The 72,089-nt window shown below is 47.7% G+C and overlaps 2 protein-coding genes and 2 pseudogenes across 2 annotated transcripts in view; 3 read left to right on the top strand and 1 right to left on the bottom strand.

Moving 5' to 3' along the window:
* Positions 1-1,827, top strand: part of LOC136455025 (potassium channel KAT4-like) — a 2,717-nt gene extending 890 nt beyond the window's left edge. The window contains exons 4-9 of the mRNA XM_066455222.1: positions 1-305; positions 404-643; positions 723-821; positions 921-956; positions 1,124-1,398; positions 1,536-1,827. The exon at positions 1-305 is cut by the window's left edge and continues 83 nt beyond it. Coding sequence (XP_066311319.1) covers positions 1-305; positions 404-643; positions 723-821; positions 921-956; positions 1,124-1,398; positions 1,536-1,827 — 1,247 coding nt within the window. The remainder of the gene's footprint in view (positions 306-403; positions 644-722; positions 822-920; positions 957-1,123; positions 1,399-1,535) is intronic.
* A 1,287-nt stretch (positions 1,828-3,114) lies between these two features.
* On the bottom strand, positions 3,115-7,184 carry LOC136452800 (trihelix transcription factor ENAP2-like; annotated as a pseudogene).
* A 38,732-nt stretch (positions 7,185-45,916) lies between these two features.
* LOC136455024 (uncharacterized) lies at positions 45,917-47,626 on the top strand (annotated as a pseudogene).
* Positions 47,627-53,038: 5,412 nt separating this feature from the next.
* LOC136452799 (FCS-Like Zinc finger 8-like) lies at positions 53,039-55,282 on the top strand. Its single transcript, XM_066453396.1, has 3 exons — positions 53,039-53,263; positions 54,029-54,769; positions 54,873-55,282. The coding sequence occupies exons 2-3, from the start codon at positions 54,108-54,110 to the stop codon at positions 54,970-54,972; spliced, it is 762 nt and encodes a 253-aa protein (XP_066309493.1). The 5' UTR covers positions 53,039-53,263; positions 54,029-54,107; the 3' UTR covers positions 54,973-55,282.
* The last annotated feature ends 16,807 nt before the right edge of the window (positions 55,283-72,089 follow it).

Genomic DNA, 72,089 nt, shown 5'->3' with positions numbered 1-72,089 from the left:
CGGCGTGCATCTTCCTGTGGATGGCGTTCCACCACGGGCACGGGGACGAGGAGCACACGCACACCTGGCTCGGCAGCCAGGTGCGCGACTTCGAGGGCCGCAGCGTCTGGGTCAGCTACACCTACGCGGTGTACTGGTCCATCACCACGCTCGCCACCGTCGGGTACGGCGACCTGCACGCTGTCAACCCCGGCGAGATGGTGTTCGCCACCTGCTACATGCTCTTCAACATCGGCCTCACCTCCTACATCATCGGCAACATGACCAACCTCGTCGTCCACGCCGCCACCAACACCTTCAAGATGGTATAGTATGTGTAGATGCCTCTCGCACGTGTCTGCCATCATCGGCAACATCATAAGGCGGTGAAGTCTTGATGCATGTTTGCTTTGGCGGCACGCAGAGGGACATGGTGCGGCGAGTCTCGACGTTCGGGAGCGTGAACCGGCTGCCGCCGGAGCTGAGAGAGCAGATGATGGCGAGCGCGCAGCTGAGGTTCAGCACGGGGGAGGTGATCCAGCAGCAGCTGCTGTCCGACCTGCCCACGGTGCTCAGGTCCCGGGTCGCGCACCACCTCTTCAGGGACACGGTCCAGCGCTGCTACCTGTTCCAGGGAGTCTCCAACGACCTCGTCCTACAGCTGGTACATGAACATTCGCACGCACTCGATTCGATCCATAGCCCCCAGTGACCTGACCACCATGACCTCGGGATGCGTGCAGGTTTCAGAGATGAGGGCAGAGTATTTCCCTCCCAAGGCGGACACTGTCCTCCAGAAGGTGACCTCGACAGACTGCTACATCATCGTGTCCGGCGCAGCGGTAAGCACACAGTAATTCACACCTACGTCTCTGTCTGTCAATAACCTTATCTGCTCCAACATTGTTTTTTATCCCGTTCCTTCTGCTTGCTTACAACAGGACGTGTTGACAACTGCTGCTGATGGAACAGAGAAGGCAAGCCATTCGAACGCTGAACATCATGAGTGACTGAGCGTCAATCTCTTTCTTTTCTTTGCTCAGTAACGTGAAACTCAGTCATGAAAGAAACTTCAGTCGCTTTCTTGGCTCTTTTTTATGCCAGCGAGAGTTTTGATCAGCTGTGGTGTGGTGCCCTCTTTCAGCTGGTGATGAAGATCGGGCCACACGGCATGGCAGGGGAAATGGGCGTCATTTTGGGCGTCCCGCAGCCGTTCACCGTCCGTAGCAGCAGGCTCACGCAGGCCGTGTGCATCAGCCTCAGCCATCTTCTGCAGTGTTCCAACACTGCAGATGCCAACACCGTTTACGCCAATTTTGTTCAGCACCTCAAGTCTCTCAAGGAACAAGTTTCAGCGGATGCGCCGCTTTTCGAGGAAATCCTTTCCAAAACAAGCATGGTAAAAAAAAATCGAAACTTGCACTGTGAACTCTAAAACTTGGTGTGCAACATGTCTTGTTTGCCCAGGATGAGCTTCAGATCGGCTACATTTTTCAGATGCAGCATAAGAACGGTGACGGCGCCAGGATGGTTCCAAGCCAGGATCAGAATGCCAGCTTTGGCACCGAGCAACACGAAGAGACCGCTCCCTCTCCCTGCATGTTGCCGCGTCGACAGCACGGACTACGAGTGGTGATTCATGATCGCTTCCCCAGCCATGGCACCGAGAAGCAACGGAGCCGTGCTGCGGGGAAGCTCGTCCTCCTTCCGGATTCGCTGCAAGAGCTGATGAAAGTCGCTGAGGCAAAGTTCGGGAAGGCGGCGAGGCGGGTGCTCACCGTCGACGGCGCCGAGGTCGACGACGTTGCCGTTCTAAGGGACGGAGACCACCTGGTGCTGTGTTGGTAGGACTGACCACTAGAATGTTGCAAGTAGTGCAAGCACGTGCAAAGCGTTTCACCTCTCCCTATTCTCGAAATTTTACGAAAAGAGAAAGGGTGACAATAAAGTTGAAAAAGGGTCCATCAGCGCCATCCGCGTCGGAGCTATAGGTCTTTGACAAGATCTTCGACGGCAACCTGACTGCGTCCAACGTCGAAGCGCTGGACGCGCTCTTCCCAAACGGTGAAAAGGGCTCGTTTAGGCAGCCGCGAAGACCCAAAGCCACCTCCTAGGTCACACCGCTGCGTCGGTTTTGGTTATTTCCTTTTATGTAATATCAAAACTAGAGACCTTCTGCTAGGATGGTCCAGCTACGGCTGTTTTAGGTCGACCTCCTTTGACGCTCGGTAGATGCGTGTTGTCTATATGCTTAAACTCTTCTTCTTAATACAATGATACACAAATATTTTGCGTATTCGAGAAAAAAGACAATAAAGTTGAGAAAGGGTGAAACGAAAGTTGGATGATGCAATTTCGCCAAGACCTCATGATGTAGATTAAGATGAAACATCCATCGTGAATGTATAGTTTTTAAGACTGCCAACTCATGTGAATTGAGATGGAACATCCATTCTCAATGCATAGTTTTATTCTATTGTTTCATAGACATTAAATTTTATGGCTCATGTGAAGTTTGTAATCGTGGCAAAAAAAAGTTTCATCTAGATAAAACACACTTGTCTCCTCTTAGAAACGTTGTCATATCATCAAAACACATATGTGACAGCTTATTAAATACAAATGAAATTCATGTGAAACTAACACTAAAACTGGCCTGAAAAACTATCCCCAAAAATCACATGGTAGCAGATAAATTTCATAAAAAAGCATCCTAGATTTATAACCCTACATCTCAAAATAAATGCACAATACTTATGATACCAAATAAAATTTAAGAGATTATTAATCACGCCATATTTTAAGACACAAATGTTAATATTATTTTTTTATAAATTTAGTCAAATTTAAGATATAATTGACTCCTTGAAATACAAAAGTGTTCACTTGTTTTAGGACTGAGGGAGCAGTTCCTAATCACGGTGAGAGTAAAAGGGTTTCAGGAAAAGAATATGCAACCGTTGGGGAAGTGCACTGCATGTCTTCATGCCACATCAAAGTGTGGAGTTTTTTTTTTAGATTAAGTGTGGAGTTTTTGTGAGCACCGCTGGAACACCGAAAGGCCCCGGGAGTCTCAGTTCCAAAAAAAGAAGTAAAATGCAGCAGTTATAACCAAGTACAGTAAGCACTACGAGCTATCAAATGATATTACTATCTTGAAATCACACGTCAGTAAGCAGATAGCCATATACAGTAATCAAAAGAGCAGTAATATTTTGCTTAGCATTGCTGAGAAAAAAAGAAACACATATGAGAATTATACAACAATCTGCGCTGGTTGTTGCAGATATATTCCCTGCTAATTCCTTTCTCTAGGGATTTGGGTACTCACAATCCTAATATCAGCACCTACAGAGTTAATCATAACCACCTGTCTAACATGTGGATTCATCTATCGACATGAAAAGCCCAATTTCGTTCCTGAAACAAAAAAAGTAAACAAGTCATCACCCATGTTCCAACTTGCAACATGAAATTTACAAGACAACAAAATAGGCGCACATTCCAGGGAACTAACTACTTGGACAACCACAAGCTGAAAATATTCGAGGTCCTAACAAAAAGAATGTGGATGTGGATTTTGATGACAATATTTTCTAGCATCTATACCACATAAAAGACCAAAGAGAAGTTATTGGACTGTGATTTCAAACCACAAGCAATCCATGAACCATTTGGTGAAAATCCAGAGGTTACATCACCCATCATCTCGTAAATGCAAACATAATCGAACCCAGGAAAAGCCAAAGGGCAGCAGCCAACTCAACTAGTTGTGTGTCAACCACGTAGAACAGATATTTCGTCTTTCAAATAAGGAAAAAGTAAGATGCAACTACCATATAAAGTCATGACTCACAGGTGTTTGTCAACCTGAACTCTAAAGCTTGATACAGAACAGATAATGTTTGGGAGACGCCCATGAAGATGCATTCAAGAGGATGTCTCAGCCATGCCCTCACAAAGTAACCAAATTTTAAACAATATACAGGAAACTTGTGTCACAGTTTTGAACCAAACAGGCCAAGAGTACAAAGGACTCATGAACACAACCCATTTCTTAAATTTTAACAAGTTTAAGGTAGCAAAACATATCAACCGAAAGCTCAATTACTAAGCAAAACTTTGTTTCAGCATAATTGACAGCCCAGTCACTGCACAAAATAGAGAATGAGGCTCCTCTGCACTCAGCAACATTTCTGATTGAGAGAAATCCTTATTTGACACTAGGAAAATGAGTCGTTCCTTTCTTGGCCCTGAAATTTTCTTCGTTCCTTATTTGACACTCACTTGAACTTTCATCCCTAATATGGCACCGCAGCCAAATCCGTTAGCTAACGGTGTTAAGTGGCTGTTAAAAAGACCTTTTTGCCCCTTAACACCGTTAGCTAACAGATTTGGCTGCGGTGCCATATTAGGGATGAAAGTTCAAGTGAGTGTCAAATAAGGAACGAAGAAAATTTCAGGGCCAAGAAAGGAACGACTCATTTTCCCAGTGTCAAATAAGGAATTCTCTCTTTCTGATTCTCAACATAAGTTCAAGCAGTGCATTATATCACAGTAGCTTATGACTACCTTGAAACTGATCCCTTTTCTCCAAATTATAGGTCATTTTATCTTTGTCCTAATTCAAACTTCTCCAATTTTGACCAAGTTTTTAGAAAAATATTTCTAACATCTACAGGTTCAAATAAATGCACTATCAAGACAATATTTCAGGGAGAATTTAATGAAACTGCATTGGTGTCTAGATATTGATGCATTTTCTATAAACTTGGCCAAGTTTAGATAGTTTAGGAGCAAGCTAAAGTGACTTATAAATTGGAACAGAGGGAGTAGCACTCATCCCTCTTTCCACCACAAATACTTAAAACGGTCATCGATAAAAGAAACACAACCCTTAATATGTCATGCCAAATGAAACACACAGATATGACAGCTTGGATAGTACTTCTTTCATATGCGAGTATGCGACACATGATGACATTTCAACTTGTAATCTTTTGAGAAGATAAGTAAATTATACATGAACTTGATTTCACCAAAGAAATCAGATATTCCGGTAGACTTGAGAACTTTCAGATTCAAGTGTAACAAGCTTGTAATACAGTACCCATGGTTGTTCTAGCAAATAACTGAACCATATTGAACCTATCAATCAAAAGCATCAACAAAAGTTCAAGTGGCACAACAATATCTTTGAGGCCAGAATTTGAATACTTCAGTAAAAAAATACTTGATCAGGAATACTTCAGTAATAGCAATATTGATCTAATTTAGCATATGTTGCCATCAAGTGGCACAAGATTTCAATCTCATAAAAAGCTAATCACAGATTTAAGAGACTAATTGACAATAATTTGAAATTTGAAGAATTCTGCGCTCTACTAATTTCCTTGGCAATTCTAACAATGGAAACGTAAAGAGAACAAGTCACTTCCATACCGGGAATGGATATCGCTACTTGCCTGATTTGTTTGGTTCAACCGATAGGGAGGGCCCGGAGGGGTATATCTGGCCGGAACCTATAACGCTCAATCGTGGGCAGGAATGATCTTAAATAGCGTGGGATCCGATACCACCGTAAGCTGATTACAGCTAGTTACAACCAAACGCGAAATAACGGCATCGGGGGACGTTGCGAACTATTTACAGCGCAAAAAGGAGTAACCAACACCACCAAAATACAATGTCAAAAAATGTGAGTCCCAACATTACTCTAAATGGCGAGTTATCAAGGGTGCCGCATGATGACTTTATATGCAGACATGGAATGATGGGAGTACCTATATAAGGGCCGAAATCCTTCTCGAATTGCCCTTCCAGACAAAAAAAGGATGATGTAGCTTTAGTTTAGTCGAATTAACATTCCAGACACATAAAAGGATGATTCAGTTTTAGTTTACTCAAGCATCAAAATGTAATGATACACATAAAGATTACAATAAAAATGACCTGGCACTTTGCTTTAGCAAAATATTGCATTTAGCATAAGCTGCTGAGATAAGTAAACTAACCTCATTTTGAAAGCTTCTAGGCTGTATGCTAAGGAGAAGCATCCATGGCACCATTGTTTTGCTCATCACCACCATCCTCCAACCTCTTACCATCGCCAACATCCCCATCTTCCTCCGCATCACTCTCATCCTCATCCTCATCCTCATTACTGAGACGAGCAATCTCCGCTTGCGCCTTCTCCAAAATCTCCCTCCACTTTGCATCTAGGTCCCTTTGCAAATCCCTCCTCATTTGCTCCACCTCAACCATGTGCTGCCTCTTGCTACTCTCCATCCTCACAAAAACCTCCTCAAACTTCTGAATTGACTCTGTGAGAGCCACGAACCCATTTCGAGCCACTTGAACAGCACTATTTTTCTGCGGTTCCCGTTCACCCAATTCCGCACCTGACCCTGAAACCCTGGGACCTACGACATCCCCGCCACCACCAAGAAGACGCTCAGGAGCTTTCATCCCCCACTGAAAGCGCCGCGATGGCTGCCTGTCACGACGGCGCTTTGCAGCCAGAGGCAGCAACTGGAGAGGCAGCGGAGGCGGAGGCGGAGGCGGGGCAGGCAGCGGCAGCGGGGACGGGCACAGAATTGACACCATCTTGTCGTAGTAGACCCATTTGGAGGGGGAGGGCCCGGAGCGGCGCGAGGCAAGACGCGCTCTCTCCCTCTCCTTCTTAAACTTCTTCCTAAGCGTGTCCACTCGGTTGCGGCACTGCGAATCGGAGAAATACCCCGCGGGACGGTCCGCGGCGGCGCACACGCGGCGGGCGACCTCGAGCCACTCGTCAGGCGCGGATGATGCTGCGCCCCGCGCGGACGAAGCTGTCGCCCCAGGCGTCGAGGAGGGCGAAGGTGGAGCGCTCCGTCCACTCGGGCCCGGAGCGCTTGGGCTTGTCGGGGAGCGGATCCTCAGGGAGCTCGTATGGCGCGAGTCGCGGGGCGAACTCGAAACCGAGAGCGTACCGGTCGGTGCGGCGGCGCTTGGTGCGCGGGGAGGAAGGCGACGGTGAGGCGCCTGATGAGGAAGCAGAGGATGGGGAGGGGGAGGTCGACGGCGAAGGGGACGCGGCGGCGGCCGCGTCGTCGCTCATGGGCGCGGCTAGGGTTTCAGGTTCGTGGTTGGTGGAGTTGTTCGGCGAGGTGGGCTGGCCGGGACCGGTAGGAATCCGGCGAGTTTGGGGCAGGTCGCCCGTTCCTCCGTGGTGCTCACCGCGACACTGTAGCCCAGTGTACTGCGACTGCATACGGGGAATTATAGATAGATCGATACCAAAATAAAAGTTTGTCCTTTTTTAAAGTACAACGGATCATTTTTCTTTTTACAACAACGCAGGTAGGTGAGTTTTAGGTGTTCGGGGGGAAAGCTACAATATGGTCCGTTCGCTTTAAGGAATTTCGAGGAATCTAAATAAAACTGGAGAAATTGTGAGAGAAAATCAATCTAAAATTTAGCCAGGGACAGTACTTCCTCCGTACCAGCCGAACGCGGCCTATATTGGATATTTTTTTTGACACGGCTAAAAATTCAACCTCTGACTCCTTTTCCTTGCGCCGCCCTTTTCCCCTTCTTCCTCCTCACCCCGTCGTCGCCCCCGCCTCGCCGTGGGCACGCTAGGGCTTGGCCAGATAGGTCGTAAGAGCACTAGCCAACGCTAGCGCGCCCCTCCCGCCGCCGCCATGACCCCTTCTCCTCTATCTTTGTCGTCGCGATGCACCACCGTCAAGGCTCCACCACCGCCAAGACCCCCTAACCGCCCTCTAGCCATCTCCACTGCCTGGTCGGCCTTTCTCCCCCCCTAAACCTTCCCTTTCTAAGCCCGCCAAAGTTGGGGAAGATGAGAGGAAGAGCTCGCTAGAACCTTAACTCACGTATCCAGGAGGAGGAGGAGGAGGACATACCTCGCCGGATTCGCTAGGGCCACCGCCGGATCCGCCTGAAGCCTCCATGCCGCCTCAGATCCGCTCGTCGTAGTTAGGGAGGAGGTCACCGGGTGGGAGAGGGGGGGGGGGGAGAGGAGAGTCCATGCCACCACCCGATCCGCTAGCCAGAGTTGGGGAGGATGTCGCCGGAGATGAGAGAGAGAGGTGGGCTTGCGCGTTGGGGGAGACCGAAAGAGGGCGGGGCGTGTGGGCACGCGGGCCATGGGGTGCTAAACGCCCGCACGCCCGTAAATAAGTCTTCGCCAAACTTATTTTAGGGAACAAGAATTTATGAAATTGAGAGCATAGTTGCTTACTAATTATACCAAACCATAAAAGAAAGATACAATGCGGAGCCCCAAATGACATTATTTACCAATTCATACCGTCGATGATTATTACATAGTTATAGAGCTCACCCACACTAAATATCGCCTTTCAATAATTCATGACGGCGTGCCCAAAGGCATAAAAACACTACACAATTCAATATTAAAGGAACCTCTCATGATAGTTGTCGACTAATAAAAAGATAAATTGGAATCCTTACATTAAAGATGTTAGATCCACTAAAGGCCTATACAAATGCGAGGTGCTTAAGAGACACTTGTCGTATATGTATGTATCATTAAGATTCATTGTACAATCATTCGTACAATGCAACTAGATGTTTTGATAAGCTTGACCACACTATTAGCATACATTAATCAATGTTGTTAAGCATTTTACCCACCTTATTAGAATCATGTGCGCCATGGCGCACACCCAAGGGGCTCTCTTAAACATTGGTCAGCGAGTAGTACCCATCTCTCTCTTTCTTCCCCTCCTTTATAACCCTACCTCCTCAGTCATATAAGGGGCGAGGACTGCCATCCTCTTTCTTCAACATGCAGGAGTCTTAGCCACTTAGGCTTCTTCAACTCATGGTAGTCTTAGACCTTTCTTCACAAACCTCGATGTAGTCGTTTTTAACCCTATAAGTACATCAATCCTATTAGTGGGTTTTGGTGAATAGATGATGATGCATATAAAGAACTAATTATGTTTTATGAGAATTTCAGTTATACTCTAATGTGAAAAGTGCAAATGGAAACATGGGACCCCTCAATTTCTACTTCAATGAAAGCTACGACACTTTGCTTCATTCGAAAGGATGTTTGTGCTTAATTTAAATTTATTTTGTACTACTAAAAGGGATCAAGGTCTCATTAAGTGCTCAAATGGATTCCTGACATAAACCTTAGACACCCCTAGAATAGCAAACCCAGTTGACTTCCTAGAGTTGTTTCTCGAAAGAACCACGCATAAGTAAATATTTTCGAAAATGTGATACGAATCTTAATTATGTGTCCACTATATCTTACAGTATAGAAAGCATTTTCGTTCACAAAATGCAATTAAGATTCCTATCCAAACATGCCCTTAACCCGCCACAAATAAATAGTGAGATCAGCCCCCCATAAATAAAATTAGCTAAACATGCTTTCAAAATAGAGCAATTCTCTCCAAATTTTTTATTTTTAGCCCTTTTTTAAAAGTTTTTCACAAATATGCCCCTGGACGTATGCTTTCAAAATCTAGACCGTCGTCTCGGCGTTAGGGTCATTGGCGCCGAGCTTACACATCACGGCGCCACAGCAATTGGCGCCTAGGTCTTGGGGCTACGTCGGCGTCGACACGGACGTTGCGGTGGCATGGTAGCTAGCACAGCGCCACAGATCTTGGCATCGTGCTTGGCGCCGTGCTCGGTGCCAAGATCCATGACGCCGTGCTAACATTATAGGTGGGCCCCTTCCCTTCTTTTCACTCTTCCTTTTCTCCCTTCCTCTCTTTCTCTCCCGTTCTCTATTAGCTCTCTCTCCCTCCCAACCCGCCCGCCACCGGCCGCCATGCCTACCACGTCGCGTGCTGTCCCACCTAGCCTGGCCGTGGCCTGCCGCGCCCTGCCCTGCCGTGGCTCGCCCCGCCCCACCCGTCCGTGGCCTGCCCCACCCTACATGGTCCACCGTGCCGTGCCCGCCCCTACCCACCACGCCACAGCGGCCGCCGACCGTGTAGGGCTAGTGGCTGGGGCCGCCTGCCCCTGCGCGTGGGAGCTCCGGCCTAGGCACACCAAGGCCCTCTGGCGGCTTGCTGTTGCACTCCACCGACGCTCCACCGACTGCACAGTAAAGTAAGTTACTTTATTCATTTGAATTGGTAATTTAGTACTTAGTTAACAATAGTTAGAGTGTAATAGGTAGATAGATATTTAGATAGATATATAGATACTTATGTAGGTAGTTAACTAGTTTTCATATATAGTTATTACATAGTTAGATACATACATAGGTATATATTTAGTACTTAGTATATATATGTAGTAGTTAGTACATAGTATACATTTACTTATCTAAATACTAGAGACCTTCACGTTAGTAGTTTGCATGTTTTTTTGACTAAATGAAATGTGTTTCGTTATGTGTATGAACTAGATGGACAACCTAGTGAGCATATATCATAGAGGCACCATGGAAAGAGATCGCTATGGATATGTTGAGTTTGTTGACATGCAAAGCGTGCCTGTGTTATTCAACAAGAAGCCTTCATTTAGTGAGTTGATTGCAAGGGCTTGGAAGGAGCTATATTGCCATGATGATGATGGCATCGTAGTTGAGGGTGTACTTCACCTAGGTTCCCCTCCCAACATCCTTAGGAAGATGATCCCAATTGGATGTGTAGATTAGTGGGAGAACTATGTGAGATCGGCTATGAAGAACCAGTTCTAAAGTTTGGACGTGGTTGTGTGTTGGGTGTTAGTTGATCCCATCCCTCATGGTTTTTTTTCCTGCCAATGGGTCAGCAGGCACACTTTGACCCTTCCATACCGGAACCTGATATGGATATGGAGGTTGCACCTACAGTTCGCGATGCTCAATCTGCCCCTAATGAGCTAGTTAGAGATGCTTGTCAAACTACTGATGTTGTGAGATCATCCTCATGAGATCCCTTTGACACAGAATCATCCGAGTAGGTGTCTTATCCGCATCATTATTGGGAGCTTACCCCCTTCCTTACATCTATTTTTCTCATTCTTTCCTCGTATTTCTACTTATGTTGCAGGAGATTTCTAACAATGTGGATGTGCCCCCTGTTGCTACGCAACTGCACTGTGGAGATGGATTTCGTGGCTCCAATAGTGTTGAAATTATGAATGATTCGGAGCCGTATGAGATGGCAAGGGCTCTTGATTCTAATGATGATCGTCCTATTAGAGAGGTGATGGAGAGTGACATTGAGATGCTGAGGCGTATCTTTCCCAACCACCCTGATCCAAGAGTTCATGAGTTCAGCGATCTTACTCATTTCAATTAGGTGTGTGTAGAAGGATATGATGATGAGCTGCTAGAAGCTCATAAGGCTGGCCCTAAGATGGTAATTGAGAAGGGTAGGGTATTCAAGGACCTCTGTACGAAAGAGACCTTACAAGGTCTTGGATTTATATGTGGAGCGCCATTACATAGTTGTGTGCAACAAGGAATGCTGCCCATGGAGGGTTTGTGCAAGGAAGTAAAAGGTCACCGGAAGTGGAAGATCACAAAAGTTATCGAGCCACACAATTGTGTTGACCATGTGCTCACACTAAAGCACCAACATTTGACATCTACCCTCATTGTCAAGCGGTTGATGAGAATATTATAGGGGGAACCCAATATGAAGGTTAGAACAATTATCCAGACCATTGAGGCGTTGTGTGGAGGTTATGTGATAACTTATGATAAAGCTTGGAGGGCTAAGCAGCGAGCGTGGAAGATGATATATGGGGTGTTGGGTTCATAAACCTGGGGTCCCTCATGGACTTGCTTCCCAGCAAAAGCTTGGCCCAGCAGACGATGTTGTGAATGGCGCACAACTCCTGGGCCGGCTGAAAGGGTCGAGATGGCGACTAGAGGGGGGTGAATAGTCCTTTTTTAAAACTTAATCACATTGGCTAACCGAAACAAGTGCGGAATTAGAACTATCGGTCTAGTCAAGACTACACCTTTCTATCTATGTTCTCTAGCACCTTTCAAAGATACTAATCATGCAACAAAGGTGCCGAGCTAGCTAGAGCTCTCCTCGTCAATTCTAGAAGCAAGGTCACACAAACCTATGCCACTAGTACTTTATGCAACAAGGGAGCTCCTACATATGCTAGTAAGCAAAAGCACAAAGCCACCTAATGCTCACTAGCAATGCTCAATAACAAGGCAACCAATGCCAAATTAGAGAGCGCAATTACTTAGCTACACAAATAAAGCAATGTGACTAACAAGGTTACACGAACCAAATTAGCCACGCAAAGGAGCTACTTCTATGCTACATAAGCAAGAAGGTAACTAGCAAGCTACACAAGCTAACTAATTACAAAAGCAACAACACTAGCTCAATGTATATGAAAGTAATCACAAGCTTGTGTAATGGGGATGCAAACCAATGGGAAGAACAATGTTGACACGATGATTTTTCTCCCGAGGTTCACATGTTTGCCAACACGCTAGTCCCCATTGTGTCGACCGCTCACTTGGTGGTTCGGTGGCTAATTGGCATCACCCGCCAAGCCCGCACGTCGGGTGTCGCAAGAACCTACCCTAGAAGTGAGGGTAGCTCAATGACATGCTAACTAAAGTTGCTCTTCGCAGCTCCCGCAGGGCGAGCACAATGCCCCTCACAAGCTCTTCTCTAGAGCACCGCATAAGCTTCTTGCGGGCTTCCACGAAGACCACCACCAAGCCGTCTAGGAGCTGGCAATCTCCAAGAGTAACAAGCACTACCGGCTTACAACTCGATCACCTAGTGCCACTCGATGCAACCTCACGATGCAATCACACTAGAATCACTCACTCACACAATCGAATGATCACTATCAAGTATGTGTGAGATGGAGGGCTCCTAAGCACTCTCAAGCATGGACACAAAGTCCCCTAAGGTGCTCAGCACCAGCCATGGCCGAAGGCCACTTCTATTTATAGCCCCAAGGGCTAAACTAGCCATTACCCCTTCACTAGGCAAAAATTGGGCCGATCGGACGCTTCGGTCGTATTGACCGGACACTGGACCTCAGTGTCCGGTCGCCCGATGATAGCCACATGTCACCTACGTTCAATGGCATTCTTCCGATCTCAATGGTCATCTTCTGACTGGACACAACAGCTTCAACTAACTGGACGCTGGACCCTCAGCGTCTGGTCGTTTACAGTAAGGTACAGACCCTGACCGGACGTGTCCGATCGAACGTGATTGGATGCAGCCCCAGCGTCCGATCACTCTCTAGTGACACTGCTTCGTCTGACAACAGGACCAAACACTGCCTCCAGCGTCCGGTCGCTTTCAGAGCTAGCGTCTGGTCGACTGACCGACGCTGCACGCTGACTGCCACTAATGATCGGACACTGAGCCTCAACGTCCGGTCACTATGTGACTAGAGTCCGGTCCACTCCGTGGGACCTTTCTCATCTCCATTTCTTCACCGAGTTGATCCACATCAACTCCAACTTCATCTCCTTTATAAATGTGCCAACACCACCAAGTGTACACCACCATGTGTATTTGTGTTAGCTTTTCACAATCATTTTTCAAAGGATTAGCCACTCAACTTGCCATGCCACTCAATCCTAGCGATGATGCAAAGTTAGATCACTCGAGTGGCACTTAGATGATCGATATGCAAACAAGTTTGCCCCTCTTGATAGTACGGCCATCTATCCTAAACCCGGTCATAAACTTCTCTACACACCTATGACCAGTGAAATGAAATGCCCTAGGTTATATCTTTGCCTTACGCATTCCATTCCATCTCCTCCAATGTTGATGCAACACATGCACCAACATGATCAACAATGATATGATCCACTTCATATCATCACGTGATCATATTGGTTCATCGATCTTGACTTCACTTGCTTTTCACCATTGCCTTCGTCCATCAGCGCCAAGTCTTGCTCAAGCTTCACCACCATGCGGTCCATCGCTCTAAAGCCTCCGACTTGCCCTTCATGCTTGCAACCGGTCCATCAAGCCAAGTCTTGTCTCAATCTTCTCCACCTTGATCACATGACTCAATGTCATGTCTCATATGCAATGAGCTCCTTCATCATCACATGTGTGAGCTTTGCAACATCTCCAAGCCATTTTCACCTTCATGACATATGTTGCTCATACATATGTACCTGTGGACTAATCACCTGTGTATCTCACATAAACACAATTAGCCCACCTAGGTTGTCACTCAATTACCAAAACCATATAAGGACCTTTCACCGGCCCAAAAACCTAACGATAGGCAAGAAGGGCGATCCAATCTTTGACCAAAAGGCCTAGCCAAAGAGGAATGGTGCCTGCTTCTGACTCTAGCCCACCTCTCCGACCGAAAGGCCTGGCCAGGAGGAACAATGCTTGCCTAGAGAACATCCGTGGGGTTTCTTCTGCCGCATGAAGCCCCCTACCAGCATGATCCTGAGCAGCTTCCCCTCAGACAATGCTTGCCTAGAGAACATCCACCAAAAGAAATCCACGTGTGGCTCCATCCCAAGGATGGCCTCGCACACGATGACGAAGCCAATGATATGCAGCACCCCAGTCGGATTGAGGTGCTGCAGCTCCAGGCCCCACTCATTGAGGAGCTCATGCAGGAACCAATGCACGGGGTATCCTAACCCACACTCATGGAAGGTGAGGAAGGAGACAACCTCGCTATCCTGAGGTCACAAGAAATCCTCCCCCATAAGAGCCCTCTAGTGTGCCACCTCCTTCGGCGGCAGCACCCCCTTCTCGGTGAAGGCAGCCAGCACCGACTCCCTCACAACAGATGACCTCTAGCTCAACATTGCGCTCTGGATTCACTAATGGATCTGTGAGTTTTCTCCTCTCCCTTGCTCTCCCTTTTTCTCTCCTAGGAACCACCATGACACTCAAACACTCTTGGCAAGAAGGAAGAAGGAGAAGAGGCGGTAGATGAGGAATAGGCGAAGGAACGGGATGAAAGCCCTCTCTCTTCCCCTATTTAAGAAGGCGTAGCAGTTGGGGAAAGGTTAGGGATTGGGGTGAAAAAACCTCTCCCTTCCCCCATTCAATGCAGATGGGATATGATGGGACACGCCCTAACTAAAGGGACGCACCCTGCCCGATGAGACGGTGTCTGGTCAGATGGGATGTGGCCTAGGCATGGCCCACCACTACCGCATGCCGAGCATGGGAAACAAGGCGCAAACGCATGCAGGCGGCCCTTCGCCTTCCTAGGCAAAACTTGGAAGGGCCCAATGATGGGATCTCCACCCATGAGAGACCAATGGGCTTTCTGAGTCGATCGAATGGCTTAGGCAAACATCGAGAGACAGGTATGGAGCAGAGGGACGCCCCATGTGGGTCATGCTGACTCTATCATGAACAATGAGCATGGATCCTGGTCGAACATATCCGATTGGAGTTCCTCAAACCCCATCACTCGAGTCATCAAGGTAACCTTACCAACCCCCACTATTTCTTTATGTGATCATTCATCTGTTGTCATTCATACATTCATGCACGCATTCACACATTCATTCATACAAATCATTCATTCATCCCATACATTTGAAGCATCACATATGCAATTAAATGCATCACAACGCTCTGTGTTGCGTCACGAAGCGACAGTTGCCTCATTCAACATGAGCAATGACCGACCGGGGTTCGAAGGCTGACCCACGAAGGGCTCGAGGCCACCCCATGTCAAATAGAGCCATGGGAGAAAACATAGATGAGCCCCAAGTGACCCTTGCCTAGTCTGCTCCGAAGCAAACAGGGTCATCTCGACCTTCTCGTTCGATCCTAACCTCGAGCCATGCCCATAGAATCTCCATCGAGGAGAGGCCAATGGGCCACCTAGGTCGGTCTTCGAAATGACCTAGGCATCTGCTGGGACATGGGTTAAGGAGCAGTTGAATGCCACATGAGGGCTATGCCAACCTCGTCATGAACAACGAACCTAGATTTCACTCAAACATGCCCATTAGCGAGCTCATCGAGCGCGTCACTCGAGCCATCGAGACAAGCGACGTTAGCTCAGCCCCTCCAGTTGTAGAAATTGTGGATGGGGTAACGCACGAAACTCAACCAACCCCTTCCGAGCCCAACAGGGCTTAGGGGCTCAGGATGCCCAACACCTTGGCATGACCTCGGTTGCACCCGAAGCCTGGGTCTATGACTTTGTCTCACCCGATCCCTTGGTTGTGCTCGATGCCTAGATCCGTGACTCTGTCTCGCCCAATCCCTCACCTCCTTAGGTGCGCCCAATGCCTGGGTCCACAAGTCTGACTTGCTCGATCCCTTGGCTACGCCTGACACCTGGATCCATGAGTACCATCTTGCCCGATCGCTCCCCTACCTCGGCTATGCCCAATGCCTAGGTCTATGAGTCCATCTCGCTCGATCCCTTGGCTATGCCCGATGCCTAGATCCATGACTCCATCTCACCTAATCCCTCACCTACCTTGATTGTGCTCGACTCCTGGGTCTACAAGTCTATCTTGCCTAATTCCTTGGCTACGTCCGACGCCTAGATCTATGAGTCCATCTCACCCGATCCCTCACCTATCTCGACTGAGCTCGATGCCTAGGTTCACAAGTCTATCTCACCCGATCTGTTGGCTGCACCTGACGTCTAGATCCATGAGTACCGTCTCACTCAATCCCTCACCTGCCTCACCTACGCCCGATGCCTAGGTTCACGAGTCTATCTCGCTTGATCCCTTGGCTATGCTCGATGCCTAGATCCGTGAGTACCATCTCGCCTGATCCCTCACCTGCCTCAACTATGCTGATGCCTGGGTCCGTGAGTCTATCTTGCCCAATCCCTTAGCTATGCCCGACGCCTGGATCCATGAGTACCATCTTGCTCGATCCCTCCCCTGCCTCAGCTACGCCTGATGCCTGGGTCCATGAGTCTGTCTTGCTTGATCCCTTGGCTATGCCCGATGCCTGGATCCATGACTCCATCTCATCCAATCCCTCATCTACCTCGGCTATGCCCAATGCCTAGGTTCACGAGTCTATCTCGCCCGATCCCTTGGCTGTGCCTGACGCCCGACGCCTGGATCCATGAGTACCATCTTGCTCGATCCCTCCCCTGCCTCAGCTACGCCTGATGCCTGGGTCCGTGAGTCTGTCTTGCTCGATCCCTTGGCTATGCCCGATGCCTAGATCCATGACTCCATCTCATCCAATCCCTCATCTGCCTCGGCTATGCCTAATGCCTAGGTTCACGAGTCTGTCTCGCCCGATCCCTTGGCTGTGCCTGACGCCTAGATCCATGAGTCCGTCTTGCTCGATGCCTAGGTCCATGAGTCCATCTCGCCCGATCCCTCGCTGTGGCAGAACCGTCTGAAATAGCACACTTACGGAGGCGCTCGTCTTCCACTAGACACTAAGCACCCCTAAAGCAAGCTACAATGGGCGGTATCCATCGGGCACACCCCAAGGGAGAACCCGAAGGATCCACATTTTTCCCAAGGATCCAATAATGAGAATGAGTTACAATACTTGTCCATTTCATACATCAGAGTTTCTTAAAAAGTACATTATTACAATACCAAATATCAGAGTGTGGAATGATAAACAACAGAATTTAAAAATATACATCTAATGATAGAGGCGAGGATCCGTCTGAGCCCACCAGAAGAATCCTCCACACAAGGTACTTCTCATGTATCACCAGCAACAGGGGTAAATAAACCCTGAGTACACAATATACTCGCAAGACTTATCCGACTAGTGGGAATAATTTCCCGACTCTAAGGAATATGATAAGCTTTATGGTTTGTTGGTTTCTTTTTGACAGAAAGCAATACTAATAGTGAGTCCTTATTTATGTATTATTATTAGCCGTATTAAGTTATCATCTAGCCAATCTATATAAGCACCTGTTCTACTTTCAAGCAAGGGTTGAGCAATCAGTTCTATTTCTTCTCCTTTCAACTTTCAGTTCTTACTATGGTGCTAAACCACAGACAAGCTGTAACGGATTTCCTGGCGATTCACAAATCAATGTGCCCAGCTGGGTGCCCCAAAAACACACGCCCTACTTGTACCCCAGGCATAAGCAGGACTAACCCATCACTCTCCTATCCCGGGTGTCTAGGTCCCTATCCAAACTTGGACTCCCAGTCCCCACTCCTGAGTCCAAGACTCAGTGCGATGCAAGGACCTTCACCATCTCCACCTCCAATCAGTCGGTCCAGAAAGAGCTAGATCCACAACAAGAGAGCAACAAGTCTTCTCTACGCCCATACCCAAGTATGCACCTAGGACAATAAATCTATGACTTGCCTAGAGTCATATGCAACGACCGGTCCTTAATCGACATAGACAAGAAAAAAATGTAACCAAGCTATGCCCTGTTGGCCATAGGACACAACCCCTTACACCCACCAATACCCAAACCATATCCCTGTTCGGTCACCAGTTACCTTTACTATTTTATCATGAGTGATCATATTTTATTACCTATTTGCGAGTAACGACAGGTTACTCATGCTACCGATATCCTAAGCATAGCAGCTACTCGACCTATACTAGTAGGACTCATGGGTAGATATATTTATGCATGTAGTTTCCATAAAATGCCTGTAACTTAAATACACATCATAGATATATATTCAGTGATCATTTAAAATAGGGCTTATGCATCGGGGCTTACCTTGGGCAGGCGACAAGTCAGCAAGGTCAGCACTAGCAGGCTCCGGGGCTCCCTCCTGCATGAGGATCTCCTCCTCGTTCTCCTCAATCACCTCATCGTACTCCTGTTCGTCGATGGGCATGAATTCTACCAGCTCACGATCTACATGAAATGAGGATGCCATGCTTAATGATATTACAACAGCAACTCTTAAAATAAAAGTATGTCGATTTAACTACTAAGCTAGTGATACCGACCACAGTGCTAAGCTATCTATTGTTACCGCTAAGTTTGAAATATGACATTCATTACTACTATAGCAACTACAGGTGTTCTTACCCCTAATGCTAATTTTACACTATATACGATAAAGCAAGGGTAGTAGCTACTCTATCTAACAACTCATTGTAAGGCTGCAAAATTTACAACAAGTACATAATGACCTAGGGAACCTACGATAAATTTTTTATGTCTATAGCTATCACCAATTGTCCACAGATATTCCTACAAATATTAATCTACATAATATTAGCTCTCTAGTTTTGAATTTATGACCCAATACTTGCCATGGCTAACTGCAGTCTAACTATACTAACAAGTAGATGGTATTTTTGTGAACCTAACAAAATTAGTCTCACTATTTTTGGACCACTACACAATTTACTATAAATTATCAAAGTTTAGCTTGAAAACAAAATTGAATAAGCATTTCTACTTTATTGGAAATTGAAGAAAACAATTTCTAACCCGTGGACCAACATGCGTGGCTCGGCCCACAACGGTGCGACGCGCGCATCAGTGCAACACGGCCCACGTGCGGGCGCGGCCCAACTGGATGACGGCCCACGGAGGGAAGGATCCTCGTGCGACGGCAAAAATATAGGAACGCCCCTAGACTTCTCTGTATTCCCTGCGAGCTCTAAGGAACTATTCCTATAGTCTAAGGTTTTACAGCTATGCCCTCGGAATATCTATCTTTACATCAGCGACATCCCCTACACCTGCACACGCGCTCTAGCACGACGACGCTGGCACCGGTGGCCTACGCCAACCATAGTAGGCCTTCCCCACCCCAACAACTGAGCCAACCCTTACCTAGGAGCGAACGTGAAGTGCTGGGTGAAGAAAACGCGAGCCAAGCTACAGTAGCATGGTCTGACCACGGCAACGGTGGTCCTGTAGTTGCGGCGGTGCCATTCCGGAGAATGTCAGCAAGGCCAGGGCAAAATAGGTAGCTAGTGAGTTCCAGCGACTCACCAAGGAACCCCACAATGTAGTGGTTCATCCGGAGATGGCCCAAACCGAACTGGCCATGTGCGTCCAGGAGGTGCGGCGACGCACGGCAATGGCACGGCTGCGTTAGGGAATGCTCTATGGTGGTAGAGCCTCAACTGTGGTGAGTAGGGTGATAAAATAGTAGGAGGAGAGGCTAGTAGTGCAATGAATTGAAGCGGTATGCCTTGGTTACGCGGCTTGCCGATGGCGCAGGCCACCCCAGTCTTATGGACCCGGTGGAGCGGCGATTTTAAATTGAGGCTCTATGCGGCAGTATGCACAGCGAGGTGGAGACGGTTACGCGGCCAGCTACCCAATGGAGCTGAGGATGTGATGAATTTGATTATAGTGTTGTGGTCATGACGAGTTGAAGGAAGGGGGGTCCCACCGGCCAAGGCGACAGCGAAGACAGTGGGTTCTAGCGTGGCATGGCTTGGCACAACCGTGGTCGTCAACGCAACGTACTTGTGCACATAACGATGGGAATAGCGAGACATGCTCCAGGTGGCTGTACGCACGACCGAACCGGCAAGCCAATGAAGCTCGATGACACAACATAGCGGACGACGCCAGACAAAGGAAGCGCTAGCGCAACATGACGCCGAAGCGATGGTGGAGCAGGCGGTCGTCCCATGCGCGTGTAGCCACGGCGAGTCAACGGGACCAGTGTGGCATGTAGCATGGCTGGAGTACCGCGCGCCGCGATGGTGAGGCAGAGCTGCTAGAGCCCGGACACAGCGCGTCAGCCACGACGATGTGAACCGCGCGCCAGCGCGTGGCAATAGGCAACCAAGGTAGCAGTGCAGGAATCAAGCATGCGACATGCTAGCACAGGACGATGGTGAGGACCCGGCTGATGCTTTGGCGCACGCTGGGGTGAGCCAGCAGTGATGCCAAGCCAAGCAGCAGTGGTGACCGTGGTCAGCGCGGGCTTTGTCCGAAATAGGTGACGTGCACGGTTATTAAAGCGATTGCAAAACTCTACCCAAAGGTCCAAACGCCAAACCACTTCTTCAATACTCTAGTGGGTACATAGAGCTATTGACCTAGGGCACAACATCGCACCACTCCTTAAGCCGGTTGCTCTACAAAGCTTGCCAAACATGGCTTCGTCGACCCGTTTTTAAACTTCGCGAAACGACTTAAACTTCGAATGGTTTCGCGTCACCTCCCAATTCCTACCTACTTGATATACTAGCTAGCAAACCTCATCCTTGACCGCACACATTCCATCATCGACTATGAAGCATGTACTACAAACTTTATTAAAGTTCGCATAAATGTTCCACCGCATTTTTATCCGATAAAAATTTGCTTAGAATACTAATGATGTAAAGCGACATAAAATATAACATTTGTTTCGTGTTTCCGACGAACGTTTCCAAGTTATGTACATTACTATATTACACACATCCACAGGCAAGTATGATGCTCATGTAGTGTTTTAGCTAAAATAGTACAATGTAACACCAAGGGTGCTACAGATCTACCCCCTAAAACAAAATCTCGACCCGAGATTTCATGTGCCTAGTGTGAGAAAGAGGTAGGGAATACATTTTGGCACAGCAACTAACTATCAGAGCCGACAAGAAGGTAGGGGTAATGCTGTAATAGGTAACTCTCTTGTTCCCAAGTGGCTTCATCTTCTGAATGGTTTTGCCATTGCACCTTGTAGAATTTTACCACTCTATTCTTGGTCACTCTTTCTTTCTCATCTAGGATTTTTATAGGGTGCTCCACATAAGTCAAATCTAGATGGAGGGGAAGCTCTTCAATTTCCACAGCTTCTTTAGGAGCACACAGACATTTCTTCAATTGCGATACATGAAACACATTATGTACCGCAGATAAAATATCAGGAAGCTAGAGATGATAAGCAACGAGGCCACACTGTTGCAACACCTGGTTCAAGCCCACATACCGAGGGGCTAGCTTGCCATGGACACCAAACCGATGCACCCCTCTCATAGGAGACACCTTGAGGTACACATAGTCCCCAGCTATAAACTCTAAAGGCCTCCTTCGCTTGTCTGCGTAAGACTTTTGTTTGCTTTGAGCTGCCTTCAAGTGGCTTCGAATAATGTTTACTTTATCTCGAGCCTCTTTTATGAAATTAGGCCCAAAGTACCCACGGTCCCCCACTTCAACCTAGTTCAGTGGTGTTCTACACTTCTGCTCATATAGAGCCTCAAATGATGCCATGCGGATGCTCTCTTGGTAGCTGTTATTGTAAGAAAATTCAGCTAACTTCAAGCACTTATCCCACTTCTTAGGAAAAGAGATGGCACAGGCCCTCAACATATCCTTGAGCACCTAGTTCACCCTTTCAGTTTGACCACCAGTTTATCGGTGGTATGCAGAGCTTCTAAGAAGATGAGTCCCCAGATAGTGCTGCAGTTGCTCCTAGAAATGAGAGACAAAGATTGACCCTCTATCAGAGATGATAGTCAGGGGAACTCCATGAAGGGTCACAATCTAATCGAAATATATCTCAACATACTTCTTGGTTGTATATCTAGTGTCCATAGGGAGAAAATGGGCAGACTTGGTGAGACGGTCCACAATGACCCAAATAGAATCAAAGCCTGTGGAGGTGCAGGGTAAACCCACAATGAAATCCATAGAAATATCCTCTCATTTCCAAATAGGAATGGGCAAGGGCTGCAAATATCCTAGGGTATGCATATGATCTGCTTTAACCCTACCACAAGTGTCACACTCTGTGACGTGCCGGGTGATGTCCTCCTTCATGTTAGACCACCAGTACAAGTGGCGTAGATCATTATACATCTTGTTACTGCCAGGATGAATAGATAGTTTTGAATGGTGAGCTTCATTCAAAATCTTTCTTTTCAGCTCTTCATTGGATGGAACCACTAGTCTATCCTTATATCTCACCACTCCATGCTCATCAACACTAAAGTGAGGGCCACGCCCTTCAGCCATCAACTTCCTGATGTGAGGAATCTCTTCGGGGTATTCCTTTTGCTCCTGAATAATATGCTCCAGCAATTCTGAGGTCAATGCAACATGAGCCAACACTTCAGCATGGTCGAGAGACAAAGTTGTTTCCTCAACCTGATGTAACTTTCGGCTCAAAACATCAGCCACTACATTGGCCTTTCCTGGGTGATAATGGACTTCGAAGTTATAATCCTTTATCAATTCTAACCATCTTCGTTGCCTCATATTCAGCTCAGACTGGGTGAAAATATACTTGAGCCTCTTATGATATGTAAAGATATGTACTTTGTTGCCCAATAGATAGTGCCTCCAAATCTTCAAAGTGTGGACCACAGTAGCTAGCTCTAAGTCATGGGTGGGGTAATTCACCTCGTGCTTTTTCAGTTGGCGTGAAGCATAAGCTATCACACGCCCATCTTGCATAAGCACACACCCCAAGCCCATCTTTGAGGCATCACAGTATACAACAAAGGGCCTATCAATATCCGATTGGGCCAACACAGGAGCAGTGGTCAGTAATGTCTTCAGAGTTTGGAAAGCTTCTTCACAGGTTGGGCTCCAGTCAAACTTAGCTTCTTTTTGGAGCAGCTTTGTCATTGGCTAGGCTATCTTGGAGAAATCAAGAATGAAACATTGATAGTATCCAGCCAGACCAAGGAACTGACAAATCTAATGCACAAACTTGGGAGACTTCCATTCCAATACATCTTGCACCTTGCTGGGATCTACAGAAACACCTTTAGGTGTCAACACATGCCCCAAAAACTGTACTCAATTTAACCAAAATTCACACTTGCTGAATTTAGCATACAGCTTGTGCTCCCTTAGTCAAGTTAGTACTATCCGAAGGTGTCGGGCATGCTCTTCATTATTCTTGGAATAGATCAGGATGTCATCAATAAAAACTACCATAAACTTATCCAGCTCCGGCATGAAAACTGAATTCATCAGGTACATGAAGAAGGTAGGAGCATTGGTAAGACCAAAAGACATCACTAGGTACTCATATAGCCCATACCTAGTAGAGAAAGCTATCTTTGGTATATCATGTGGCCTGATCTTGATCTGATGATAGCCTGATCGGAGGTCAATCTTCGAGAACACCTTGGAGCCAGCTAGCTGATCAAACAAAGTGTCTATGCGGAGCAAAGGATACTTGTTCTTAACTATTACCACATTAAGAGGGCGGTAATCCACACACATCTGCAAAGTACCATCCTTCTTCTTCATGAAAATAGTCGGGCAACCCCATGGTAAAGAACTAGGATGGATGAAACCCTTGTCCATCAACTCTTCTAGCTACTTCTTCATTTCAGCTAGTTCCCTTGGAGCCATGTAGTATGGGCGTCTAGAGATAGGGGCAGTACCAGGCTCAAGCTCAATGGAGAATTCTACCTCTCGGTCTGGTGGCAACCCAGGAAGATCTTTGGTAAAAACATCTATGAACTCACATACTACCGGAATGGAGGTAAGATCAGGAGAGGCTTTAGCATGGGCAGCAACATACAAGACTAGATTTGAGGGTACAATAAAAGATATCCTATCCTCAGAATAAGGAAGCCATAACTCCACACTTCTCCTCTTCATATCCAATACTACCCCATACACCCGCAACCAGTTCATTCCAAGAATAGCATCAATGCCTTGCCTAGGCATGACCATGAACTGTAGGCCGTAAGTGTGGGTGGCTAATACCAAACTTATTGTATCCATGCAGGTATTGATGAACAATTGTGAACCCATAGTACGGATCTTATAGGCATACAATATAGCCATAAGTGGTAAGTTGTGTCGCTCTACAAACCCTATGCTTATAAAGGAATGTGATGCACCAGAATCGAACAACACCAAAGCTAGATGGGAGTTGATGGTAAACATACCAGCCATCACCAGCTCCTACTGCAAAATCTACTTAGCATCTGTGAAATGCACCTGGCCAGATCTGCTGGGCACTTTCTTCTTGATTATGGTCCTCTTGACAAGCCTAGAGTTTGCTGACAGTTGAGCAGACTAAGCTGGTTGGTTCTAGGGACAAGCTCGGGCATAGTGGCAATCTTTGCCACACTTGAAGCAAGCACCTGGCTTATTCCCAAACCCTTGATGAGGTGGGACCTGCTGTCCCTGAGACTACTAGGGCTGCACCTGTTGTGGGGGTGCACGGTACTGTGCGGAGGAAGTTTGCGAAGTCTGCGGGGGCTATCGGAACAAAGGCCCGCCTGATGATTGATAGGCCCTCGCCGGACAACCTGTATCTTTTGTGTGTGAGGGTGGCTAGAGGATCCAGCTACCACCTGCTTCCTCTTCCACTCGGCCTGAGACTCCCATTGAAAACCCTCCATGGCAATGTTGACGTTCATCAGTGCCCCAAAGGTCTGATAGTTTGCCGTGTACAGCTTCTCTTGAAGAATGGGAGTAAGACCACGAAAGAAGCGGTCCTTCTTCTTATCATCAGAGTACACATGGATGCCAGCATACTAGGCCAAGTGATTGAACTTATTCACAAAACCCATCACTGTCATGCTCCCCTAGCCCAGCTCTAGGAACTCAGTCACCTTTCGGCTGATGACACCGACAGGGATAAAGAACACTCAAAAAGCGATGGTGAACTCCTGCTAGGTTGCTGGATGATTAGGCTACTCCATGGCATGGAAGGTGTCCCACCATGCGCTTGTAGAACCCAAAAGCTGATGTGCTGCAAAGCGCACCCTCTGCTCATCGGCCATGTCGAGCAGCAGAAACTTCTGCTCCATAATGAGAAGCCAGTGCTCCACATCTAGGGGCTCATTAGATGGGGTGAAGGTGAGTGGGTGAGTCTTGAGGAAGTCCTGGTAAGAGGATGGTCCCTCAGGATGGTGGGCACCACCCCCATTCCCACTGTTGCCCCCGAGGCCTCTGCGGGCGAGGCCTACGATAGCTTTTGCCATTATGTCCATGGCACAAGCTGACTCTCGGCGAGCAGCCAATAGCTCCGCCATCATCTCAGTGTGGGTCATCAGAGGCGGCGGTGGCAGAGGAGGATCCAAAAGTGGAGCCCCATGGCTCTCCCCGTTGGGCTCATGGGCCCAGCCACTCTCGCCGTGGCCCTCGCCAAGACCATGAGTCATCCCAGCACTAGTGCTCCCATGTCCGGACCTTAGATTCATCTATAAGAGATATAAACCATCCACTAAAACACCCTCTCGATCAGAATCAAGGGATTAGAGAAATGACAACACATTTATCAAAGCATTCCGTGAGTTAGTCCTATCAATTTACTAATTTAATTATACATGATGGGGATTTCAGTTGAAGTAAGATGCTATTATCATGATGCATGCTTTGGCCTATGCGCTCACTCAAGCCAGAATATAGCGGCAGTCATAAAACTTTTTGGCACATCGCACCCTCACTTCCAGTATACTAAGCGCTTTCTTACGCAACGTAAGTTAGTGTACCTGCAGAAAACTAATTAGATAAAGCTAGTGCCGCTATCCTAGATAGACCATATTGCTAGGGCTTATACTTATTTAACTTAACTTGATCGCATCCTACTTTTTGTAAAGCTTTTGTTGGTCAAATTTTTAGTTTTGAAGAAAAAGAGTGATGAAACTCATGACCATTTTTGCCTCTGATACCAACTGTGGTAGAACCACCCGAAATAGCACACTTACAGAGGCGCTCATCTTCCACCAGATACTAAGCACCCTGAAAGCAAGCTACAGCGGGTGGTATCCGTCAGGCACACCCCAAGGGAGAACCCAAAGGATCCATATTTTTCCCAAGGATCCAATAATAAGAATGAGTTACAATACTTGTCCATTTCATACATCAGATTTTCTTAAAAAGTATATTATTATAATACCAAATATCAGAGTGCGGAATGATAAACAGTAAAATTTAAAAATATACATCTAACGATAGGGATGAGGATCCGTCTGAGCCCACCAGAAGAATCCTCCACATAAGGTACTTCTCATACATCACCAGCAATAGGGGTAAATAAACCCTGAGCACATAATATACTCGCAAGACTTATCTGACTAGTGGGAATAATTTCCTGACACCAAGAAAAATGATAAGCTTTATGGTTTGCTGGTTTCTTTTTGGCAGAAAGCAATACTAATAGTGAGTCCTTATTTATGTATCATTATTAGCCATATTAAGTTATCATCTAGTCAATCTATATAAGCATCTGTTCTACTTTCAAGCAAGGGTTGAGCAATAAGTTCCATTTCTTCTCCTTTCAACTTTCAGTTCTTACTATGGTGCTAAACCGCAGACAAGCCGTATCGGATTTTTTGATGATTCGTGAATCAATGTGCCCAGCTGGGTGCCTCGAAAACACATGCCCTGCTTGTACCCCAGGCACAACTAGGACTAACCCATCACTCTCCTGTCTCGGGTGTCCAGATCCCTGTCCAAACTTGGACTCCCAGCCCCCACTCCTGAGTCTTGGACTCAGTGCGGTGCAAGGACCTCCACCATCTCCGCCTCTAATCAGTCGGTCTGAAAAGAGCCAGATCCACGATAAGAGAGCAACAAGTCTTCCCTGCGCCCATACCTAAGTATGTGCTCGGGACAATAAATCTATGACTTACCTAGAGTCATATGCAACGACCGGTCCTTAATCGACATAGACAGGGAAAAAATATAATCGAGCTATGCCCTGTTGGTCGTATGACACAACCCCTTACAAACACCAATACCCAAACCATACCCCTACCCGGTCACTAGTTACCTTTACCATTTTATCATGAGTGATCATATTTTATTACCTATTTGTGAGTAACGATAGGTTACTCATGCTACCAATATCCTAAGCATAGTAGCTACTCGACCTGTACTAGTAGAACTCATGGGTAGATATATTTATGCATGTAGTTTCCATAAAATGACTGTAACTTAAATGCGCATCACAGATATATATTCAGTGATTATTTAAAATAGGGGTTATGCACCGAGGCTTGCCTTGGGCAGGCGATAGGTCAGCAAGGTCAGTACCAGCAGGCTTCGAGGCTCCCTTCTACATGAGGATCTCCTCCTTGTACTCCTCAATCACCTCGTCGTACTCCTATTCATCGATGGGCACGAATTCTACCAGCTCGTGATCTACATGAAATGAGGATGCCATGCTTAATGATATGACAACAGCAACTCTTAAAATAAAAGTATGTCAATTTAACTACTAAGCTAGTGATAGCGACCATGGTGCTAAGCTATCTATTGTTACCGCTAAGTTTGAAATATGACATTCGTTACTACTATAGCAACTACAGGTGTTCTTACCCCTAATGCTAATTTTACGCTATATACGATAAAGCAAGGGTAATAGCTACTCTATCTAACAACTCATTCTAAGGCTGCAAAATTTATAGCAAGTACATAATGACCTAGGGAACCTACTGTAAAATTTTTATGTCTATAGCTATCACCAATTGTCCACAAATATTCTTACAAATATTAATCTACATAATATTAGCTCTCTAGTTTTGAATTTATGACCCAATACTTGCCATAGCTAACTGCAGTCTAACTGTACTAACAAGTAGATGGTATTTTTGCAAACCTAACAAAATTAGTCTCACTATTTTTGGACCACTACACAATTTACTATAAATTATCTAAGTTCATCTTGAAAACTAAATTGAATAAGCATTTCTACTTTACTGGAAATTGAGGAAAACAATTTCTAACCCGCGGCCCAACACACGCGGCTCGGCCCACAACGGCGCGACGTGTGAGTCAGCGCAGCGCGGCCCAACCGGACGACAACCCATGGAGGGAAGGATCCGCGTGCGACGGCAAAAATGCAGGAACACCCCCGAACTTCTCTGTATTCCCTCCGAGCTCTAAGGCACTATTCCTATAGTCTACGGTTTTATAGCTACGCCCTCAAAATATCTACCTTTACATCAGCGACATTCCCAACACTCGCGCGTGGTCCGGCGCTGGCACCGGCGGCCTACGCCGGCCACAGCAGGCCTTCCCCACCCCAACGACCGAGCCAACCCTTACCTAGGAGCGAACATGAAGTGCCGGGTGAAGAAAACGCGACCCAGGCTGCAGTAGTGCGGTCCAACCACAGCAGCGGAGGTCCTACAGTTGCGGCGGTGCCGTTTCGGTGAACGTCAGTAAGGCTAGGGTAAAATAGGTAGCTAGTGAGCTCCAGCAACTCACCAAGGAACCCTATGATGCGGTGGTTTGTTCAGAGATGGCCCGAACTGAACTAGCCACGTGCGCCCGAGAGCATGCGGCGACGCAAGGCAATGGCACGGCCACGTCAAGGAATGCTCTACGGTGGTAGAGCCTCGACCGTGGTGAGCAGGGTGATAAACAACTGGAGGAGAGGCTAGTAGTGCAATGAATTGAAGCAGTAGGCCTTGGTTACGCGGCTTGCCGATGGCGCAGGCCACCCCGGTCTTATGGACCCGGTGGAGCGACGATTTCAAATTGAGGCTCTATGCGTCGGTATGCGCAGCGAGGTGGGGACGATTGTGTGGCCAGCTACCCAGCGGAGTTGAGGATGTGATCAATTTGATTATAGTGCTATGGTCACGGCATGTTGAAGGAAGGGGGGTCCCGCCGGCCAAGGCGACAGTGAAGATAGGGTTTCTAGTGCGGCATGGCTTGGCACAGCCATGGTCATCAATGCAACATACTTGTGCACTAAATGATGGGAACAATGAGGCATGCTCTAGGCAGCTATCCGCACAACTGAACCCGCAAGCCGATGAAGCTCGGTGATGCGGCACAGCGGACGACGCCGGATAAAGGAAGCACTAGCGCAACATGACGCCGAAGCGATGGTGGAGCAGGCGCTCGTCCCATGCGCGTGCAGCCACGGCAAGTCAATGGGACTAGTGCTGGGCGCAGCAATGGGTGGCGTGTGGCGCGACTAGAGTACCGTGCGACGCGATGGCAAGGTAGAGCCACTAGAGCCCAAACGCAGCGCGTCAGCCATGACGATGTGAACCGCGCGCCAGCGCGTGGCAGCAGGCAACCAAGGCAGCAGCGCCGGAATCAAGCGCATGACGTGCTAGCATAGGATGGCGGTGAGGACACGGCCAATGCCTCAGCATGCACTGGGGCAAGCCAGCAGCGATGCCAAGCCGAGCAGCAGTGGTGACCGCGGTCAGTGTAGGCTTTGTCCAAAATAGGTGACGTGCACGGTTATTAAAGCGGTCGCAAAACTCTACCTGAAGGTCCAAACGCCAAATCACTTCTTTAATACTCCAGTGGCTACATAGAGCTATCAACCTATGGCACAACATCGCACCACTCCTTAATCCGGTCGCTCTACAAAGCTTACCAAACATGGCTTCATCGACCCGTTTTCAAACTTCACGAAACGACTTAAACTTCGAACGGTTTTGCGTCACCTCCCAATTCCTACCTACTTGATATACTAGCTAGCAAACCTCATCCTTGACTGCACACATTCCATCATCGACTATGAAGCATGTACTACAAACTTTATTAAAGTTTGCATAAATGTTCCACCGCATTTTTATCGGATAAAAATTAACTTAGAATACTAATGATGTAAAGCAACATAAAATATAACATTTATTTTGTGTTTCTGATAAACGTTTCCAAGTTATGTACATTAGTATATTACACACATCCACAGACAAGTATGATGCTAATACAGTATTTTAGCAAAAATAGTACAATGTAACACTGAGGGTGTTACACTCGCCTGCCTTGGCTGCGCCCGACGCCTGGGTCACCCGATCCCTGGATCCGTGACTCCGACTCACCCAAACCCTTGGCACGCCTGATGCCCTGGTTGATGACTCCATCTCACCCAGTCCCTCGACTATGACCAAAACACCTTGGATCACGCTCCTAGAAATGATGGATCACAAACTAAAAAAAGAGGTTGCACCCACCAAGGTGCCCACACTCACACCCGCTGACAAACCCCCCAGGAGAATCTATCGAATCACCTAGGGGCTCGGGGGCTACACCCGCGGGTGCGCTCGTGTGCACTAGCTGTTAAGACCAAAACCCCTAGGTGATTCTACCAAATCGACCGAGGGCTCAGGGGCTACACCCACGGGTGCGCTCGCGCACACTCGCTGTCAAAACCAAAATCCCCCAGACGATTCTACTCGAATCGCCCAAGGGCTTGGGGGCTCTAGTTGGGTTCATAAACCCATGGTCCCTCATGGACTTGCTTCTCAACAAAAGCTTGGCCTAGCAGACGATGTTGCGAATGACGTGCAACTCCTAGGCTGGCCCAAAAACCTAACGATAGGCCAAAAGGGTGATCCAATCTTCGACCAGAAGGCCTAGCCAAAGAGGAACGATGCTTGCTTCCAACTCCGGCCAGCCTCTCTAACCGAAAGGCTTGGCCAGGCAGAGCAACACTCGCTTCTGACTCTAGCCTGCTTCTCCAACCAAAAGGCCTGGCCAACGCTGCTTCTGACTCTGACCTACGTCTCTAACCAGGGATGCACCGAACCTCTGCTTATAGCTCTTCTTCGTCTGGGGCAGTCAGAGCCAACTAGGACCAACCAACTAGGAACGCCCACTCGGTGAGGACCCAGGAAATGAGCAGAGCAAGTAAAGGCAGGGTGCTCAAGTCAACCATAATACTAAGGATCATACCCTATACACCTACAGCACAGTACCAACAGGACATGTCAGAAGGGTGCCCTGCCACATTCCAGGCATGTTAGAGCCCTGGTAGTATTGTGGGCATCGACGTTTGCCCTACAGTGTTGTGGGCACCTTCAACTCCCATACCAGAAGTAGACGACAGAACCTCCCACATGCCTACAGGCATCAACGGTATGGTAGGTGCTGACATCCACCATACCAGAAGAAAACGATGGAACCTCCCACATGCACCTAACAATAATAGTGTTATGGGCGCCTATAATTATCTTGTACCCAATGGTGTGGGCAACAAGACTTAGTACCATACGTACTCTCTCTCACTTGTAAAGGTCGTCCCCTTCATCTATAAAAGGGGACGCGCTCTCTCCCAATGAAGAGGACTCAGAGACGCTCAATCCATTAATGACAACTCTAAGGACACATTGACGATCAACCTCAAAATACAGAGCACTCGCTCGAATACTTAGCGCACGTAGGAGCTCCTATCGCTCTTGTCCCTTTGGTCCAGAGTCCAACCAGACCTCTTGCACCCCCCATCTTTCTCCCTTCCATTTGTAACCCCGCAACAAACTTTGAGCACCTAGGCTCAGGAATAAAGTCACCGATCGACTCAAACTAGATATAGGGCACATTGCCTGAACCAGTATAAACCCTATGTCATTGAGTGCTAGGCCACATCCAATCACAATGTATAACAAAACTACAAATATTTATGTGTTGGTCACTTTCTACACCGACATGGGGACTGAGAGGATGGGTATCAATAGCTGTCAGTACTTTTCAATGCAATCAAAGTGGTGAATCTAGGCATGCATTATGAGTACATCCAAAAACCAAATGCATGGAAGGATGGGAGGTAGATATTTTTCTATGCTTTCTGGTGCTTCCCTTAGTGTGTTGAGGCCTTTAGGCACTGTCATCCTATCTTCTCCATTGATGGTACGTTCTTGATTGGCAAATACCAGGGCACACTTTTTATAGCCATATCCTATGACACAAACAACAAGTTGGTTCCTTTGGCATTTACTTTGGTTAAGAAGAACAATGATAGTTGGGGATGGTTCTTGAGGCTAGTCCGAATACATATGGTTGGGCCTAGCAGGGAGGTTGGCGTCATATCTAATAGGCACCAGGGCATACTTAATGTCATGCAAGAGCAGATAGAGGGGTATGCACCTTTGCACCATCATTGGTGTACTTGGCACCTTGCCAAGAATCTACTCCAAAAGGATGGTGTGAAGGATAACTTTGTTCTATTTTAGGAGGCTACTCGATAGCTTGAGGACAAGTACTTTTAGAAAAAGTTGGAGCAGGTTAGAACCGCATTAAATGCAGAAGATAGATAATGGCTCATAGGTTTGATGAGGGATTTGGAGAATTAGACAAGAGCTCATGACGCCGGTGGATAGAGGTATGAGTTTCAGTGTAGCAACATGGTAGAGTCATTAAATAAGTTGTTGTTGGGGATACGTGGTATGCCCGTGAATGTAATCGTTCAATTCACCTTCTACAAGCTTGTTGCCTGGTTTAATGATAGACACGCCCATGCAATGAAGGTGTGGAGTGATGGAGATATATGGGCTCCAAAACCAAAGGCACACCTAGAGAAGGCAAATAAAAGGGTTGGCACACATGAGCTTACATGTTTTGACCATGCCACAGGGACTTATCAGGTCAACCATAGGGGTGGTACAACGTCCAATAGTGAGGTTCGACAGTCAAGGATGCATGTGGTAGTCCTCCAAGATTTCACAAGCACTTGTGGTAAACCAAGGCAGTACCACTTTCTATGTTCTCATTTGGTGGCAGCAGCTAGGCATCACAACTATAATATCAAGAGCAAGATACCTCACGAGTTCAGTGTTGACATGCTTGTGCACACATGGAGCCCCTACTTTGTGCCTTTCTAGGACCCTAGAGAGTGGTCTTCATATGACGGGCCAAAGTACATTGCAAATCCATCTTACCATTGGAACAAGCATGGATCTAGGAAGAGGACAAGGCATAGGATGGTTATAGATCAGATACCCAGAAGAACTAGGTGTGGGAGAGGAACCCCATTTCTTACTGACCCCGAGCAGTACGAGTGTGACAAGTGCGGTAGACTAGGCCACAATTCACACACTTGCCATCGGCAGATTAGTGAGGTGCCACTATTGGTTGTTTTTATTATTTTATATTTATCGTATTTAGTCCATTAATTATGCATGTTTTAGTTTATGTTTCATTGTATATTGAATTTCTATTTCATTGTCTTTTTTGTAGGATGGCACAATTCCACCTGCTCGACCTGACGTACGAGGAGACCCACCGAGGACGTCTCATAGCAGAGGGGCAGGTAATAATCTATACGTCTTGTTCAAATTTTTGTAAGCGTACATGTGTTTGTGAAGTAACGGAAGACTATGTTTTATTCCATGCAGGACCTTCCGCTCCTTCATCCTAGAACCCACAATGGGTTCTTGGACATGTAGTACGATGATAGGTACATTTCTTTCCTGCAAAGAGCTGGCCTAGATGTCATCTCTTTTTAGGTTCATTGTGGGTTGCCCACATTCAACTCAATTGCCTTAACTGTGTTGGTTTACAGGTATTATCTTCAACCATTGCCTCCATTTGTACCCATTTGTTCATGCACTTGCCTTTCTAACATGTAATCTTGTTTTGTCTAAAATGTAGGTGGTGGCCGGAGACTCACAGCTTTCACTTGCCTTTTGGAGAGATGACTGTCACGCTCTAGGATTGTTAGAAGATGCTAGGTCTGAGGATTCATGGCAACACAGTGACTAGGCCATGTAGGTCAGAAGGTTGGAGAGCATGAGTAGAGGCCTTTTTTGGGCATGAGGTTGGTGAGCAAGGGGCTCGCACTTCTAGAGTTCTAATCTCCTGGCTCCGACAAGAGTTCACACAGTGCCTTAAGGAGGCAGACGATGAGACAGTTGGGTACTACTGTAGGGCGAGGATCCTACACCTATTTGCCTATGTTCTCTTCCTCGACACAACAGGGGACACTACATCGTGGATGTGGGTCCACTGCCTCACTGACTGGGACCAGGCGGGTCAATATAGCTAGGGCTCTATAGTGTTGGCTTTTCTTTACCGGTAGCTTTGCGAGGTGTGTCGTCGGACTTTGTCCTCAGCCTCATTTGGTGGATGCGTGTACCTACTCTAGTTGTGAATGTGGGCTCATCTACTAGTTGGTCGTCCCAAGGTTTTGTCTCATCGTGACTGGTTCCCAGGTTAGCCTCCACGTCGGTAGTCGACATGGGCGTACCTTTGGGACTAGGTTAGAGTTCCGCATGCGAGGTTACAATGGGCATACATTGAGTTCATGAACAAGCTAGACACACTCGCGACCTCTAGTGTAAGTAAATTTTATTTCCCATGTAGGTTTGAAATGGTTTAATATAGCATCTAACATCTTGTTTTGACATATTGCAGGTGTCATGGGAGCCGTACGATGGAGAGAGGGCACTTCCTTTTCGGTTGAGCAACATGTGTGGGTGCGACTATGACTTCTACAGGATGAGGTGTCCTCTAATCTGCTTCTATGCTGTTGAGTTCCACCTGCCAGATAGAGTTGCATGCTAATTTAGAGTGAGATAGCTTTGGCCAACGACTTCGTTCTCGACTGGCGTTGACTTACACAAGTAAGTGTTATGCTATTTCAATTGTCCCATTATAGTCCATTCCCATTAGTTCCTATATAAGAAGAAGTAATGATGACGTACGTGCAATTTTAATATGGTCACATGTATATGGATTAAGATGAATGTGCATGTATGGAATGTATATATTCATGTCATATTTTTGTTTGGTTTGCATCAAAAAACAAATGAAACTCTGCTGAAATTTTCTTCACAAATTTGTATTACTTTGTATAAAAACTTCACTAACGATGGCGTACATGACATGCAGGTGGGATCATCACAATGGGAGCTGTTGGACGCCAACGTGGACAAGAACAATGAGCCACACATGAACCGTGAGTATAGGCACTACCAAGCTTCATACCAAGGTGCGACACATTGCAAGCTGAGGCTACAATGGATAGAAGATGACTATGCCGACATCGAGTCCTCCGATGATGAAGACACGGCGTATGACCAAACTACTCGTGTAGGAAGGCATGTGGAGGCAGGACTAATCTTGGACAGAGTGGTAAGTCAATTGTCTTATTTTACTATGTTCAGTTGTGTACCAATACAATCTTACTAAGAACTTTGTTGTAGGGCAACACCCTCAAATGCTCAGTTGAAGACATTGATCACTTTTGTCTGATAGTTAGGGACGACGACACGCGTAGCTTCCTAGACGTAAGATTCTAAAAATTCTTTCAAGTATAATATTAATACGTTAAATTCTTTCAGTTAACATGATTTTATACAACAAAGACTATCACGTTGAAAGGTCCTTGTTTGGTTTTGGTAATTGAGTGACAACCCTAGGTGGAATAATTATGTTTATGTGAGATACACAGGTGATTAGTCCATAGGTATATGTGTGTGAGCAACATATGCCATGGAGGTGGAAATGGCTCAGAGATATTGCAAAGCTCACACATGTGATGATAAAGGAGCTCATTGCATATGAGACATGACATTAAGTCATGTGATCAAGGTGGAGAAGATCAAGATAAGACTTGGCTTGATGGACCAGTTGCAAGTGTGAAGGCCAAGTTGGAGGCTTTGGAGTGATGGACCGTGTGGTGGTGAAGCTTGAGCAAAGACTTGGCACCAATGGACCGATGCAACAGTGAAGAGCAAGTGAGGTCAAGATCGATGAACCAATAAGGTCACATGATGATATGAAGTGGATCATATCATTATTGATCATGTTGGTGCATGTGTTGCATCGACATTGAAGGAGATGGAATGGAATGCGCAAGGAAAAGGTATAACCTATAGGGTATTTCATTTCACCGGTCATAGGTGTGTAGAGAAGTTTATGACCGGGTTTAGGATAGATGGTCGTACTATCAAGAGGGGCAAACTTGTTTGTATATCGGTCATCTAGTGCCACTTGAGCGATCTAACTTTGCGATGTTGCTAGGATCGAGTGGCGTGGTAAATTGAGTGACTAATCCTTTGAAAAATATTTGTGAAAATGCTAACACACTTGCACTTGGTGGTGTACACTTGGTGGTGTTCGCACATTTACAAAGGAGAAGAAGTTGGAGTTGTTGTGGATCAACTTAGAGAAGAGAAGAAGGTTTTTCGGTGTACTCTAAACTATAGCATGGTCCTTGGATTGGAATACTGTTTTGATCCATTGTGATTTGGATCAAGTATGCAAGTGAGATGTGTAGACCTCTGAGTAAGCTTTCCAAAATGTCTAAGATCATCGAAATCAGAGTTTAGAGCTAAGAATTATAGCCATTTTAACGCTGAAAGGTCTATGACCGGACTTTGTGACCTACGTGTTTGGTCAGCACCTGCGAGTCCGGTTATAGAGTCTGGTTAGTGTTTTTAACACGTCTAGGAGCGACCGGATGCACGAAGAGTCTGGTCAGTGATGACCTGATGCGTCCAGTCATTAAAAGAGCTCTCTAGAACCTCTCTGAAAGTGACCGGACACTGATATAGTCGAGTCATGTCATAGGATAAAGGTGAGTCCGATTAGTTGTACAAAAATGCGTTGGTAACCGGACTTGGCCTCGGCGCGTCCGATCGTTGGACCTAGGCATGTCCGATCAAGAGTATGCATGCGTGGGAGCTAGCCGTTGAAGCCCGACGGTCGGCTTCGAAAGGAGGGGACATGTGGTGTCATCATAGCAATTGGACTCTGTGACCTACGCGTCCGGTCGTTACGACCTGCAAGTCCGATCAGTTTGAAAAGTGCCCAGTGAAGGGGTACAATAGCTCTATTTTCTTGGGGGCTATAAAACCAAGCATTGGCCAGCCTTGGGCTGGTTACTGAGTACACTAGAGCCTTGGTGGCTTTATGTGGTAGTGCTTGGGAGCCCTCTAACTCACTTGAGCTTGATAGTGTTCATCTGATCAAGTTAGTGAGTGATTCTAGTGTGATTACATCATGAGGTTGCATTGAGTGGCACTAGGTGGTCGTCTTGCAAGCCGGTGGTGCTTGTTACTCTTGGAAGTTGCCACCTCCTAGATGGCTTGGTGGTGGTCTCCGTCGAAGCCCGCAAGAAGCTTGTGCGGTGCTTCGGAGAAGAGCTTTGTGAGGGGCATTGTGCTCGCCCCGCGGGAGCCACGAAGAGCAACTCTAGTAGAGCAAGACGCGAAGGGCGACAAGTGGTCCGGACGGGTCAAGTGCTAGAGCTTGTGGTAAGCACTCTACATGGGAGAGTGTGACTTATGGGTCACCACTAGCAAGAGTACCGGCGGCAACCTTGGAGCTTGTCTCAACGGGGATGTAGCATGTTGGCAAGCACATGAACCTCGGGAGAAAAATCACCGTGTCAACGTTGTTCTTCCCGTTGGTTTGCAATCCCCTTACACAAGCTTGTAATTACTTTCATATACATTGTGCTTGTGTAGTTGCTCTTGTAATTAGTTAGCTTGTGTAGCTCACTAGTTACCTTCTTGCTTGTGTAGCATAAAAGTAGCTCCCTTGAGTGGCTAATTTGGTTTGTGTAACCTTGTTAGTCATATTGCTTAGTTTATGTAGCTAAGTATTTGCACTCTCTAATTTGTCATTGGTTGCCTTGTTATTGAGTATTGCTAGTGAGCTTAGGAGCTTTGTGCTTTTGCTTACTAGAATTGTGTAGGAGCTTCCTGGTGTGTAAAATACTAGTGGCATAGGTTTATGTGACCTTGCTTCTAGAATTAGATAGGTGAGCTCTAGCTAGCCCGACACCTTTGTTGCCTAATTAGTATCTTTATAAGGTGCTTGTGAACTTCGATAGAGGGGTATAGTCTTGGCTAGACCGATTGTTTTAATTCCATATTTGTTTCAGTTAGCCGGCATGATTAAATTTAGAAAGGACTATTCACTCTCCCTCTAGTCTGCCATCTCAACCTTTCACATGTTGGTTACGTCGTGCGGCTGCTCGTTGTGGTTGCAGGACAACCACGATGCAAGACATGCACGTTCCTTCTATAGGCAGAGGAGGCTTAGGTTCATCTAGCCAAGCACCTACAGGGTCCATAGGCATTGCGTACAAGGATGAGGACGATGAGGAGTTGGACCTGAGGCACGAGGAGCTTGGATCATCTTAGCTACAGGATGCTCCCTCGACTCAGCCTACACAGCCTTCAGACACTAGGCGACGTCGTCCACCTAACCCTTACACTCTAGGCTCTAACGCACTTGGTCATAAGGGTAAGGGTAGGACTAGGAGACAGTGAGGGTTTGTGGTAGAGTTTGTGTTAGATGTTATTATGTACTATTATGGACTTTGTGGACTTTTATTATGAACTATTATGGATTGTATGGACTATTATTATGGACTATAAACTACTATGGACTATAATTATGGACTGTGTGGACTATTAATATGCTCATGTATATGGTTTGAGATGAATGTGGCATATATTTGTATGTTTGAACATGTTGTATTGAGGTTAAATATTCATGTCATATTTGTGCATGGATTGCATCAAAAAATAGGGCAAATTATGTTGAATTTTTTTGCCTAAAGTATATTTGTGCAGTACACCTATAGCATCTAGCCTTTACAATGATTTATCATGTCACCGTCGAATAGGTATTTTAGTGTCCTTCAAAATAGTGACTAAAGTCTGAATTCAAATAGGCTTTTCAGTCATGGAATCTTAGCTCTCCAGTGTGCTTTGATGTAGGCTTTTCAGTGATTCTGAGTAGACTTTTCAGGAGCATTTACAACACAATACAACGGCTAGCAAACCTGCCTTCGCCTATATATATGCGTTTCAGGGTGCATTGCTAACCAAAAGCAAAACCAAACTATTATTCAATTTTGTTGAAGTAGGAATGTTTGGAGGGTCATCTACAGGAAAGGGTTTCGGGAGTGGGAGAGGAAAAGGGGAGACAAAGAGAACTCCCATTGTGTGGGAGGGGTCTTTTGGGTCTGATTTCTTTGAAGAACCAGTGTATTAGTTTCCCCCCGAGAGCAAGACTGATTTCACTAAAGAGTGCCCTCTCAGAGGATACGATAACCAAAAGTAAGATTGGCCAAAATGCATGCGTGGTGAGGACTGCATAGTATAGATGTTCACTGAGGGGATCGACGAAGGTCGTCGCTTCTTCAAATGCCCGTGAGCATGGGTAATTGCTATTACATTTCATTTGTTAAATATATTTCTCGAATACCCATACAACTCATAGAACATACTTATTGTAGTCTTCTGAGTCCGAAGAAAACTATGGGTTCACTAGGTGGGTCGATCCTCGATCAATTTATCTGCATCAACGGTACATCTACTACCTGTAGGACCATATGTTCGATCTAGAAAGAGAAGTTAGCAGCGGTTACAAGGAAGACGAAGACGACAATAACGTGCAGGTTCACAGGAGGCACTTTGTAATGATCCATATTGCACCTTCCCTAATCACAAGAACAAGGGGTCTCCGCCGTCACCCCCGCTACCACCATCACCAATAATGGGAGGCTACTGTGGAGAAGGTGCAACACAATTTGCTATGTGGCCATACTAGTAGGACGACCCTATCTTATTCACATAGCACATCCATGTGTTTGTTGTTTGATTTAATTATCTAAGACATGTTAGGTTCAGTCGAATGAACAATGTACCCTTGTTTGGTACATGTTCTCACATGCCATTTCGTGTGCTTGTTGTTCGCTTCAATTACCTAAGGCATGTTGGGTTTAGTTCAGTACCTCTGTACCCTAGTTTGGTACATGTTCTCACATGCCATTTCATGTGTTGTGCATGTTGAATTATATAATGCCCTACTTCGTTAGGTTTTATTTGTAGTACGTGATCTCATTTCACTACGTCCGTAATATTAAACTAAATATTATGACCACAGATAATGAAAACAACAACATTATTTAAAGTCCAATAATATGACACATTAAACAACACAATAATACTCTACATGCCGATAAACTAAATAACGCAGTACATGACCTAAGTATGCCCATACTTAAAGTGCATTAAATAACAACATAATGAAAAGTTCAACAATAGACAACATTGTTCATGAATAAACCATAAAACTAGCAAGTCATGGAGACTATTGAGTGTAACGAGGCCACTTTCCCTTTCTTAGGGCATCGGGATTCTCCTCCATTGCTACTTTCGCTCGGCGTGCACGCTCAAGCTTCTTCTCCCTCTCCTTCATATACGCAGCAACACGCCTCCTTTCCTCCTATTTCTTGTGCTCCTTTTCTGCAGCCTCCTCACTGCATCTTTTCTCCATCATCTCTTTATCCTCTGCCTCCCACCGCAACAGTTTGTGCATCTATTCCTTATTTTCAGTCTTGATCTTAGTGCCGATCTACTGCTCAAAATCACAGAGCGGTGGAGGGATCTACAACAAATGCAATTGTTACAAAACAATAAAATCATGCAAGATTTTATATGACACAAAATAATTATTACACAACATCAATTGCTCACCATCTTGTTAATGCGGCGCTAACGAAGTGTAGACTCAAACGCAAAATTAGAACACATCCAATACCTCTGCCTATATGTGTCATCTTCATCGGACATGGCTACCTTGCAAGGATCGCCGCAAAAACACATGGACACTGGAACACCACTAGGTAGAGGCAATAGGTCGAAGGCATTTTTGGTCATCCGGCCATAACTACAATTTAACCAATTTTGTTCTAAGAACCGAAAGTAATTAACATTAAACCCTAAACATAGGGTTTCCATTTGATCCACAACAATGAACCCATAATATAACAACATGCGCTGAGGTTACCTTGGTTTGCAAGCTTTTTCATGCCTTGGTATCCTACGGTTGTATAATACAAATATTAAAAAGTGCATGAAACCCTAAGTAATGACGATTCTTAGGTTAAAAATCCAACTAATATATTTCAAATTGGTGCAAAAAAACTAGGAGGGGGGCGAGGGTACCTTGCTCTCGAAGATCTATGGATCAAATCAAAGTTTACAAGGTCCAATATGCCGATTCGTGAGGTACGGCGAAGTAGGGAGAGCAAAACCCCGAGTGAGAGGAGAAAGAAGAGGAAGAAGCCTCGGTCAGGAAGGTTGGACGGTGGGTTTACACCACCTCGGCGCTAGGGTCATTGGCGCCAAGCTCGACGCTATAGATCTTGGCGTCAAGCTCGGCGCCGAGGTGGCTGCCATAGTGCCATGTGACCGCCACGTCTGCGTTGACGCTAACGTGGCCGAGGAAGCTCGGCGCCAATTATTATGGCGCCGAGACGTGTAATCTCTGCGTCAATTACTATGGCGCCGAACTGAGGGTCCAGATTTTAAAAGCATACCTTCGAGGGCATATTTGTGAAAATCTTTAAAAAAAAAGATCAAAAAACAAAAAATTCGGCAATTCTCTCTCCTCGAGCTTGGCTGAAAGGCTTGGACCTCTTTTTGGATGGGCCTTTCGATGCAAACCTGCATGGGCTGAAAGGCTTGTGCGGAACATGTCATATTGGAAGAACTAGGCCGTGGGCCTCACGCGGTCACGCACCCCTGACTCCTCGGGTCCTCCCAAAAACTTCTTGTGCATGGTTGTATGCTTTGTTACGCATGGCGAGTCAGTATCTTTTGATGAAGGGAAAAAGTATCCGATCCTGGGCAAAATCTTGCAAGTCGCAACATCTGATCTCTGAAGATGGCAGTGGCCAAAAATGGTACGTAAGACTGTCTGTAACGAGAAACCCATATAGGTATTTAAATTTAAAATGGATAGCAAGAGATCTAAAATTAGCTTTCAACAGAGTACCTATATGGGAGACCTATTTTAGGCTGTATGAGAGGCACAACCCAAATATAAATATACTCTCTCCTGAAAACTTATTTATAGAAAGGATTTTCTTTTGAGTCTTGTTGTTGGAGAAAATGCTGAATAAATATTGAACCTTTTGTCTGTAGCACTATCCAAAGAATAAATAAATCTTATATTTTAGGTGTTATTGTTGAAAATAGCGTAATAAACAGCATTATTTTTTTTGAGAGAGTTGGCGGCATACGCATGCACGGCACCACCACGGATTGGAAAGCACGGCAGGTGGTTGTTCATGGACCCAAAGACAGTACAGGACGTGGGTGCCAGCATATGCTCTCTTCGGCTTGAAGGACAAGAAATCATGCAGCCTGTTCATTTACCAGTATATGATCGTAGATTATAAACTGAAATGATATTTTTTTCTTATATTAAATTAGTTAATAATAAATAATCCATGATCGTTTACTATAAAACGCTGCACACAGCCACACAGGTAGTAGTACAGTAGATGGCTAGGTGCTAGCTTCCATTATTCCACAAGAGCTGTTGTTGGTTTCTGTTACTCGTACACAAGATGAGGCATGTAGGCGTGGACGTCTCGCGCCGCAAGATACTGGAGTTTTGCTTGCACGCTTGCACGAGGGAGGCAATGACGGCCCAGATTATATATTATTATATGTTAGAGGCTCCATTCCATCTACCACATTACCATACAGATGGCTCGCAGCCAGCCAGTCAGCTGCGTTCTGCACTTGTGGGGTCTTCTGCTGTTAGCCTGTTACGCGCAACCTCTCGTGTTGTCTCAAATTCCAGAATTTAATACCATACAAAAAGAAGATTTTTCGTCGCATCAAATTTGTGGTATATACATAGAGTATTATATGTTGACGAAATCAAAAACTAATTATACAGTTTAGTTGTACTTTACGAGACGAATATTTTGAGTCTAATTGGACAATCATTACCAAATAAAAACAAAACGCAACTGTAGGTACAGTACCGCAGCGAATTCGGCGGCGCCGATTCGCGCCCTAGTGCACTCCGAAGCGATAGTAGCAAGACTGTATAGGAGGTTTTGAAGAGGCTGCAAGTACGAACACTGGACACTAGGGCAGTCAAACCGCAACCTTCGAAGCCTCGTAGAGATTGAAGAGACGTAGTAGACACTCATAGTGTTAGGGTCCGTTTGTTTAGGCTTTTGGCTTTGGTTTTTTGCCTTAAAAACCAAAAGCCTAATCAAAGGGGCTGTTTTTGGATGTTGCTTTTTTAGAAGCAGCTGTTTTTTCGTAGTACATTTTTGAAAGTTGATTTGACCCTGCTTTTGGCTTTTGGCTTTCTGCTTTTTGAAATTGGTGGAATAAAAAGCTCTTCCATAGTTGTTTCAAGAGAGATAAAGATAGAAGGTATATTTTATACTTGTTTAACCAAACAGCTTTTAGCTTTTCTACAGCTCACCGCCCACAGCAGCTTTCTCACAGCCCACAGCCCACAGCAGCTTTTTTCCACAGCCACAGCTCAACCAAACACACCCTTACTACACTGTGCATAGTAGATTTCCATGCAGCTATTATATCTCTCTCTCAAATAAAAAAAAACTAGGTCCGATCAAAGTTAAATACTACTAGCTTTCACTAAATTTGTAGAAAATTGTATGAATATGTATGACTAGATCATATGTATTATTCGCTTCGCTGAAAAGTTAGACTGAAAAGTACTGTTTACTGATTTTTTTCAAGAGCCACCCAACAAGAATATGCCGAGCATGTATTAACAAAGAAGAAGTAGGTTAAAAAAATAAATGATAAAAAAATAACCTCACGAAAGAGGCAACAACATAACTACTACAACAAGAAATAAAAAACCAACCATCCTCATAAGCAACGGCTGTCGAAAGTCACCCGACACGGCACAGATAGCAAGTGATGTAAACTAGCAAGGGAGTAAGTTTTCCACAGCGATACCTTCAAGGAGGAGAACGACATCCTAAGATGCCTACAGCGCTGAAAGGAGAACCAAGGTTTCTCAACAAAACTCCTAGAGGGTAAGGAGGCCTCACGACAATGCTTCCAACGAGGAATGTGCTGCCAAAAGGTGGTCACCATTGTTGGCCAAACCCAAAGGCCTAGCGGGGCTTTTGCCCGGCTACCCCCGACACCTAAGCCCAAACCAGCCACATCGTGGATGCCCACAGCCAACCGCCACCAGTAGGAGATCGCTGCAACACCGACATGGTCACATGCATGCGTGACCTGTCGCCGCTGCGCCAGCCCATAAGGGCGCCTCCATCCTACATGGCATCAGCCACCATGAGAAGCCATATCTTGTTCCTGGAGCATGCAAAGAGCGCCACCAATGCCCTTGCATGTCGACACCCAACAAGCGTCTATGGAAACCACGAGTTTCCCCCATGCAAGCCGTCGTCTTCAATGAGCCGCCATGTGTAGGTTGTCGCAACAGCGACGAGTCGACCACTGGCATACGTGGCCAGTCGCAACCGCACCAGTCAACATAAACCGCAGCCAACTAGCAGATACCATCCTACTGTAGATCGCCTCTAGAGGAAACCGGCCATGCCACATCCACAGGAAGCAGCGGTTGCATTGTTGCCACCATCGTACCCAGAGTACCTCACCAAGCACAGGAACCACCACAACCCCACCGAAACTGACCATCGCCATGCGAGGCCAGCCACCGTGGTGAGCCGCCGTAGGCCAACTACCGCTGCCACAACCAAGATGCACCGCCAACACAGTTCAACTTGACGCAGCGCCGGTCGTCAGAACCGCCGTCAACCTGAACGACGCCGACCACCACGGGATGCTCCGGGATGGAACGAGGTAACCCCTGCAGAGGAGCCCCACAGAGCTATGCCGCCGCTTCTTGCAGGCCGAGCCACGGCGTCCGAGCTCCGAGAGCCAGCGCGCGCGCTGCTGCTGCCACCGAGCCATCGTGCGAGTCGCAGATGCGCAGACCGGCGGGGGCATAGAGCTCACTACACAGCTGCACTCCATCGAGCCCCCACCCACCGCCACCCACCTCTATGCCGCCGTGCCACCACCACTCCGCGTAAGCACCCCATGCGCCACCGTCCACCTCTACGCCGCAGCACCCACGGACTGTCGCGCCAGCATCCCTATGCGCGCGTAGGTTGGCAAGACTCTGGGCCGTCGGATCCAACCACTGCATTGCCGGATCTAGCCACCAGACCGCCGGATTTGCCGCCGGAAGGGGAGGCCACCACCACGTCGGTGAAGCTCCGAGAGAGGGCCCCTTTGGACAGATGGGAACAGAAGAAGCCTCGCCGCCACCATCCTTGTAGCCACCAGCATCCGGTAGCATGCTCCGGTGACGGTGAGGTGGAGGGATGGAGAAAGGAGGGGGCCCGGTGGCGAGGACGATGGTCCGCCCGAGCCGCCTGGGAGGGGCGACGCGGGGGAAGAAAGGAGAGACTTTTACCTACAAGCCATTATCAAAGTTTCTAATTTCTTCTCTGCCATAGAAATTTTGGCTGCCCCTCCTCAGTTCCTTGCGCAAACTTTTCTGGTCGTGTGTGCCACTTCCGTCAGTTTAGAGCATGACGGTTGGTAACGGAGGGATAGAACGACCTTTTGCCCCTATGTCTAGGCGTTAGGAGAATAATTTTCCACTCCTCCAGTGGGACATGCCTGAGGCCTCCTCCACCCACCACCGCCAGCCGTAGCTCCCGGACATGCCACGGCCCACGCTTGTGCCCGTGCTAGATGACGGGTCGCCTGGCTTCCCGGCCAGCAATGACCCACCCACGCCACCGCTGCCTAGGAGCTCCACTGCGGACGAGGACTTCATGATGTTGCAGAGGCATGCCCCGCTTGTTGAGGTCCCTCCTCCTGCCGCCCACCAGGCCCAGCCGACCGAGGGGCCCATCGCAGCCACGCCCAAGAAGGCAACCAAGCCCAAGAAGCCCCACAAGCGTGAGCGGCAGGAAGGCGCCGATGCCGATGTCGATGCCAACCTCGACGCAGTGGACGTCGCCGGCGAGCCCAAGAAGAGGAAGAAAAAGAAGAAGCTTTTCTGACCTAGACGACGCCGGTAAGGCCACCACAGTGGTTTAGGACCCCAACGGGCTTGACCTGACGTAGGTACTATCAGACATCCGGAACCTCCCGTTGGCTCCCATCCATGGCGCCGACCGCCGCATCTCTAACACCGCTCGCTCCTTCGTCCTCGCGTTCTGCTCAAAATACTATAAGAAGAGCTACGAGAATGACCCACCGGAGGAGTCAAAGAAGATGAGCCTGGATAAGCCTACTGCCGGCGCGGTCGCTGACGGCCAGTCGCCCAAGAAGAAGAAGTCGGCTGCACCGAGGCCTGGCGTAGGCACTAATCTATAGGTTCAAGGCCGATGCGGAGGCCGCGCTCAGGTACGCCAAGGCCAACGCCATGTTCGGGCAGGTGGACATGTAGTACCACCTCCGCGAGGTCGAGTCAGGGGCCGACCGTGACCCGCCGCTGGCAGCACCGGTGCTGAAAGCGCCGCCCCCGCAGCAGCAGCAGCGCTCCGAGCTACGGCTCATGGAGACGGCATCGTTCAGGCCTGGAAGGTCCAGGAACAGCGCCCCGCTACCCATGTCCAGGGTTGTCGGGGCCATGCCGGCGTGTCCGACCGTGGGGCAGCAGCAGCACCCGAAGTCGATCCTGAAGAAAAGCACCAATGAAGGAAACTCTGGGACCACAAGGGAGGTCTCCCGTGTGAAGTTCATGCTCTGGGACGGTGGCAAGCTCGAGCTGCCCGCGCCATCGACGAGCGTTGGCGGCAATGGCGCGGACAGCGGCGTCAAGGCTACCAAATCCGTGGGGTTCGCTTCTTCCCAGCCTCTGCAACCGCCTATGCGCCCGGCGCAGCAGCAGGCTCCACACGTCGTCGTCACGCAGCAGCTCCCGCGCCCCCGCGTGCCTCTGTCGCTGCAGCAACATCTCCCGTACCACCAGCCTCACGTCGCTAACGGGTATCCACTGGTGTCTCCCCAAGGTCAGCTGCTAGCATACCCGTCACCTCGCGTCCATGGCGAGGGCCCCTCCGTGCTCCCTCGACAACCGCTGCCGCCGCTGCCATACCAGCCTCACACCCACCGGCTTCGCGCGACAGTCTGCCGCTCCTCGCCGGACAGCAGCAGTAGTTTCCGCCTCGCCCTAGCAACGCGAACGCCGCCGAGGAGCTCCCGGCGTGGAAGAGGGGGGGGAGAAGGAGTTCAAGGAGGAGGTGTGGAGGCTGATGACGGGCAAGTGGAAAATTCTGCTCCTGACGCCTGGACACAGGGGGCAAAAAGTTGTTCTAACCTCTGTTACCGGCCGTCACGCTCTAAACCGGCGGAAGTGGCATGCAGGACCATAAAAGTTTACGTGAGGGACTGAGGAGGGGCGGCCAAAATTTCTGTGGCAGAAAAGGAATTAAAAACTTTTATAATGGCTTGTAGGTAAAAGTCTAAAGAAAGGAACGACTGACCGATGTTCGTTAATTTGTTGACAGAGACAATGTAGCGTGGCTGGCTGATAAGACAGGTTGATAAGTTTATAATTATATATTTTATGAGTTATGAAGAATCTGATAATACTTGTTTAATATGGTAAATTTGTTTAATTTGGATAATTTAACCAGTACTATTTCATAATTATGTTTTTAAGGAGGGAATAGCTAATACTAGTATGGCCTCTACAAAATACTACATAGTACATACGGAGTACTCTACTGTCTTACCGTGCAAACTGCAAAGCCCAACCGAAACGTGGTCCTGATCCCATGGCAAAATTTTAGCTCTGTGCTTTTATCTTTTTTTGTTTTGCCACGAGGATACAAACATGGGGCTAAAAGTGAATAAATGGATAAAAATTAGACTAAAATTTTTTGCTCTCGAAAAGATCCTAAACTGTCCCTCGGGGCGAGCGCTGGACATCCATACCCCTTGCCGCTCTTATGCACGGCTGTGTATGAATAATTAAACGAGGGTAAATCAATCATTATAGATTAGAGGACTAAAGTTTAGTCTATAGATTCAAGCAGTCCAGCAAAACTAAAGTTTAAGGGCTAAACTTTAGTCTTGCACCAGTAATCCAAACACCGCCAAAGTATACTGCAGAGGTACGTACAGGCTACAGAGCAGTGGCAAATCTAGGATTTTAGATCAAGGCATGCCGTTAAAAAAATTTCATATACAAATCGGTAAAATCATTTGACAATTCGGTAACAATTATAAAATTTGCTATGTAATTCGGCATATATACACTAAATAACACGATAAGCTTTAAATTTGAAGATTAAGTTGAAAAACATCCACAATATTACAATATGAATAGTTCAAGCATCATAATGATAGCTCCAAATATATGTATTAAAGAGAGTAAGAGACTTACAATACTACTTATCTGACTTTTTTAGCCGACGCTTTCTATGGGAAATGAATGCGTTTCTGATATCACCTTCTTCTAGCCAGCCAATTATTAAAAAGCGATGCAATATCTCCATCTCTCTTGATAACTACACAATTATTAAAAACACAATACCAAACAATTAAACAAATTGCAAGTGCACGGATTGAATCCTCAATCCTCATATATGATGACACAAACACTCACATGATACTAAATTGTTGATCAATTTCAGTTGTCTCTGATGTTGAGCAAATCTCCGATCTCACTGCATATTATTGATGACCGGATGATATTAGCCATGGATATAAACATGATCTTTCAATAGAAAGACGAATAGTAAAAAAAGAGATTGATTCTCACCGCGGTGGCTCAGGCAGTCGGACTATATATGCACGTTAATCATGCACGCGCATCAGGTCGATCCTCCATGTCACGTACTCGGTAGTCGGCGCCGCGAAGATTCAAGCCTTGAGACGGCGGCCAGCGGGCGAGACTCTAATGTGTAATACTAGTAGATAAATAGGAAGTCCAGACGTCGGCGGTCAGGAACTGCGCGTTCTAAGAACTGGACCTTGACTTTCTGAATTTTCACCTAGCGTCCTTATGGTCACGTGGGTAGGACCTGGGCTTCCCATCCGTATGACCGCATGGGCCTGGAAACCAGGAAAGTCCATCATCTCTCGGCAACGAGCAGCTGCTGCATTCGTTTTCCATGGTGCAGATATGATCTTTTTTATTTTTTTTACAAATACAGACGTATATACATGAAAGCTATTGTTGATCTCCAGAGTATGCCAGTGCATACCTAACATATCCTGTAGCTCCGCCCGGGCTACAGTCCTGCTGCTGGCTGGCTGCAGCCAAGAAAGGCGAGCCGCTGAGCTCGTGACAAAGCATCTGAAACCACTGATGGCAGAGAGATTGCATTGCATCGCGCGCGCGCCTAGGCTCAGCACATCAGCTACGCTGTACTACGTTATGATTGCTCGTGCTTGTGCTTTTCGGGAGATCGATCGATCTGCAATGATTTGTAAGGCCTTGTTTAGTTTATTCTTCTAAAATTTACTCCCTATTATTGAATATTTGAACACATATATAAAATATTAAATATATATAAAAATAATTAATTACATAGTTTATGATTAATTTGCTAGATGAATCTTTTAAGCCTAATTAGTTTATGATTTGACAACGTGGTACTACAGTAACATGTGTGCTAATGACGGATTAATTAAGCTTAATAAATTCATCTCGTGGATTATTGATGGATTCTATAATTTATTTTTTTATTAATATTCGAACACCCAACCTCCTCATATGACACCCGATGTGATACGTCGAAACTTTACCCGTTGATGGCGCATCACAGTTTGGCAAACAAATGCACTGCATCGCTTCCTGATGCACCGGGACCGCTGCGTCAAAGGATACTATAAGAAAACTCGCTTCGGGGCCAAATACTCCGTTCGTTTGTTGGTTTCAGTCAGATTTATTCAACCAGTCAATAGTGTTTCTTTCTCACAACAAATCAGCACCAGTTAGCCCAAACCAACCTAGAAATCAACCAACAAACACACCAAAAAGCTTTAAAATGTGCATCGCCACGCCACGCCACGCCACCCTATGGGATTTCTGGCCGTCTGGTTCTGGGCAGATAAATTTTATTTATGGACAGAGGGTGAATCACCGCTGGCTATCCCCTCAGGCGCCATAATCAGACCTTGTTTATTTTTTCCCCTAAAGTTTATTTTCTATCTCATCGAATATTTAGACACATATATAAAGTATTAAATATAGACTAAAAATAACTAATTATACAATTTACGACTAATTTACGAGACAAATCTTTTAAGCCTAATTAGTTCATGATTTGGTAATGTGGTGCTACAACACATGTGTTCATTACATATTAATTAAGCTTAATAAATTCGTCTATTGGATTACTGATGAATTCTGTAATTTATTTTTTATTAGTATCTGAACACTTCATGTGATATCCTGTGTAACACCCAATGTGACACCCCAAAACTTTACACTCTAGCGGTCTGTTTGTTGGTTTGTTTCTGGGCTGATAAGCCCGACTGATGCTGGTTTATTGTAAGAGAAAAACACTATTGGTAGACTGATAAGCCCAGACTGAAATCAAAGTTGACTCGGTGTCCAGTTAAAGTGGCACAAACACCCATCGAAGCAAAGCGAAGCAGAAGCAGCCCTCAGATCTGAAAAAAAGAGAGATGAAAACAACTAACAATTTGCAGCAAAAGGGCAAAAGATGAGAGGCCCAAGCCAGGAATTTCTCGTGGTTGACGACGGTGCATGAGCGGGTTAATTAACAATTACTAGCGTTAATCGTTCGTACCGCACGAGGGGGGTTTAATGCAGAGAAAGAGGTGGCTGCTGCTGCTAAGCTCGGCTAACGATAGGATAAGGACGGCTCGGGAGGTGACACCTGCCCCCCATGACCTGTGACAAATGCTCACTAGGGTTACTAATTTTAATCACCATGTTTGGCAGCCTCATTGAACCTGGTTAATTAAAATTAGGGCTATGGCCGAAAGCACTGCATCCATCTCACCAGATCAGGGAGAACGCCGACAGACATGACTTTGTACGAGTACGACACAATATAGTATAATTTCACTACTGAACGTGGAACATAACTTGAGAGGCAAAGGCAAGATTATTAAAAGGGTTTCAACAACTGGTTCGTGGCCCCGCATGTAATTGGGGTCCACGCGACGGTGGTGGCCCACTTGACAGAGTACCATGTGCTGTCGCTTTTTTGTCAAAGGGTGTAGAAAAGAAAAGGCAAAAGGCGGAAAGGCCCAAAGGCAAAGCCAGGTCCCTCCGTGATGCTCCGGTCGGTGGGAGCACGGCCATACACGCGTCGTACCACGGATGTCTCTTGGCGCACAAAACGACAAGAACCACCGATCATGTGTGATGCGTGTCCGTTTCAACGTTTTTACAGCAGCGGTCAAAGATGTACTCCTCCTACCACAATGGTTGCGGCTGTACGCCTGTACCACTGCCCTATGTAGGGGTTGTTTAGTTCCCACAAATTTCAGAATTTGGCACTATGCAAAAAGAAGATTTCCCGTCACATCAAACTTGCGGTACATGCATGGAGTATTAAATGTTGACGAAATCAAAAACTAATTGTACAGTTTGGTTGTACTTTGCGAGATGAACGTTTTGAGCCTAATTAGTCAACAATTAGACAATTATTACCAAATAAAAACGAAACGCTACAGTAGCCTACAGTACCACCCGAATCCGGCGGCGCCGAATCCGGTGGCCAACTAAACGAGGCCCTATAGCAGTAGAGTAGAGGAACTGCAGTGCAGCAGTTGTAGCACTAGTAAAAGGCAGAGTTGCTCAACCTTTTTTTTTCCTTTGTTGATACACAAGTGCTAGTAAAAATTGCTTTCGGTTAAAACAGATCGGCGATACACAAGTACTACTAGTGCCTAGTACGTAGTAGTATCCTCGCAAAAAAAAAAGTACGTAGTATAGTAAAAATTGCTGCAAGGCCAGTGACCGACTGACCGGTTCAACGATGAGAGAGCTAGGCCTTGTTTAAATCACCTTCAAATTCCAAGTTTTTTCACTCTCTCCATCACATCAATTTTTGAACGCATGTATGGAGCATTAAATGTAGGTAAAAAAAAATAACTAATTGCACAGTTTGGTTGTAAATCATAAGACGAATCTTTTAAGCCTAGTTAGTTCATGATCGGACAAAGTTTGTCAAATACAAACGAAACGTACTACAGTATCAGATTGCAAAAATTTACAATCTAAACGAGGCCCTATTACTACGAGGTAAAGAAGTGGTTCATGATACGACACGAGTCGTCAAGCAAAGGCATTACAATACGGCTAAAAGCTCATGATGACGACACGTTTCTGGCTGGACCATCTCACTGGAATTATTGGATTACCATTGAGGTGTCACTAGTCGTGACGCGTGATGATAATAGAGCTAAACCACCGAGTCATGAACACATAAAACATTTTTTCTCTCTCGGTTTTGTTATATGTACCCGGTGGGAAACATTTCTCCTGTATTCGATTTTTGTGATCCTGTTATAAAAAAAGAATCCAGGTGCTTTAGGGGAGTTTCAAATTTAGATTGAAAGCGTTGCAAGAATTGAGTAAAATGTTCATTCCTTGCACTTGGATTTTTAATTACAACGGTTGTATCTAAAAATGAATACTAGGAAAAAAAATAGAGAGAAAGAAGGAGAGGCCGAGAGGGTCCCAGAGTGAAGAGGTGGTGAGACGTGGAGACGCCAGCGCAGTCGCCCGTTGCCCTTTCATGCAACGCGTCCCCCTCCCAGCGCGGCAGTCCACACCACCACCGCGCGCCCCGCGCACGAAACCCCACCACACCAGCCAGACTTGGGAAGCGGCCCCACCCGGCCGGCGCAAGTCTTGAGCGAGTAGCAGTGTGCCGCCGAAGCCTCCTGCTCCTTCTTCCCTCGCCCCTCTCCTTAAGCAGCAGCAGACCCCCGTGGCCAAGGCGAAGAGAGCCGCCGCGCGCGCGCCCCGCCCACACACCCGAGAGAGCCAGCACACCGATCCGCGCCCGGTCGACGAGGTACGCCGCTGCTCATCCTCGTCTTCCACAGATTGCTTCTGCTATTCCCTGGCATGTGCTTGCTTGTACGCGGCTGCTTGCGCTGGGGCCTGCGTTCTCGGGTTAGTTCATAGCTGGGCGGCTGGGCCTGGGGATTTGATTGCTTCTGTCGCAGATTAGCGAGACTTGTGTAGTGGAGGCGATTGATTTGTTTGGCTCATATGTTTTTTTGGTTGGGATGTAATGCCGCCTTCCTCTGGTGGAGCTATTGAGTTTGATTTCTGCATTCCAAGCTCTTCTCATTGAGGCGGCCTGTTTGTTCTGGAATGTTGGGGACGAATTCGTCGATGGGGATCATATTAATGGATTTGGGAAGGAACCGACTCTGTGCCATGGTGATTTTGCTGGTGTTGTTGCACTTAATGACAAGAGTTTCATGTGATGAGTGTTCCTTTTTCGGTCCCTGGTCTTGTTCGGTCCAATGACTTCTTCCTCAAGTGAGTCTTCCTTTTTGCTGATTTCATCTTGCTCTTTCGACTTGCAACAAAATCACGTTTTCTTTGAATCGCTTGCCTGTACGTTTTTTTCTTTCTTCTGCGCTTTTTTTGATGCGCGCATAGACAATCATTACCCCTTTCTCTTTTTTCTGCAACTTTGACTTGATGACAGAAAAGCAAAAGCTCAATTTCAGTCCATCTTTTCTGTGCTCCCCAATACGAATTGGTCCATCCATCTTATTACAATGATGCAACTGAACCAACCGACGAACGTGGTGACCGTTTTCAGGGGCATCCTGCTCTCGTCCTCATCAGCGCTTGGGAGAACGGCAAAGGTTACCGCTCGACCGCCAGGCGCCAGCCAAGCCATGGTGGAATCCAGTGGCCACCGGAGCACCACCGCCCCCGCGGCAGGCGGGTTCTTCCGCGTCCCGGGCCTGTTCGTGAGGCTGAGCAGCAGCAAGGGAGGGGTGAGCAATGCCGTGGACGCCGACTCGGTCTGGAGCCCGACCTCCCCTCTGGACTTCAAGAGCCTCAGGTCCAGCCCGCCGAGGGTCGGCCTCGGCCTCGTCGACGCCCTCACCGCCGACGACGAGACCGGTTCCATGCAGTTCGGGGCCAGGAGCTCGTTCCTCGACTCCATCAAGCCGTTCCTCGATCTGGCGCTGCCCAAGGCTGCGGTGTGCGGGAACAAGGCTGCTGCTGCCCCTACCTCGTCGGCCGGCGTCGTCGCCGCAAGCCTGGATGAGGCGAACGAGTACGCCGACTGTGAGGAGTACACTTGCGTCATCTCGCGCGGGGCCAACCCGAGGACCACGCACATCCTCGCCGGCGAGACGGTGGAGGCAGTGCGCAAGCAGGGCGATGTAGGTGGCTGCAGGAAGGTGATTTTCAGCATCGAGTCACTGAGCGACCAGCAGCCGTCCACGTCCTCGTCGCCGGCGGCAACCGCTAGCGTTAGCGTCGCGTCCGGCCGTTGCTGCTGCTGCATGAAGAGGCTGCAGGAAGACATGGACATCTTCATCTACCTGTGAGTGAGAGCTAGTTTTCATCGTCATTTTACTTCTCGGTAGCGCTTGTACGCGGTATGCTCAGTTGTTGATTTTTGGCGGAACGTCTCGTGGGTTCTGCAGGGGAGAGAAGGCTTTCTGCAGCAGCGAGTGCAGGAAGGGGTACATCGAGGAGGCGGCGGAGGACCTCATGATGATTCTGGATCCTGCTCTAAATCTTTGATCAAGATTTGTTTGATGGTTGATGCCGTGGCAAAGTAGTAGTAGTATAATATTGCCCGCAACATTTTTCTTCTGAATTCAACTTAGGGACTGCTGGGAGAGTGAGGGGGAAAAAACAAAGGGAGGAAAGAATGGAAATGCCTCTCGTTCAAGTTTTTGCTGAAAGGAGAGGTCGGTCCCGGTTTGGCCAGTCAGTGCAACGGCCGAGCCAATTTTCGTGATTTGTTGAGCTCCATTTTGGCTGCTGTCAAACTAGTAGCTCTTCGCCATCAATATATTTACTGTTTTGTTAAAGGCCAGTTTGTGCCTTTTGTTCTCCATTTTTCATTTTTATATTACTGCATTTTTTTTATTATTACTGATAAAAATACTCCTATGTTCGTCGTAGCGCTCGTTTTACCATACGATTTCTCATCATCATGCCTGCTGCTTTGCTGTACTCCGTTAGTGAGCAAGGTCTTTGGTCGGACCCTTTTTAAATATAATTTAAGGCTTTAGTACAACTCAAGGCCTCGGGGCTAAAAACGTCTCTACCAGATTCAAAATAAGCGACCATTTCTCTTATAACTAGGAAAATAAAGAGGACTATTTTTTTCTCTATAATAACTAGGAATAGAGAGTATTGAAGATTAAAAAAAAAACAGGCGTCAACAACCTTTCTTCTAAACTCCAACATATCTCAAATTTTAATTATGTTCCAAGAGTTTCCAATAAAACCTTCGGATCTAGGATTTTTGATAAAAATAGAAAAAAAAACTCTTGAAAAAATAGAAAAAAAAACTCATCTTCAAGAGTTTCCAATCTCATCTCGTCGGAGACCAATACTAGGGAACCCAAAGAGGAGTAGCTAATTGCCGTCAATATTGATTCATCCGAGCAGTCAAGAGCGTGACTACAGCTCCAACCAACCCCTAGGTGCGCGGGCTCCGCGTCGCCTAACCCCGAGGCCGCGGGTTCCGTCTCGCCCGACCCTTAGGTTTGTGCTCCGCCTCGCCCGACCCTTTGGGTGCGGGCTCCGTCTCGCCCGACGGGGACCCATACCGTCGCCAACCACTCCAGGGCCATGTTCGCTTGTCTTATAATCCGTACTTTTCAGCTTGTTTTTCAGCCGAAACAATGTTTCTCTCACAACAAATAAGCTGAAATATTATTTCGGCTTATTTTTTTAGCGAAGTGAACGGGGCCCAGGTCCTAGCGTACGGCCTAGGGTCAAAACTCTAACATCACGGAAGACACCGGCACCCCCCGATGTAACCCGTCGCCATGACGGGCCATTGAAAGGTCCTTGTTTGGTTTTGGTAATTGAGTGACAACTTAGGTGGACTAATTATGTTTATGTGAGATACGCAGGTGATTAGTCCACAGGTACATGTGTATGAGCAACATATGCCATGGAGGTGAAAATGGCTTGGAGATGTTGCAAAGCTCACACATGTGATGATGAAGGAGCTTATTACACATGAGACATGACATTGAGTTATGTGATCAAGGTGAAGAAGATCAAGACAAGACTTGGCTTGATGGACCGGTTGCAAGCGTGAAGGGCAAGTCTAAGGCTTTGGAGTGATGGACCGCGTGGCGGTGAAGCTTGAGCAAGACTTGGCGCCGATGGACGATGGCAACGGTGAAGAGCAAGTAGAGTCAAGATCGATGAACCAATATGATCATGTGATGATATGAAGTGGATCATATCATTGTTGATCGTATTGGTGCATGTGTTGCATCGACATTGGAGGAGATGGAATGGAATGCGCAAGGCAAAGGTATAACCTAGGGCATTTCATTTCACCGGTCATAGGTGTGTAGAGAAGTTTATGACCGGGTTTAGGATTGATGGCCGTACTATCAAGAGGGGCAAACTTGTTTGCATATCGGTCATCTAGTGCCACTTGAGTGATCTAACTTTGCATTGTCGCTAGGATCGAGTGGCGTGGCAAGTGAGTGGCTAACATCCTTTGGGAAATGATTATGAAAATGCTAACACACATACACATGGTGGTGTACACTTGGTGGTGTTGGCACATTTACAAAAGAGGTGGTGTTTGCAGGGGTGAGATGGGTTTGGGTCCCTGATTCGGCGCTTTCGGGAAAATGGAATGCCTATTTTCTATTGCATCGGATGCAAATTCTTGGTGGTTAGCACATTAGTGCAAGGGTGAAGAAGTTAGAAGTGAAAACGAGTTGGTCGTGAAGATGCCGGCGTCGGTCAACTGACCGGACGATGGATCTGAATGCACCGGACGCTGGAAGGCTGCGTCCGGTCAGGCTGACGTACGGTGATGCAGTAGCTGGAGTGTGACCGGACGCTGGCTGCGTCCGATCGCGTTTGACTGGACGCGTCCGGTCATGCTCGGGAGCTTACTGGAAATGACCGGACGCTGGGGGTTCAGCGTCCGATCAGTTGAGTGCTGCTGCGTCCGGTCAAGTCAAGTGACCGTTGGAACCAGGACACGTGGTCGTCTGCGAGTGACCGGACGCTGAGGTCCAGCGTCCGGTCAACACGACCAGAGCGTCCGGTCGGCCCGACCGTTGCCCAGTGAAGGGGTAACGGCTAGTTTAGCCCTTGGAGCTATAAATAGAAGTGGCCTTCGGCCATGGCTGGTGCTGAGCACCTCAAGGGACTTAGTGTCCATGCTTGTGAGTGCTTGGGAGCCCTCCATCACACATATACTTGATAGTGATCATTCGATTGTGTGAGTGAGCGATTCTAGTGCGATTGCATCGTGAGGTTGCATCGAGTGGCACTAGGTGATCGAGTTGCAAGCCGGTGGTGCTTGTTACTCTTGGAGGTTGCCACCTCCTTGACGGCTTGGTGGTGGTCTTTGTCGAAGCGCGCAAGAAGCTTGTGCGGCGCTCCGGAGAAGTGCTTGTGAGGGGCATTGTGCTCGCCCCGCGGGAGCCGCGAAGAGCAACTCTAGTAAAGCGTGTCATTGAGCTACCCTCACTCAAGGGGTAGGTTCTTGCGGCGCCCAACGTGCGGGCTTAGCAGGTGATGCTAATTAGCCGCCGAACCACCAAGTGAGCGGTCGACACAACGGGGACTAGCGTGTTGGCAAACACGTGAACCTCGGGAGAAAAATCATCGTGTCAACCTTGTTCTTCCCGTTGGTTTGCATCCCCATTACACAAGCTTGCAATTACTTTTATACATATTAAGCTTGTGTAGTTGCTCTTGTAATTAGATAGCTTGTGTAGCTTGCTAATTACCTTCTTGCTTGTGTAGCATAGAAGTAGCTCCCTTGCGTGGCTAATTTGGTTTTAGTAACCTTGTTAGTCACATTGCTTAGTTTATGTAACTAAGTATTTGCGCTCTCTAATTAGGCATTGGTTGCCTTGTTATTGAGCATTGCTAGTGAGCTTAGTTAGCTTTGTGCTTTTGTTTACTAGCATGTGTAGGAGCTCCCTTGGTGTTTAAAGTACTAGTGGCATATGTTTGTGTGACCTTGCTCCTAGAATTATTTAGGAGAGCTCTAGCTAGCCCGGCACCTTTGTTGCATAATTGTTATCTTTGCAAGGTGCTAGTGAATATATATAGTGGGGTGTAGTCTTGGCTAGACCGTTAGTTTAAATTCCGCATTTGTATCGGTTAGCCGACGCGATTAAGTTTTAGAAAAGACTATTCACCCCCCTCTAGTCGCCATCTCGACCCTTCAGCCATACCTGAGGATTCACATCAAGAACAGCGTTGGGCATGCTGGTGCTGTTCTGCCTAACCCTCGTGCGAATGCTGACAGGCGCGTCAGTTCACCACGACGCTCGTCGGGACGAAATGGGACGCCATGACCGGTAGACGACGCCTGCGCATGGCGTTAGTGACGAATAGGACCGCGACGTGGAGCCATCCCTGTTGACGTCTACAGGATTAGCGGGACCCACATGAAGGAGAAGAAGGACCCGGCGGTCCTGGCAGCCTTCCTCTCTCTCTTATTCTTCTTATTTTCCTTCATTGTAATTCGTGCTTTCCCTTGGCCTATAAATGGGAAAGCAGGGCATCCCATGAAGGGGGTCGACCCATCGAGGCCCGATCGGATCCAGATCCGCACAAGAGCACAACACGAACACACGGCTGAGCAACGATCGAGCTCTCAGCACCCATTCACTCCTTCCACCAGAGACTTGGGATCATTTTCTTCTCTCTCCCGTTTGTAACCCCTACTACAAACTTTCAGTGCTAGTAACATGAGCAACAGCGACGAACTAGTCATAGGAACTTTCTGCCCGAACCAGTATAAACCTCGTGTGCTTTAAAGCACACCATCTGAGCCACACGCGCAATACTAGAAATTTACTCGTCGATGGAAACTCAAAACACCGACAGTTGGTGTGCCAGGTAGGGGCCTTTTGCGCGTCTTGACGTCCACACCAGATCTCGAATGGCTAGTCACAGTGTCAGCTGGGTCGCAGGCGTGCACGTGCGCTTCGGGAACCTGGACTTCATCGTCACAACGGAGGAAGAGTTGGCGTAGGCTCCCGTCGCTGCCCAACCTCTCCACCCTGCTGACCTAGGACCTCGACCGTCCTGGGAGGATCTGTGCCGCCTCACCTTCTCGAAATACCTCATCCAGAGCGCCCTGATAGTTCACGGTCTGGGGGCTCGATCTAGCCAGACCTCTCAAGAGGGCGCTTGGGGGCTATACGCACTTGCTTGTCGCCGTAGATAAGTTTACAAAGTGGATAGAGGCTCGACCGATCTTCGTGATCAAGTCCAAGCAAGCCGTGTTGTTCTTCCTTGACATCGTCCATCGATTTGGGGTCCTAAACTCCATCATCACGGACAACGGCACGTAGTTCACCGGAAAGAAGTTCCTCCGATCCTACGATGAATACCACATCCACGTCGATTGGGCCACCGTGGCGCACCCCCGCATGAACGGGCAGGTTGAGCATGTAAACGACATGGTCCTACAAGGCCTCAAGCCTAGAATTTTCAACTAGTTGAACAAGTTTGGTGGACGATTGGTCGTGAAGCTTCCCGCGGTGCTCTAGAGCCTGAGGATGACCCCCAGCTAGGCCACCGGCTACACATCATTCTTTATGGTCTACAGTTCCGAGGCTATCCTCCCGATCGACCTTGATTATGGAGCGCCGAGGGTCAGGGAGTACGACAAACACGGAGCCAAGGTGTCTCTCAAAGATGCCATGGACCAGCTAGATGAAGCACATGACGTCGCCCTCCTCCACTCGGCCAAGTACCAGCAAGCGTTGCGCCGGTACCATAGCCGATGAGTGTGGGGTTGGGCCTTCAACGTCGGAGACCTGGTGCTCCGCCTCCTCCAGAGCAACAAGAACCGCCACAAACTCTCTCCACTGTGGCAGGGACCGTACGTCGTCGTGGAGGTACTCTGACTAGGCACCTACAAGTTTAAGACCATCAATGGCAAAGTCTTCGTCAACGCCTGAAACATCGAACAGCTACGTTGCTTTTATCCTTAATTTATGCACACTTTCTCTTATCAGTTTTGCTATCAACTCCTCGATCTTTAAGTGACACCTGACCCCAGCAACGGTAGGGGATCAGGCCTCACTCGAGGGCTGATAAGAGCATATGTATCCGGTAGACATTCTCTATGCCTGACCCTTTCTCATGTTAAGACCTAGAAGCGAGGGTTGTGGAAACAGACACTGAGTAAAACTGGTCATACTGCAAGAAACCTACGCCCCAGCAGTTATGGCGTTTTTGCTCACCAGCGTGATCAGAGTTTTTTTTCCACACACCGAGTTTTTTAGCCTTAACTACGGAAAGAGTCGGTACGCGTCTAAGAGGATATCCACCTAACAAACATTCTCTATGCCTGACCCTCTCTCACATTAAGACCTAGAAGCGAGGGTTGCAGAAACAGATGCTGAGTAAAACTGGTTAGACTATAAGAAACCTACGCCCCAGCGGCTATGGTGTTTTTACTCACTAGCATGATCAGAGTTTGTTCACTCGCACCCCGAGCTTTACAGCCTTAACAATGGAATGGGTCGGAACGCATTAACCTTTTTATACAAAAAGGGGAGAAGGGCTAAAAATCTATTTGGCCATAATGAAATTTAAGAGCTTGTCCATTTATTATGAGTTTACCGCCTGACTTATCTGCCTAACTAATTTCTTGGGGAGGATGAACTCATCCTCTATCTCCTCAAGAAAGTCCTATGCCAGTGGGTCACCCAAGTCGGTTGTACAGCTTAGGTCGCTGCCAAGAGACGGGTAAGGAGCAGTAGGATGCCCCATGCGGGTTATGCCGACTCTGTCACAAACGATGGACCTAGATTTCACTTGAACATATCAGGTAAGAGCTCTCCGAACCCATCACTCAAGCCATCAAGGTAAGTCCGATGCCAGCGGGTCACCCAAGTCGATCGAACGGCTCGTGCCACTATTGAGAGACAGGTCACTCTTAATTTACGCATGTTTTCTCTTATTAGTTTCGCTATCGACCCCTCGATCTCTAAATGACGCCCGACCCCAGCAATGGTATGGTTTCAGGCCTCACTTGGGGGCTGGTAAGAGTATGTCTATTCGGTGGACATTCTCTATGCCCGACCCTTTCTTATGTTAAGACCTAGAAGCGAGGGTCGTGGAAACAAATGCTGAGTAAAACTGGGCGGGCCGTAAGAAACCTACGCCCCAGCGGCTACGGTGTTTTTGCTCACTAGCATGATCAGAGTTTGTTGCCCACACCCTAAGCTTTAGCCTCCACCTTCCCAAAAAGGGTTTAGAGGGGCCCATCGGCAGAATCTCCATCGAGGAGAGGCCAGTAGGTCACCCAAGTTGATCGGATGGCTCGGGCCGCTGTCGAGAGACGGGTAAGGAGCAGCAGGATGCCCCATGCAGGTTAGGCCAACTTGATCATGAATAATGGACCCAGATTCCACTCGAACTTATCCGGTAAGAGCTCCCTGAACCCCCCACTTGAGCCATCGAGGTAACTTTACCAACCCCCACTTTACTTTTCTAGTGCATGAGCATTTATTCATCTATTCTCATACATCAAAGCATCGCATATGCAATTATTGCATCACAACGCTTCGCGACCGACTAAGGCTCAAAGGCCGGCCCACGAAGGGATCGAGGCCGCCTCGCGTCAAACAGAGCTAGGGGAGAAAATGCAGATGAGCCCCAGTGGCCTTCGCCTGACCCATTCAGAAGCGGACAGGGTCATCTCAACCTTCTCATTCGATCCTAACCTCGAGCCATGCCCACATAATCTCCATCAAGGAGAGGCCAGCGGGCCACCTAAATCGGTGTCTGGAATGACTCGGGCATCTATCGGGAGGTGGGTTAAGGAGCAGTGGAATGCCACATGAGGGCTATGCCGACCCCGTTACGAACAACGGATGCGGATTCCACTTAGACATGCCCATTAGATAGCTCGCCGAGCGCGACACTTGAGCCATTGAGGCAAGTGTCGTTAGGTCAACCCCTCCAGTTATGGAAACCACGGACGGGGTGACGCATAAAACTTGGCTGACCCCTACCAAGCCCAACGGGGCTTGGGGGCTTGAGCCACCCGACCCTGACTTAGGAATCCGACCGACCGAGGTTCAAAGGATAGCCCGCGAAGGGCTCAAGTCCACCTGGCGTCGAACAGAGCTAGGGAAGTAAACATAGATGAGCCTCAGCGGCCTTTCCCCGACCCGCTCAGAAGCGGATAGGGTCATCTCGACCTTCTCATTCGATCCTAACCTTGAGCCAAGCCCATAGAATCTCCATCGAGGGGAGGCCAGCGGGCCACCTAAATCAGTCTCCGAAACTACTCGGGCATTTGCCGAGAGGTGAGTTAAGGAGTAGTGGAATGCCACATGAGGGCTATGCCAACCCCATTATGAATGACGGACCCAGATTCCACTCGGACATGCCCGTTAGCGAGCTCATCGAGCGCGTCACTCGATCCATCGAGGCAAGTGACGTTAGCTCAACCCCTCTGGTTGTGGAAACCGTGGACGGGGTGATGATCACAAAGGTGAGCCAACCCTCGATCGGACCCCCGCTATGCATGGGGGCTTGAGGAAAGATGGACTCACAAGAAGACCAAATGCATGGTCATAGAAGGATGGCTTGGATCCTAGGGAGGGGATACGTATGAAAACTAAGAGTAACGTTTCTAAAACAAGAAACGCTTTCTCCTACTAGTTTCGTTATTGTCTCCTCAATCTTTAGTGAAACTCGACCCTGGCAATGACATGGGGTCAGGTCTCACTCGGGGGCTGATAAGGGTATATATATACCCTTTTTTGAAACAGTCGCTGTGCCCGACCCTTTCTCATGATTAAAACCTAGAGGCAAGGTTTGCGGAAACGAACGCCAAGTAAAACTGGCCGGACTACAAGAAACCTATGCCCTAGTGGCTACGATAATCTTGCTTACCAGCGTGACCAGAGTTTCCCACCCACACCTCAAGCTCTACGGTCTTAACAAACAGGAAGGGTCAAAACGCATTAACCTTTTTACACATAAAAAGGAAGAAAGAATAGACTTGTTCAAACAAAACAAAAGAACAAAATTGTTCAAACAAAACAAAAAGGGTCAGAACTTGTCCGCTTATTACAAAAATGACCGCCTGACCTATTTAACTAACTAGCCCCTCGTAGGAAAAACTATGCCTTCTATCTTGTCTGCTAGGTCCTGTGAAAGGGGAGCCACCACCGTTTCCATCTCCTCCAGCTCGTGGACTTCATAAATAGGCGCGTATCCATGGCTCATCGCCTCTAGATCAATGTTGTCCCCATAATGAGAACGAGCAATCATGAAGGACTGATTGACCCTGGTGTGAAGGACATTCCTCTTGAGCTGGCGCACCCGAGCTGTGATCTCGACAGCATGAGCCACTACCAAACTAGTCCCCTCTGACCACACCACCTCAAGGTCATCGTAGACCACTCCGATGGTGGTGCTCAGGATACCGAGCTCATCAATCTCCACCTGAAGATTTCTCCTCACATTGGTGAGATCCACAGCTAGCCTAGTAGAAACGCTCTTGGCCACTAGCTTTCGGGTCATCTCTCTTTCAAACTCGGCCTAGAGGGAGCCGACCTTCTACTACGCGTTGTCACCCTTTTGGCAGGCCTAATCATGCTCTCAGAAAGCCTAGTCACGCTCCTCGTGAGCCGCGCCATGTTCCGAGCAGAGCCTCTATATGGTTTAGATCAGCTCATCCCACTCCTTGCGTAGCCAAGCGACCACCGCAACATCCAGGCTCACCCTTTTCTCTAGGGCCACGAGCGATGTAGACAAGGCCCGATCTTTCGATAGGTACGATAGCGTCGATTGGTGGAGACTCAATGTTCATGATCTAGGCTTTGAACCAAGACTAATTTGGATCCTTGCAACTGTTATACCACTGCTCCGTTGGTTGTCAACCATGCGAACGCGATTGACCTCGCCGAGAAGGCTTTTCTGCAAGCGAATCAAGAACACAAACAAGAATGGGATGAACACAATCTAAAATTGCAAATAAATATGAGGCTTATGATAATGAAAAGGATTTTAAGTCTTTATTCGAAAGGACCAATTGCCATAGGCGAACAAGATCAAGAACAGGGGCCCTAGTTCACAACAAGCGGCCTTGGCGGCACAGTTGTAGCAAAACAACGTCTGTTTCACAAGGAAATCTAGAACTAAACAAAACTCAAACCCTAAGGAGAGCAATGGCTACTAATTATAGAGCCCTAGACATATCCCCCTAGACACACCCCCTAATGGGCTCTAAGACGATACACGGTCCAACGGACCAAAAGACGGTGTCGCAGCACCCTGGCAGATTCTGGATCCTAACTTGTTTCAACGATTCCTATTGATTCTGAAGGGCTTTTGATGTGAGACCACTTGCATTGGCTTCCTTATCTAATTAGCTTTTGATCCATATGTGGATCATTGAAAATGGAACCTGAACGCGCCCGTGTGACCAGTTTTATGATAGACTAGTCCTCTAACCCGAGATGGACTCGAACTTGATTTGGGCCTCCACCTTGGTGACTCGAACCGATTGAGCTTTGGGCCTCCTTCTTGGTTATGACACCCTTGCTGATCTCCTTGTCCTCTATCTCCATGCATGGTCATATGCATGGAGCTCATGTCCTTATCAGCGAGCTTCTCCTCGCCCCCCAGCTTCCGATCCCTTTCTTTCTCAACCTCACCCAGAAGGTCAAGGATCCGCTGGTAGGTTTCAGCATCCTTCTAGAGAAACTCATCTCACTCCATACTAACCCTGGCTACTTCTTTGTCATCCTTCCATGACCTCACTGACAGGGCCTTGAATGCCTTCTCAGCCTCGTCAGCATCCCGACAGGCCTCGACCACCCGCGACCGAAGATTGGCTGCCTCCTCCATGAGGGGAGTCAGCTTGACCACCCTCTGCTAGACAACAATGAGCTGAGCTATCACCTCCCCATGTAGCCATGCCTCCTTGATGAGGTAGTACTAGGCTTCCTTCTGTTGACGAAGGAACTGAGATTTCCCTCGGCTACGAGCTATAAGGGACTACACGGAGACGATGGTCAGGATACAAAAAATATATAGAGGAAGAAAAGGGAAAGAAGTAGGACCAAGCAATACCCAGCCAGAGAGAACGACAACGTCACGCAATGTGCCCATGGCGTGGTCTAGGGCCTTAAGCACGAACACAATCCCTATGTTGAGGCTCTCCCGCTCCATGCTCTCTGTGGCATCGTCAAGGGTAAAAAGCGTCGACGTCGGATCCTGTGGATCCATCCACTAGAGCAGGGGATCACCCCACGCGGGTGAGCTACTGCCCATCGATGTTAGGGTCAGGGATGACTCCCCACCAGCTCTGACCATTGTCGACCCCTCTCGCTGTGACGTCCCCACCGGGACGCCCCCTCCGGTGACGGAAGGGGTCAGCGGTGCGGACACGAACCTCCCTCCCAGCACCATGACTCTCGGGGACCCCCTCGGCCATGTCCCCCTCTGTCTGGCCCGCACCGAGCGCCATCGCTAGGGCCGCCGATGGCACAGTTCGTGCCAATGCCTCAGGCGATGTTGCGGTAGTGCTCGGCTGTGACCCATCTATCACGACCGCCGCCACCCCCACCTGTATCGGTGGGGACACAACCGTCTATGTCATGCTCGCCATGATCGGTGCCACGAGCACGGTCGGTAGCCCCATCCACCCCACCGTTGGCAATGGTATCACGACCATCAATGGCTGCTCCATGCCTTCCGATGGTGCCCCTTGAATGCCTGTGTCCACCCATCTTGCTAAGGGCACAGGCGCCACCATTGGTGGCACCCGACTAGCCGGTGATACGGTCACGCTGGTGCCGCTCCCGCCCAAAATAGGCGCAACACCAGCCGACGACCACCACTCCAATTGGAGGGCGATGCTCTTCTTTGGCGCAGCGCCAAAGGATTCTGATGCCTACCAATGCTACAAAGGACGAAAAACATAAGTCATGATAAAATTCGACTAAAACAGGAAAAACAGAGCAATTGATAACTCACCTCAGCACCATCGGGTGGCAGATGCATTTGGGAGATGAACCCCTCGACCCTTGCTCCGCCTCATCGGAACGAGGCTATTTCAAGCCCGCCCCTGCTCCTAGGTAGAGGGGCTCACCCCTGGTAGCTCCTAGGGCACATTAGCAGAACGCCCCACTCCCCTTGGCTCTTGGTGCGCGATGGCGGAGCCGCCTGCCTCTGCTAGCACCTTAGGCATGATGGTAGAGCTGCCCACCTCTGTTGGCTCCTGGGGCAGGCTAATAGTACATCCTAGCTCCATCAGTTCCTGGGGCATCATCGGAGCAACCTACCTCCATTGGCTCCCCAGACGTGCCCTCCCATCCATGGAATGGGAGGGGTCCCGACGCCTACAAGGATGAACCGACGCCTGTTAGCGCATCCTCATTCTCCAAGTTGTCCTACTCGATATCATCAGCTACTGTTTCTTCTTCCTCCATCACCTCATCATCGTCACCATCGTCATCGTCATCACCATCGTTAGTGTCCTCCCCTCGTTCCTACACTCACAGCTTCTACCACTTCTTCCTCTTCTTGTCCTCTTTCACCTTCCTTAGCCACTTGCCCTCGGCATGATTCGTCACCCTACATGGCCAAATCCCTCGTCAGTAGCACCAGGTTATCCATGAGGATGAGGTCCCTCGGCTGGTCCTGCCTCTCTCAAAGTTAGTCTCACAGGGTCGGGAAATTAATTGAAGAGAAGGCAAGAGAAAGGGAAACTTACGAAGACAACGTTGCCTAGCTCTGGGCGCATCGAAGGATGCCCCAGCACCGGGTAGATGAAGTTGAGAGCGGCATCCATGTTGTCCCACAAAGGCTCCATCGCCTCCTTAATGCGTTGCGTGGTCTCAGAGTTGGGGAGCGTTCCCTCGGTGAGCATCGTTCCATCAGACGACGCCTTGAGCGCCATCGCGTATAGCGGGAGTGCGCACGTCATCAATGATGCCACCCTCCTCGCATGGTAAGCCTCGATGATGCTAGACCCTTTTAGGTCGTTCTCCTTTAGGATCTCGATGGCGGCGATGTGGTCTCAGATCTTCTTCTTGTCCTTCTCCGAGATGCCCCACTTCCTCCACTGCACTAGGGCCTCTTTGATCAGGTGCCTGATGAACTCTGGTAGAGGGGTGGCTGCGCCATTCTTGAGGTAGAACCACTGCGAGTGCCACCCCTTATTGGACGTCGAGAGCCACATGGACGGGTACTCGCTGACCCGATTGTTCTGAAGTTGAATGCCAACACACCCCATCGACATGTGTAGCTCCTACCTGCTGCCTTCCTCCCTCTACTTCTAGAGGTTGACGGTGAAGAAACATCGATCCCCAGGAATCCTTCGCACAGTGTGACGAACACCACCATGTGCTGGATGTAACACCCTCGGTGTTACACTATATAGTCTTTTGCTAAAACACTGCATGAGCATCATATTTATGTGTAAATGTGTGTAATATAAGGTGTAAAGCAATGTACATAACTTGAAACGATCATCAAAAAAGCAAAACAAAAGATACATTCAATGTCGTGTTATATCACTTAGGGTTTTAAATGAATTTTTATTGAACGAAAATACTATAGAATGCATATACGACACTCTAAAAAAGTTTGTAGTATAAGCTTCGTAGGTGACAATGAAATACTTGAGATCACAAAAGGTGTTCACTAGCTAGCGTATTGAATAGCTTGGAAATCGAATTCGACGTGAATCCGATCGAGACTTAGTCGAATTTCCTAAGTCAGAAAACAGTTTGACAAGGCCAAGTTTGGCAATTTTTGTAGGCGAATTGGATTAAGAAGTAGTGTAATTTCATGGCTGGTTTTAGTAGCTTGATATGCCATCTTGAGTATAGAATAGGTGGCTCGTTGTTTGATGTAACAAATTTGATTTTTGGGGTGCTTTAAAAATTGTGCATGGCACATTCCCGTCGGTGTCAGCGAATAGGCGCGGTCACCATGCCTCGGCTCAGCGCGCTGTGCTGGTTTGCCCAACACACGCGCACACCCTCGCGCTGGTCCTGGTGAAGGGTCGAGATGGCGACTAGAGGGGGGGTGAATAGTCTTTTCTAAAACTTAATCGCGTCGGCTAACCGATACAAATACGGAATTTAAACTAACGGTCTAACCAAGACTACACCCCACTATATATGTTCACTAGCACCTTGCAAAGATAACAATTATACAACAAAGGTGCCGGGCTAGCTAGAGCTCTCCTAAACAATTCTAGGAGCAAGGTTACATAAACCTATGCCACTAGTACTTTAAGCGACAAGGAAGCTCCTACACATGCTAGTAAGCAAAAGCACAAAGCTAACTAAGCTCACTAGCAATGCTCAATAACAAGGCAACCAATGCCTAATTAGAGAGCGCAAATACTTAGCTACACAAACTAAGCAATGTGACTAACAAGGTTACTAAAACCAAATTAGCCACGCAAGGGAGCTACTTCTATGCTACACAAGCAAGAAGGTAATTAGCAAGCTACGTAAGCTATCTAATTACAAGAGCAACTACACAAGCTTAATATGTATAAAAGTAATTGCAAGCTTGTGTAATGGGGATGCAAACCAACAGAAAGAACAAGGTTGACACGATGATTTTTCTCCCGAGGTTCACGTGTTTGCCAACACGCTGGTCCCCGTTGTGTCGACCGCTCACTTGGTGGTTCGGCGGCTAATTAGCATCACCCGCTAAGCCCGCACGTCAGGTGCCGCAAGAACCTACCCCTTGAGTGAGGGTAGCTCAATGACACGCTTTACTAAAGTTGCTCTTCATGACTCCCGCGGGGCGAGCACAAGTACCCCTCACAAGCACTTCTCCGGAGCGCCGCACAAGCTTCTTGCGGGCTTCGACGGAGACCACCACCAAGCCGTCTAGGAGGTGGCAACCTCCAAGAGTAACAAGCACCACTGGCTTGCAACTCGATCACCTAGTGCCACTCGATGCAACCTCATGATGCAATCGCACTAGAATCGCTCACTCACACAATCGAATGATCGCTATCAAGTATGTGTGTGATGGAGGGCTCCTAAGCACTCTCAAGCATGGACACAAAGTCCCCCAAGGTGCTCAGCACCAGCCATGGTCGAAGGCCACTTCTATTTATAGCCCCAAGGGCTAAACTAGCTGTTACCCCTTCACTGGGCAACGGTCGGGCCGATCGGACGCTCCGGTCGTGTTGACCGGACGCTGGACCTTAGCGTCCGGTTGCTCACAGACGACCACGTGTCCCGATCCAATGGTCACTTGACCTGACCGGACGCAGCAGCTTCAACTGACCGGACGATGAACCCCCAGCGTCCGGTCGTTTCTAGTAAGGTACCGACCTCGACCGGACGCATCCGGTCACACTTGATCGGACATAGCCAGCGTCCGGTCACACTCCAGCTTCTGCGTCATCGTACGTCAGCCTGACCAGACACAGCCTGCCAGTGTCCGATGCATTCATATCCAGCGTCCGGTCAGTTGACCGATGTCAGCATCTTCACGACCAACTCATTTTCACTTCTAACTTCTTCACCCTTGCTCCAATGTGCTAACCACCAAGAATTTGCATCCGGCGCAATTGAAAATAGGCATTCCATTTTCCCAAAAGCGCCAAATCCCGTCGAGCTTGACCCAAACCCATCTCACCCCTGCAAACACCACCTCCTTTGTAAATGTGCCAACACCACCAAGTGTACACCACCATGTGTATGTGTGTTAGCATTTTCACAATCATTTCCCAAAGGATGTTAGCCACTCAACTTGCCACGCCACTCGATCCTAGCGATAATGCAAAGTTAGATCACTCGAGTGGCACTAGATGACCGATATGCAAATAAGTTTGCCCCTCTTAATAGTACGGCCATCTATCCTAAATCCGGTCATAAACTTCTCTACACACATATGACTGGTGAAATGAAATGCCCTAGGTTATACCTTTGCCTTGCGCATTCCATTCCATCTCCTCCAATGTTGATGCCACACATGCACCAACATGATCAATAATGATATGATCCACTTCATATCATCACATGATCATATTGGTTCATCGATCTTGACTCTACTTGCTCTTCATCGTTGCCATCGTCCATCGGCGCCAAGTCTTGCTCAAGCTTCACCGCCACGCGGTCCATCACTCCAAAGCCTTCGACTTGCCCTTCACGCTTGCAACCGGTCCATCAAGCCAAGTCTTGTCTTGATCTTCTCCACCTTGATCACATGACTCAATGTCATGTCTCATGTGCAATAAGCTCCTTCATCATCACATGTGTGAGCTTTGCAATATCTCCAAGCCATTTTCACCTTCATGGCATATGTTGCTCACACACATGTACCTGTGGACAAATCACCTATGTATCTCACATAAGCACAATTAGTCTATCTAGGTTGTCACTCAATTACCAAAACCAAACAAGGACCTTTCACCTGGCCATCGCTGCTTGGGCTCGTCTAGGCAGCTGGGCCTGCCTCTGGCCGTGAGCGAGCCGGCTGCACCGCTGGCGCTGTGTTGTTGGCCACTGTCACCCGCTGTCGCACCCAAGCATGCACTCACACACACAAGCACGCACTCACGCGCAAGTTGTGCTCACTGGGACACTAGGGCCCATCGAGCCTAGCCGCTTTGCCACAGTCGTCGTGTCCACCTGGCCACTCTACCACCGCTGTCGCGTCCACCTGGTCGCTCTACCACCTTGTGCTCACCTGCATGGGACCGTGCATGCATGGTTGCACTTGGCCTGCTACGGCCGACGAACCGGGTTTGATGCTGTTCCTGTGGCCAGCGAGTTTGGGTGTAGTAGCGATTCAAATAGGGCTTCTATCTTGTTACCCGTAGTCTATAGATAGATAAAAGGGTAGCGATAGGGGCATTGGGCTAGGTGATTTTGTCGGTGCCGGTGTTGCCTTGGCCAGACCCCGCCACAACACATGGCCATGTCTTCGTGCTACACCATTTTTGGTGTTTGATACCTCGATCGGTTGCGCTTTGCACATAGAGTGTTATGGTGGTGATGGTCGATGCCGGGAGGTTCATGCTCGCCGGTGTTTGGCTAGAGATGCCGCGGCCTTTATTAGTTCTTGCCAGGGACCTTGAAGAACAAGAATTAGATTAAGGGCAGGGTGCTCGGTGCAAATCCATGACTTAGTGAAATAGAGTTTGAGTTAGCTTTGCAAATAGGAAAGAGAACGGGGCTCTTTAGCAAAAGAGCCAGCTCGCGTGCGGGCTCTGTCGTGGGCCGCGTAGCGTGGGCCGCAGCGGTGGCTCACGTTTGCATGCGCTGCGTGAGTGTGGGCCGAGCTGCTATGGGCCACGTCGGGCTATTTTAGCCTTTTCTTTTCTAATGAATTAGTTCATGCTTTTCTAAATTAAGTTGTGAACTGATCTTTGATAATTAGTATAAAATTATGTAAGTATCCAAAAATCATGAAGTAAATTTTATTAGTCTCCTAAATTCATGCTCTAGCTGTTAGTGTATTTAGCTCATGCAGTTCTGTGGTATCCTTAAGGTTACTTTATTTATTATAATATGCTTGTCGCTATTAGGATTATTTAGAGAAAGAATTTTCATGATGAAATGGTAGATGTGCTAGCTCTGAAAATTTTATAGAAGACTCATAACATTATTAAGCACTCACTGTAAATTTTATAGCCCTAAAGTAGGTTGATAAATAGAGTAGCTAGT

Source organism: Miscanthus floridulus, chromosome 5, assembly GCF_019320115.1.
Source record: "Miscanthus floridulus cultivar M001 chromosome 5, ASM1932011v1, whole genome shotgun sequence".
NCBI classification, from domain to species: Eukaryota; Viridiplantae; Streptophyta; class Magnoliopsida; order Poales; family Poaceae; genus Miscanthus; species Miscanthus floridulus.
Note: the sequence above shows the minus strand (reverse complement) of the source record. Positions and strands in the feature narration are given on the sequence as shown.

Coding starts and splice junctions, on each gene's coding strand:
- LOC136452799 (XM_066453396.1), top strand. CDS start 54,108: ATGGTGGAATCCAGTGGCCACCGGAGCACCACCGCCCCCGCGGCAGGC. Junction 54,770..54,872: donor ATGGACATCTTCATCTACCT/GTGAGTGAGAGC, acceptor TGGGTTCTGCAG/GGGAGAGAAGGCTTTCTGCA.